The sequence below is a fragment of the Petromyzon marinus genome, chromosome 1, assembly GCF_048934315.1.
Source record: "Petromyzon marinus isolate PM22_M1 ecotype Great Lakes invasive population chromosome 1, UKy_Petmar_22M1.pri1.0, whole genome shotgun sequence".
In the NCBI taxonomy this organism is placed as follows: Eukaryota; Metazoa; Chordata; class Hyperoartia; order Petromyzontiformes; family Petromyzontidae; genus Petromyzon; species Petromyzon marinus.
The window spans coordinates 19,501,530-19,573,618 of record NC_133667.1 but is presented as its reverse complement, the minus strand read 5'-3'; the positions used below and the strand labels follow the sequence as shown (position 1 = coordinate 19,573,618).

The following is a 72,089-nucleotide window of genomic DNA, read 5'->3' as shown; positions in this document are numbered from 1 at the left end:
TCTGGGGTGTCTTGATTTTCCCTCTACATTTAGAAACATGCGTTTAGAGTATTTGGCTGCTATACATTTCTCCATGATACGCCACTTCGTTGAGCTATCATTGGTGGCTAGATCGATGATGAAAAAGTGCTATATAGCTTAGTGGGCCTTACCTGATAAAATAAAATAAAAAATATTTTCGATCTGTAACCTTTTAAATTTAATTAATATTCAATTTAACCATCTCATATGTTTTGTGTGTATATATAGCATTTATCCTGTGGTTTCAGCAGAATTTCTTCTACGGTCTCACTGTGTCCCATAAGTGCAGGACCCAGGCAAGTTATACAATGTCAAAGTTACTCAAGCTTCACTTGTTTCGTTTAAACATACAATCATGTATTTGCACTCGAAGTGTAATGATGCACTGAAGTATGATGTGTAAAGTGTTTTTTCATCTTGATATCTCTTGAATTCAATTCTATTTCTTCTCAAAATCCCACACCTCCAAACTCCAAACCATTCAGAATATCACTGCCAAACGTATAATGCTTGTGCCCAGAATCAAGACTACCGATTAGCAACCGCACCTTGGATTAGCACGGTTGGCTACGTATGGTGCAAAGGAAGTTCAACAAGTACAGACATATACTCCAACTCTCAGATCTCTCAATATTGTATCAGCTGCAGGATTTGCCCTCACTGCTTTGAAAACCTTTCAAGGATCTTTGTCATTTACACCACAGTGCAATATGTGTTTCACCATCCTTCACTGACCAAAGTGTTGAACTAAAGTCAAACAACCCCTCTGGCTGACATGACGTGGCGTGAGACCTTCATCCAGTAGTGGTTTCATAAAGCCTGTGATTGTTTTAATATATGCATGGGCTGTTGCGATGTCTCATGGTGCATGCACTGTGGAGGCGATGTTTGGTGGATCGCAAAATTGTTGTGAAACTCCCTTCCCATGGACATCGAGTTGCCGTACCCTGGCTCACCAGGAGAACACAGTTCAGCAAAAATGTGGACCCCACCAGTTCCATTTGTATGGAATAGCGTTTCTCCCTCACACGTGTAGGATTTCTCCCACGTGTGAACACTCATCCATTGGCCGATAACACCTTAATGTATAGAGGACCACAGAGCTTGAGCAATTGTTGGCACCCGCAATCGCGTGTGCCCTCTTAGTCGTTCTCTATTCTCCGAGAGTGAGTGAATCCTGTACGTTTGTTGAATTTCTTTCGCGCCGTACTTAGCCAACCGTGATAATAGGAGGTGCGTTATGAGTTGACAAAGCATAAATGTTAACATTTCATGCTTTTTCAAAGAAATGTAATTTCTGAGAAGAGTGTGGTGTGGTCGGCGGTTGGACGCAGCACCTGCGTGACTTTGCGTGGCTGGCAGTGCGGAGTGATGCAGAGGAGATTTTGCGGAGAATTTGGGTATTGTTTTGGCAGTGCGGGGTGATGCAGAGGAGATTTTGCGGAGAATTTGGGTATTGTTTTGGCAGTGCGGAGTGATGCAGAGGAGATTTTGCGGAGAATTTGGGTATTGTTTTGGCAGTGCGGGGTGATGCAGAGGAGATTTTGCGGAGAATTTGGGTATTGTTTTGGCAGTGCGGAGTGATGCAGAGGAGATTTTGCGGAGAATTTGGGTATTGTTTTGGCAGTGCGGAGTGATGCAGAGGAGATTTTGCGGAGAATTTGGGTATTGTTTTGGCAGTGCGGAGTGATGCAGAGGAGATTTTGCAGGGAATTTGGGTATTGTTTTGGCAGTGCGGAGTGATGCAGAGGAGATTTTGCGGAGAATTTGGGTATTGTTTTGGCAGTGCGGGGTGATGCAGAGGAGATTTTGCGGAGAATTTGGGTATTGTTTTGGCAGTGCGGAGTGATGCAGAGGAGATTTTGCGGAGAATTTGGGTATTGTTTTGGCAGTGCGGAGTGATGCAGAGGAGATTTTGCGGAGAATTTGGGTATTGTTTTGGCAGTGCGGAGTGATGCAGAGGAGATTTTGCGGAGAATTTGGGTATTGTTTTGGCAGTGCGGAGTGATGCAGAGGAGATTTTGCAGGGAATTTGGGTATTGTTTTGGCAGTGCGGAGTGATGCAGAGGAGATTTTGCAGGGAATTTGGGTATTGTTTTGGCAGTGCAGAGTGATGCAGAGGAGATTTTGCGGAGAATTTGGGTATTGTTTTGGCAGTGCGGAGTGATGCAGAGGAGATTTTGCGGAGAATTTGGGTATTGTTTTGGCAGTGCGGAGTGATGCAGAGGAGATTTTGCAGGGAATTTGGGTATTGTTTTGGCAGTGCGGAGTGATGCAGAGGACATTTTGCGGAGAATTTGGGTATTGTTTTGAACATTGGAGTGATTTTTTACAACAAAATCAACAATGCAATTGTTGTTATTTATCTGCAGAAAATGGGACAATTTACATACCCCTTGGCCCTTGCAGATAACATGATTTGTTCAGAAGGACATTACAGCTAAGAAGACGTGTAATAATGTATAAAGTATTTCAGTGTTTTTGTCACCAACTTTGTTTATTGCTATCCTGAACTGTTGTTGTATAAAACTATGAATATGGTAGAGACAGCAAGGAAAACCCAACGTCGCAATTGATCATTGGCACAGGAGAGACTTGGACTATGTGGATGCTGCAGGTTTGTTCGCTAAGACTTTGGCTGAGGCATAGCAGCGTTGGCAGTTTTATTGAGGCTGGATACTCGAGTCTAAACACCATGAATCAGGCATGTGGTTTACACATTCCTAGAGGATGCTGTCATGGAGCAATGCTTAACACACTGGTCGTGCAATCTACCGGTCACCTGCTGGATCTCCTGATAAGGTAGTTGAAATAGTGGGCAAGCTTCTCTGTCCACCACGGAGAAACCCCAGTTAAACTATTTAAATTAAAACTATTTTCAGTTTTACCAGGTAAGGCCCATTGAACTATATATCGCTTTTGCAGAAGCGACCTGGCCACAAATTATAGCTCGACTAAGTGGCGTATCATATGGAAATGTATAGCAGCCAAATACTCAAAGCGCATGTTTCTAAATGTGGAGGAAAAAAACCGCGTAGCCACGGGCAAAACATATAAACTCAAAATATACAGGCGTCATGGTCAGAATCGCACCCACGACCTCCTGCATTCCAGGTGAGGGAGTTAACATCTCGCCACCCCCAACAATTAGTCGATCTGCAGGTCACATCGAGTGGGGTTAAGTTTTGGAACTCCAGCCTCTTCCTAGATGTCTGGCCAGCAGAGAAGCTGAGGCCAAATACCTTCTAGAGCTCCCTCTAGTTTCAGATATTCCACCAGCAGTGGCGTGCAGAAGCAATTGTGGGCCTGCACCTTTACCACCTATTATATACATTTCTAAATATGTTTAATTATGATGTAATAGTAAACGATGACGATACGGATGACATTGAAGATCATTCTTGACAGTAACAATTGATGACAAGGGTGATTGTTGCTGCTGGCAATGTGTTCATACTTTCCAGCCATTTATTTTCTTCTGATAATGCACATGGACACATTTTTCTGCTTCATACCAAAACTCCATTGCTGTAATTGAAATGACAGCACAGTAAAAATACCGGAGTTCGTGTGTCAAATATGAGTGGAAAATCACATTTTATCGTGTAGCTTCAAGAGCAGTGTGCTGCAAGGTAATCCAATCGCAGAGTATTGACACTGGAATACGTACGGTAATTTACGAGGAATTTAACTGTAAAATCACATTTTGCTTTAAGGCTTTCACCTTAATTCTATTTTAAATATGAACGTAGTTATTTCCACTGCCAACGTGTATAGCAAAGTGTAATATTGCATCAGGGTTATTCCCTGTTGGTTCAGGCACTTTCATGACGAGCTGTTCATACCACAGTGTTGGGATTAGTACAATATCTTATAGCTGTTCATACCAGCAATGGGCCAGTGCTCATTTCCATTGGTGATCGAGCAATTGGTGTGAATTCCATATCCCCATGGCGAGTCTCTCCATAGGTCAGTCAATGCTGATGGTGGCCCTAATAGCCAAACTCATTTGATCAACCATGGAGAGATCGGAACTCGCAGTGTTTTCCAATGTGATTTGGTGTAAAATGAATATCCGGTGTGGCAAAAACAAGGGAAAATTGCAAATCATTGTAAATTCATGGCAAATTAAGGATAAGGAATGTGGACACAAAATGACAGCCATATATTCCGTGTATTTTATTAATGGAAATATTTCCATCGAATTCAGTTACAGACCTTTGGTGCTATGTATTGTTTTATTTTTCCCAGAAGTGGTTATGCCGTCCATCAAAACACCTGGCCTGAAAAGAAAATTCATCCTAACACCTTCTTGCATTACAGCATTCCATGTACATTACTCTACAAGGTGCAAGGTTAGAATTTGATCGGGCCCGATGCCATTGGCTAAAGTCAAAGCCCAATCTAATTCCGTTAAAAAAAGTTATCTAATCCTTGTTTTTCTCACTGATCAGCTCGTGGCAGGATCCAATCCTGATTGGATGACCAGAATTAGATTGTAATTACGATACAGTACTTAATTGTGTAATTACGTGTAAAGCTACACTGTGATTTTATGTTACTTTTTAAAGCCTGTTTTTATTGTAAAAAGCATTCTTAGTTGTTTTGTAAACTTGCAGTGTGTAAAACAGCAGTTGTTTAGTGACAACTGCCAAAATGTGTGAAAATAATGTTTCAAATTCAACTTCGGAATTTTTTACTTGAACAGCCAAAAGCTATTTTACTTGGCAGTTTCATACAAGAGAAACATAGAGTTAACTCATACGAACAAAAATATTTCTGGGGGTGTTAAAAAATAACTGTATTACATAGCCAGGATTCAAACCTTAGAACACAGTTTAATGTCAAGTGACTGCCCAGCCTCAAACATTAATTCCCAGTGGTTCCAGATCATTGCCCTTTACTTGATCCACCTGAACACCTTTAGCTTTTGCGATCACGAATAATTTTAGGACACTCTCACTGCCACAACCCCCCGACTAGTGTGCCATCAACCACCACTATAACTTATTAAACTGTCCCTGCATGTGGTAAAACATTATTTTTACCTGCTGTTGTTTGAATGTGAAAACTCAACTATTTTTTATTATTTTACTAGGTAAGGCCCACTGAGCTTTATAGGTCTTTTGCAGAAGCGACCTGGCCACAGATGATAGCTCAACGAAGTAGCTTATCATGTGGAAATTTATAGCAGCCAAATACTATACACACGTTTTTAAATATGGAGGGGAAAACCGAAGGACCCGGCGAAAAATCCACACGACCACGGGGAGAACATCCAAACTCAAAATATATAGACATCTGGGTTGGGATCGAACACCATGACCTCCTGTATACCAGGCGAAGTATTTAATAGCTCGCCGCCACGCCACCCATATTTTTACGACACTGTCATTTCCACAGCCCCCGACTGATGTGCCTTTAACCACCGCTATAACTTATTAGAATCCCCCTGCATGTGGTGCATGTGGCAAAAAAAACAAATTTTGACCTGCTGCTGTTTGAGGGTACAGCTGTCCACCACATGCATTCACTTGCTCATCAACGTGGCAAGTCTGATTCACTCATGGTACCTGTACGTGTCCACTTCATACACTGTAGTACTTGAACCTTCGTCCAGCAGTAGATTGACCAAGGCTGAAGATGAGTGCCTGAATATTGTAGTGCTGTCCAGGGCTTGCCTCCACAAAGAGGCCATGCATGGTCCCCATATTTGCTACGTAAATGAGGCGCCACGTGACCTGTTGTCGTCATGCGCCCCTCTTACTGTCTGTGCTCTTATGTTCCTGCTATTGCACGGTGACCAATTCGCATCTTTGCTAGAGCGGGAGGAGAAATGATGGTATATTAGGATGTTAAATTAAGTTTCTTTTAGGGGGGGGGGGGGAAACATTACGTAAGCATTTCTTAAGGTACCTGCGATGTTTCACAATTTTGTTTGAAAAATAAAATGGCCTCGTGATTGAGCGAGGTGTCGCAATGTCACGCCATGTGCATCTCACCAGATTCTAAGGTCATGGCCAGGGTAATAAGCGGCTAGAACTCTATTACAAAGGTGCTCTGGGAACATGGATCTGGCTCTCTTGCATTGGCACAACCCTTCTTTTAAAATCATGACACACCATAATGAAAAATGATCTGAGAACAACCAGGATCTTGTCATGGATTGGCATGATGTGGAGTTTAGACATGAGCAGTTCACCACTTTGGGTTTATTGTTAACCCCTGAGGGTTGTCGAACCAGGATGCGGCATTCATCAGTGTAGGGCTTGTTGTTTGAACTCGAGGCTCAGTGCCTGACTAAAAGCGCTCTCACGAATTATAGAGTTTACAAATCCAATTGCCTAAATTCACAAACATGTCCACTTCTGTTCACTTTCTACAGAGTTTGATTGCACGTGATGTCAACATTCTTAGTCGTGGTTTTCGTGTAATTCGGGGAGGTGCTGTCGTGTAATCGTGCACTGGACTTGCAGTCCCAAGGCCACCAGTTCGGTGGCGAGATGTTAACTACCTCACCTGGTATACAGGAGGTCGTCGATTCGATCGCAACCCTGACGCCGATATACTTGGAGTTTGCATGTTCTCCCCGTGGTCGCGTGGATTTTTCTCTGGGTCCTCCGGCGTATCCCTCCACATTTAAAAAAAATGCGTTAAGAGTATTTTGTCTGTTATAAATGGCCACGTGATGAGCCACTTTGTTAAGCGATCATTTGTTGCCAGGTCACGTCTGAAAAAGAACTATATAGCTCTGTGAGCCTTACCTGGCAAAGTAAAATAAAATATAGTTTAGTATAGTTTAGTTAGATTCGACCTCCTGGCGTGGAAATGTGAAACAATGGACATGTGTCTTAAATCCACCCACTCTGTCAATCCAACAGTATAAGTAATATAGAAAAAAACTTTTTAAAAAAACACGCTTTAATGAAATGTACCGTACTAGTAATGGAAGAACGCCACGACTCCAGGAAGTGGCCCCGAAGCTTGCCACAACGTAAGGGGACCGTGGCCAATTACAGCCAACGTCAGATGAGCGTGGACAATTAGAGCCAAGCCGAAACATAACATATAGAAAATCATGTTTTAATATATATGTTTTTGATGATAGAATATAGTATTGTCATCAGTATGACATAAGTATACCAAGTTTGCAGTTGATACCACATTGGGAAGTGGGTTAAAATTGAGTTACAAAATTTGAGGATACAACAACGACAACAACGACAGAGTGAGTTGATCACAAGGTCACGTGTGGTAGGACCTATTCCAAGACGTCTGCCCAGCATGGAAGAGTACGGTAAGCAAAATACCCTCTCCAGATCTCTATTCAGCGAAGGCCCTTCCACCAGCAACGGCATTTCAGGGCTGCACCTTGCACTATTAGCAGAGGGCTGCACCGAGAGAGATTTGCCATAAATGCTGCACCTTTAGCAGCTGCGTCTGTCAGCACACAGCCCTGGTGCCACATGCACATCCCCAGGAATCCTGCCGCACCTTGTCGCCCTGGAAACCTCTGCATGCACTGCACTTTTGATGCCCACAGTCACTACGATAAGCGTTAAGGTGAATCTGCCTTTTGAAAGTGACACCAGCACATGACCAACATGTGACAAATACCCACGATTAAAATTGAGGCTTTTCAGTGAACATTGTGACACCTGATCTTTCATACGGCATTCATAATCCCTTTTTTATTATAGGATTTGTTTATGTTCAATGCTGAAATAATAGTGAAACATTAGTTTCTTTTCCATCACTGCCTTTCAAAAGTAAACATTTACTTTAAGTACTTGAAGTGTGGTGGCTTGCAATGTGCATTTCTGAGCATGCATATGATAAAGGTATTTGATAAACTCGTACGGTACTTGCAGATGTACACGGGGAGGATATATTTTGCAAGAGGTGTTGAGAGCAGATGTAACAGCTGACTTGGCAGGTGAAATGCATTACATTAACTTTCTGTAACTTTCTGACCCGCCCCTACTGCATATCTGTGAAAAAGAGTTTTACAGCTCAGATTCCATCAGTATGAATAAAAATTCAGATTCTGGCATTTGGAGTTCCCAGTTTTTTTTTACCGTTTCACATCCTTTGAGCCAATTTTCTGTCTTTAATAGTTTGGTGACCACGTAAGAGGCAAAGTCATATGGACGATGCAGAGAGCAGAGCGAGAAGTCTGGAGGGGAGGTTACATATACCAAGCATTGTGGGGAGTGAAGCCACTGGACACGTGGCCTCTTGACCTCTATGGAAAGCTCTCATGGCCCCTATAGTCACCACCCAGAGTTTTGAAAAATCTGTTATGGATTCAGTGATGAAGATTGGATCTTTAATGATTATCCCTATGTGACAAATGGTTTTGAATACATGTGTAGTAGCTGAACTTTACACGAACAACTTTTGTCTTTTTTCAACCACTATATTTTCATCGTTTAACACGTTCTACACACTCCACCGTATCCTGGACACCGCGGCTCGCTCGCCGTGCTTCGCCCGTCTCGCTCACCACCTTGGTTCCCAGTATCACGTCGCTTTGCTCCGCACACACGTCTTCAACTCCTCTATCCCTACGCTCTCTCCACTGCTGGCTGTCCTCCTCAGCTCCTCCGCTATACAGCGTCGTCGCACACAGCGGAACCCAATCTCACTTCTCTGTCTCCGCACACCTCGTCTCCAGCTCCTCTATTACTACGCTCTCTCCACTGCTAACTGCTCCGTCTTGTTCAGCTTCGCTATCACTATGCTCACTCCACTGCTAACTGCTTCGTCTTGCTTCAGCTTCGCTATCACTACGCTCACTCCACTGCTAACTGCTTCATCTTGCTTCGGCTTCGCTATCACTATGCTCACTCCACTGCTAACTGCTTCGTCTTGCTTCAGCTTCGCTATCACTATGCTCACTCCACTGCTAACTGCTTCGTCTTGCTTCAGCTTCGCTATCACTATGCTCACTCCACTGCTAACTGCTTCGTCTTGCTTTGGCTTCACTATCACCATGCTCCAACTCTCTTCTAAACTCTGTTTCCGAACTCCACGTCTTCACCGCACAGCTCCCAACTCCAATCTCCCCCTCTCTCTCTCTGTCTCCCCCCAATTTATCCCCATTCTCATTGTCGCTAATTAATTGGTCCGCGTGCCTCCGCACGCCTCGCGTCTTCAACCACCTGCCTTTTTCCAGACACCTCGACGCCTCCTCGGCCCCAGCAACAGCACCGACCAATCACAGCCCTTCTGGCTTAATTGGCCCGACCGTTACCTCATCACCCCAGCCTCTTCACCTGGCTGTCCTCACACGACCCCACTGTTTCCGCCGTCTCCTCAGACTGACCCCAGATAACCCCCACACTGTCCGTGTGATGAATACACTCGCGCAGTTTCCCCAGCACACCTTCCTACTCCACTACACATGCATAAAGCACTACTTACTGATGTCTAATGATTACATTTTGCTATTGAGAGTGTGTCTGACCCTCTGCTTGTGCTCTCTTCAAGACAAATGTCTTGCGATGCGAAACCGTAATCCATTTCGTCCCGTATTGATTTAATTGCTCCATTTCCACGGTGGTTTTTGTCTTGGGTATGTTCCTTCCTTTGGCTGTAATTTTATCCCCAATCTCATATATTATGCATTCTAGTGATATGTCTTAACGGGCATTATGATATCTATAATTAGCATTTGTTAATGATACATCAGTTCATCTTTCTGTCTCTTTATGTATTACCAAGCATGTATCTCTCCGTGCTTTTATACTTTTTAGCTCGTGCCCATTGTTCTGATCCATATGTCACAGCAGGAAAGAAGCACTGATTAAAAACTTTCCTCTTTAGGCAGACTGGTATGTTGATTTTTATTAGTACGTTTTAGTATTCCAGAGGAACTCCAGCCTACCTCGTCTCACCTCATTATTTTATCTTTGTGATCCCTATGGGGAAAAAAAAGATGTGCATGCCTGTGCAGTTGCGTACAAATGCATACACACCTGTGCCATGTAGAGAGTTACTCTTCACCATTAAAACCTCCTCATGAATATTATGTTATCGTGTGTATTTTAGTTTGGTGGGGTGGTGGTGCAGTGACTAACGCACTGCGGTATGAAGGCATCAAAGTGTCATTGATTCCTGATCACGCCCAACATCAGTGGCAAGGAATATCCCCTTCAGGAACCTGCAATGACCAGCGTGCCAAAGTATGATCAAACAAGTTCCATGCCCGACACAGCAAAGGGAGGCCTTCATCCAGCAGTGCATTGACAAAGGGCTGTAAATGATGTACTAGCCTTATTGATAGATTCCTGCACCTCAATAGCAGAGAAGAAGTCTGCAGGTAATTTACATACATGCTGTATCATGTCCATATCATCTACCCTAATTTATTGTTATTTATGCATTTTTTTATTTGTGGCTCACATACTGTTTTCATTCCGCACAACTCTTTGTGTTTCCACACAAATGTATACTACACATTTTGCAAAATGAATATGAATTCAGCCAAGACGCCACGACCCACATCCCCACCCACCAGAGCATTGCCTCAGTTCAAGGGCCCTCTTGTGCACCGCACCATGCACACTTTATATACGGTAGCTGGCAATACAAACAAAAACGTCCAAAAGCATTGACAACAAAATCACTCCAGAGCCTGTGTGAGTGCTTTCTGCTTTCCAGCTCGCCAAGTACTCGAGAGAAAATCCACCGATAAGTGTGGCATTGATCCAGCCAAGCATGGCTGTCAGATGGCTCATTTGCAAGACAGCACACCTAGGCAGTTTAACTGGCACAGCTATTTATTGTTTCACAAAATGATTTGCGAAAATTAAAGGAATGCAAAATTAGAAATGCAGTACTGATGGCTAGACGAAAGGTTTTCAGTGATTGGTTACCGTTGCACTGCCGTGCACTGCGGATGCCATGTGCTCAGAAGTTCGCCACGTGGGTAAACAGTTTTACTTGGGGAATTTCAATAGCCGTAAAAGCATCCAACAGACGGTTTCAACCAGACAGCACATGTGCTCACAGCCATGAGTGTTTATTTGAAACGGTAGTTTATGTGGTAAAATATACTTCGTTTTAAGAAAAAACACCTAATATTTCAATCTGATTAATGAATATATTTTAAAGTTATGTAAAGGAACGTAACGTTACAAACAGTGCAACATTAATATACGTGTTCAAAAGCGTACAGTATTCATAATTAAATGATTATACGGCGGTTTGTTTAAGCTAAACAAAGACAAAGACCCCCATTTAACTTTAACAAACTGTTTGGGAAAGTGCTGTTAGCCAGCACCTATGAAAACCGGCACGGCACACGAGGGGGTGGGTGGCCAACACCACGCCCAGCCGTCTTTGTCTCTCCAGTGGCAATGTTTACACACCACACCAGGTACTCATTTGAGGCTGAGTCGACCTAAGGGAGGCCCAGGACCGGTTCAGATGTTCGTCACCGATATTGGCCATGAGCGGGAATCGAACTCGGGTCACCGGGTTTGTAGTGCAACGTGCTAATAGCTACACTACCCGTAAAACGCCATGGACGTCCGTGGAAAAGAGCTTCATAGCTCATCGGATTCTTCTAGCCTAAATAATGATTTAGATTCTGGGTGTTGGTGCTGCCTGTTCCATCGAGACCTCCAAGTCCCAGGTGTTCACCAACATCTCGATGCCTGATCGTTTCAAATGCTTCTACGTGTTGTTAAAGATTGAACAAATCTTGACTTAAAGCATTCGTGACTACGGGAACACATTCGTTGGTTCTTTCGGTAAAGTCACGTGGATAGGTTCAAAGAAAATAGCAAAAAACTACGACGTTTCGATCACAACACAAGCGTGACATACTGCTTGTGTTGAGATCGAAACGTACTTTTTGTTATTTTGTTATTTTCTTTGAACCTATCTACGTGACTTTACCGAAAGAACCAACAAATATATATTGTACAAGTAATATATTGCCAACATTAAAATCGTGAAGTTAACCCTGCGGTATAAGTATAATTATTTCGTGATGGGCGATGGCTTTATCAGCACTGTATATTGGTTTATCAAATAAAATGTCATTTATTTAAAAATTAAAATCTCTGGATGTTGCATTGGTTAAAAATGTAACTCAGATTTGGGCAGTTCTGAATTCATATCCTGGTCAGGATTTTGCTCATTATTATCCCTCCAGAATATATCTGTCTCTCCACATAAAAAGAAAAGTATTGTAATACACAATACCATTGGCCCAACAGCCTTCTTCTGGCAGTGCATCATTTCAACAGCATTTATTCAAATACAAGCCAACTCTGGGCCAGCTTTGACATACAGTGTCTCATCAGCAGAGCCAGGCTTGCTTAAATTAGTGCTGCATAACTGCCAGTTATTCTAGGCAAGGCCTCTCTTGTGGGTCCTAGTTTATAACATCCCTCAAGGGTTGATAAAATGAGTGCCACTTTGTAGAAAGTAATAGTACTCATTTGTCCTGTGAATAGACTCACTATTGCCATAGGAATATGGAGTTTCCCCTGATAAAAGATGATCGCTTCAACATGCGCATTTGAGTAGGAAACGACTTTGGAATTTACGACATCTTACTTTAGCCACTGAAACCGCATCACAGCCATTACTATTCCTTGTATATAATGCTACTTTGTGTGTACTGTTTCCACAATACAAAGATTTCCCAGATTTCAACCTCCTGCGTAAACAATACTCCGCATTGAACCGTTTCAGACAATTACGTGGTAGATGCGTTCATCCATTATATCTATGCAATATGTGAGATGGTGCACACTGTGCCTGTGAATATCAGTTGCAAGTTGTAGACCACATCGTAAATCAGTAATGGATCAGAACATCTGCCGGCGGCATCTCAACATTACGCCAAGCCACTTCCAAAGCAATCCGCTGGCTCAATAAGCTGGACTTTAATGTTGCTAATCACGTCTTGTTACACGAAAGAAGAAGCGGCTACCATAGGGGACATGAGATATTACAGAACTACACTCAGTTGAATGCTCACCAAACAGAATTACATTGATTTCAATGTTCACAGAATTTGTTTCAAACAGTTCCCTGTGTAATGTAAAATCGTTGCTTTCATAACGTGGGCTATAGTACATTTAATAAATCGCACGATGCATGTGTAAATTAGTATATCGCCTTTAACTGTGTTGCCTCCACTGAATGTTCTGTCAACGATATCGGTAACCCAGTTCACACCACTGTTATTTATAAATCAGTCTAAAATTACAAATTTGTGTTGCTTGTGTTTGTGTAATTTAAGATATGAAGATCTAAAATGTTGAGTGGAAATTACCCGTGATGGGCAACCAAGCTTTCCCGTGTAGATATTAGGATCTCTGAGTTTGTGGACATTTTAAAACATGTTTTAAGATCCTTGATGAAAGGCAATATATACATTGAATACATCTGTCAAATAGCTACATAGGTAGAAACATAAATGTAATTAAAACAGTTCATGGTTAAATAAGTCAGCTTAAACTCAGTTTCAACGTCTTTCATAATAGTTTTTTTTGGGTTAGATTGCGTAAATGTGTCGTTAAAACCCGCCACCACCCGACACAGCCAACTAGTAAGGGTTGTCACGTAAACAGAACGTGGCCAATTCATCACGAGTACAGCCACACCGGTGTGTTGGAGAGCCAAGCCACAACATTTACAATCTGAGTACGACGTTTCGCCAGTAATTACAACTAGCTTCATCAGGCGACAGCCAGATTTGTGGAGAAGTCTAATTGTTTAACGACACATTTATATATTTACGCGATCTAACCCAAAAAAAACTCTATTATGGATGATATAGGTCACGAAAGCCTTCGTGTTAAACTTTCAAGGTATTGTTTGAATGGTGCATTATAACCAAAATTCCTATTTCAGGATGAGAAATTGTAACTTATTTTAACTGGATAAACTTGTGTTTAATGCAGTTTTTTTGCTCTAGGTTTTGCAAGATCTGTGTTATATTTGATGGAGAAATACATTTATCTCCGTTCATAGTTTTTATTCGTAGTTTTCCTGTAAACTAGCCTAAACATTTAAAATCTGTTTCATTTGCAAATGTCTTAATTATTTTATAAGTGTTCTTCAGTTTCTGCTACAGATGTTTTGTTTGTTATATAATTCAAATGGTTCAACCAGTATGAAAAATTCCCTGATCGTGTGAAATGTGGTATCAGGACATTTCCCTGCATCTTTTCCATGGAATATTGAGCTGGACACTTAAGAGCGCATGGTACCAGTGAACTATCAAGTCAAACATTTTGGAGAAGGCAAATTGTTTTCCTACCAAGAGTACTTCGTCAAAAATAGGTTTATTAATGTTACAGATTAACCGAAAAACCCTCGACTGAATGCCAACGCATTGCATTCAATATATATTTTTGTGAAATTTCAAAAAAATATGATGCCTGTCAAAAATGTCTGGAGGGTGGGGTGGACTACCATTTTGCTCCCCCCCCAAGTGCACCACATGCACTGTGATATCCCTTGCATGTGTAGTGGTCGACTTGACGCGGACAACTTTCTTGTTTTCTCCGACACCACTTTTATTACAACTCTTCACGTCACGTCTGGGACTCTTCACATCACGTCTGGGACTCTTCACGTCACGTCTGGGACTCTTCACATCACGTCTGTGACTCTTCACATCACGTCTGTGACTTCACGTCACGTCTGTGACTCTTCACGTCACGTCTGTGACTCTTCACACTACGTCTGTGACTCTTCACGTCACGTCTGTGACTCTTCACGTCACGTCTGTGACTCTTCACACTACGTCTGTGACTCTTCACGTCACGTCTGTGACTCTTCACATCACGTCTGTGACTCTTCACGTCACGTCTGTGACTCTTCACGTCACGTCTGTGACTTCGTCATTCCGCTTAGCCGCAGCTCGCTCGCCGCCCGTCTCGCTCGCTCCGCTTCCTCCCCTATCCCTCACTGTCCCTCTGCATCGTCCCTGTCTCTCTTCGTCGCTCGCTGTCTCTGTCTCCCGCTCGTCTCCCCGTCTCTCCCCGTCTCTCTCTGCTTCTCTCTGCGTGTCTCTGCTCTACTGCTAGCCTGTTCTGTCTCCTATGTCTTCGCTCCGGTTCTCTCCGACCTGCTTCGTTCCAGTCCCAGCGACAACAACTCAACTCGTTCTTCCCGTGTCTCCCGAATATGTCCCCGTTCTCATTACCAGCCAATCAATTATTAGGCCGCGTGCCACCGACGCCCACCCCCCCGCACCTGTTACTTGCCCCCCTCTATTCCCAGACATCCCGGCGCCACCTCGCCCTTGACACCAACCCCAGCCAATCACAGCCGTACATCGCGCTCCAGCTTAATTGGCCCGTCATTACCGCACAGTTTCCTGCAGCCACACGTGGCCGGCCCCACGTAACCCCCCCACTGTCTATAACTCTCGCGTCTTTACCATTCCCCCCTGTCTGCTCGTGTTAATCCACTACACATGCATACATGCTAATATTGTATTGCTGCTTCTTTCTATGCTAATCATGGTACACATATCTCAACGGTAGATGTACCTTCACTTTCATATTCTTAACACGATACTTATTTTACAAATGCTTCTGGGTAACAAGCAGACTAGAAAGACCTTAAACAGTAAGAAATGTGGAATAAAATAAACAGATAGAAGAATGTTTAATGCAGTATATATTGCATGTAATAATTTGGATAATGATGGATGATTTAAATAGAACTGTAAACAGTGATACTTTTGATTTAAAGCTTTCGTGACTGCAGGGATTCATGTTCTTGTTTCTTTCGGTGAAGTCACGTAGAAGGGAAACAATAAAATAATAAAAATATAACACAATAAAATTCTCACGACGTTTCGACTGCAACACAAGCAATCATCATCAGGTGTGAAAACCACAGCAAGAAAATTTGAAAAAAGTGGCGTTTTTTTAACGTTAGCACCACGGAGAGCGATTTGACAGTTATTCAGATGGACGAGTCCATCTATGTTCGGAAAAGAGGAGGGGGGAGACGAAAATAATGGATGCAGTCTGAAAGCCACCGTAAGCATGAACAATCAATTAAGATCCGAAATGGTTTATCAAATCCTTCTAATGATTGCTAAGCCAGAATCCACCTTCTCGGTTAAAATTGTCTCTGTGCTTGTATATGTGGATAGCCTCATGAACGAATCTCTCATGGTAGCCAGATGGATTGCAAAGAACCTCTGTCTTGGAGAAGTCAATGTCATGTGAGCCTACTGAATTATGACAGTGATCTGCCACGATGTACGCACGTGCATACTCTCAGTCATTCTACTTAAGGTGCATGGAACGCTGACACATTTTTAAAGCACCAACTTTTTTAAAAAAAAATTAAAGGTATTTTACTTTACTGGACTATACAAAAGCAAACAAACTCAGTCCCGAAAGAGTAAACCTGTGAAGATATCAAAAGAAGAAAAAGGCAAATGTTTAACAAATCACAGCCTGAAGAATAACAGTCTTCGTAAATGTTTGTGTTTGGCTTTGGGTTGCATCCTCTGCCATTCCGTGTCTATTCAACCTAAACTGGGTGCAGTCCAAATTGACAGGTGGCCAGAGTCACAGCAGCTCCCTTTCTGTTGTTTGTCATGGAGACAATCTGCGTCTCTATGCAATTAATGCTGTGGCTTTCTGCATCGTGGCTTAGGCTGCCATGTCCCCAAGAGGCTGGAGATTGGGTACAAACAGAAGCAGCCTGGTCAAAATCAAGACCAGCCTTGACAGGATTCAGGAAGTCGACAAGATCCTTGAAAATTAAACACCCCTTTGAAAGAAATAGTTCGGACTAATGATTTGTTAGGAATGCTGTAGATATTTAGTGTTTACATGTTTTCTCAAAGTAGCCCTGCTTAACGTCAGAGCTAGCTGCAGACTGCGAATGGAAGCCACAAAGGAGTCTGCCATTGTGGCTTTCACAGTGATTCGTGTAGATTGGTATCCTCCCATTATAAATTAATGTAATTACATCTGCTGAATCTATCAGCAGCGAGCGATGGTCAAGTGTGATAGCGTCAATGGCATTGGCTTTGATGACTTCTTGAACCTATTTAAGCCGATCAAATTTAATTAAAAGCAGCCTTTTTTTTTTACTAACACTTGGGTAACTAAAGTTTTATGAGAATAGATCTCAATTTTACCACAAATCAGTTGCGGGTAATATTTAAATATGGCATTTTAGCTAAAGCCCCAGCATATATTGCGTTCATCATCTTCACAATGTACCACGGTTCTCAATATTGATGTCAAAGTGACAAGATGCTCTGCCAATGCCGCGCACACATTGGGCGACCGTATTGAACCAATGACAGCAAAACTGACTTAGTGGTAAGTACTCTTTGGTTCTATTCGGTAAAGTCACGTAGGTAAAAAAGATAAAACAACAAAAATCACGACGTTTCGGCCACAACACAAGCGGCCTTCATCAGGTGAAGGGGCCAGACTGTCTCGAGGACAGCGCTGGAGTGAACACAGCCAAGCTCAGACCGCGACCTTTTTAGCTAATTCCTTTGTCAAGGCACCTTGATTCCTCTCACACAGCTTAAAGGTCGCGGTCTGAGCTTAGCTGTGTTCACTCCAGCGCTGTCCTCAAGACAGTCTGGCCACTTCACCTGATGAAGGCCGCTTGTGTTGTTGCCGAAACGTCGTGATTTTTGTTGTTTTATTTTTTTACCTACGTGACTTTACCGAATAGAACCAAAGAGTATGGATCCTTGCAGTCACGAAAGCTTCAAATCTAGAATTAGTGGCAAGTGCTGCTACATTGAGACTTTAAAAGAAAGTCTAAATGGTTTCCTGCTGAAAATGGAATGGTGCTCATTTCCCGTTTACAGCCTTAAGCCATTTGTAGAAATTATTCAATCCTAGGGTGGGACCAAGTCTTTCCATAGGGCAACCGCTGTTAACTTTTATACTAAGTGGTGTTCATTTTATCAACCCTTGGGAGACAATGCACTATGAGCCACCCCCAACCTGGAATTGAACTTGTGACCTGCCAATTGCAAGCCGTGCAAGTTATTGCTCCACCAACTGTTTCATTGTTATAATTTATGTTACCGTGTAGATTTTATACACATTGATATTTACAAAACTGTGCAATTCAGACCCTTTTGACGGCATTTTCTCCTTTGCTGCTAACATCTTGGATGTTGGTCAGGATATTTTAATGATAAGTAATTTATCATTGCCACACTCTCTATTTTTATTACACGCTGAGTTTGGTCAATACCGTGATCCATGTCGTGAATGGATTTTTTTTATCGTTTTGTTATTATAATACGTCTATATTTAAAAGTGTTAGTTATATAGTTTTAAAAAGTTTTCACTACCACTGATATATATTTAATACTTTTGTTGCCCATGAACAAAGCACAAGCATACAGTGCAGTGTATAGTTACCAACTATTATTTTATGTGCTTGTGAATGATGAGGCTTCCCACAGTTTTCACCCTGTCAACAGAGCTGTTTGACTGCCAGAGCATGTTGTGTCACGGGGTGGCGATAAGATGGACAATGTTTGTAGCCTTTGACCACAACATAATCTCGGGCATTGCCAGTTGTTTCAGTGCCACAATGGAGACAGATGTTGATTTGATCTCAAACACCAATGTTGATTTGATCTCAAACACCAAAGATACTGCTTGCAAATTTACTGAGCCATTTTGCAATGTGCATTGCAGAGAGGAGCCTATCCTTTGAGAGGCCTTCCTTAAAAGCACACACATCCCATACAATATAGAATATAAACACTACGTGCAGGAAAGTGCCCGGCAGACATCTTATCTCCGTAGGTCTGGAAGTCAATACATGATAATGCTATATTATATTACTGTAAATACCTCAGTTACAGCTGGGTGAAGGCCTCACCATGTCGTGTTGAGCTTTGTTTGACAAAACGTCTTCATCACACTGCTCAGTGCAGGTCCATCACACTTGACCGCTTAAGTTTTTTCAGTTTATTATTTTGGTATAGCCCTGTGAGCCATTCGGCTCTTGAATCGGGTGCAACCACAACAAACAAACAAAACAAAAACACGAACAAGAAAACATCTTAAAGTGACAATGTGACTGTGCAAACAGAAAATCCATGAAAAAAACAGCAAAATATTCCTGAAAAAAGCACCGTACACCAACGCTGTGTGCAAAAAATCCCAGTGGGATGCAAGTCAAACAACAACAACTTTTGATTTAAAGCTTTCGTGACTGCAGGGATTCATATTCTTGGTTCTTTCGGTAAAGTCACGTAGAAGGGAAACAATAAAATAATAAAAATATAAAAAATAAAATTCTCACGACGTTTCGACTGCAACACAAGCAATCATCATCAGGTGTGAAAACCACAACAAGAAAATTTGAAAAAAGTGGAAGAGGTACGTGGATGACACTTTTGTCATCTGGCCACATGGCCGGCCTGCTCTAGATCAATTCTTCGACACACAGCCATCAGATTTACTATGGAAGTCGAAAAAGATGGCAAGCTACCTTTTTTGAATGTCCTAATAAAAAAGAGACCTGATGGTTCAATGAGCCACTCTGTCTACAGGAAAGCTACCCATACGGATGCTTACCTGAAACCGGATTCCCACAACCATCCATCCCAGAAGAACTCCCTCATCAAGACTCTGCACCATCGAGCCCAATGCATATCCGACCAGGAACACGTAGCCAGTGAACTCAAGCACGTACACCAAGCTCTTAAGGCTAATGGTTACTCCGACTACACAATCCGCAAAGCTATCCCTCCAACCATGAAGAAGGACCCTCTTGAGTAGCCTTTCAAAACCATCACTTTACCCTACATTGCGGGGATCACAAAAAAGATCTCCAAAATCTTGAATAAACACAAGATCCAGGTCTGATTCAACACATTACATAAAATACGTGATCTGGTTCCATCTGTAAAAGATGTGATTCCGGGCATACAGTACCCTGGCGTCTACAAACTAAGTTGCCTCTGTGGTAGTAGTTACATTGGAGAAACCAAACGGCATGTCTCGGACCGCATTCGTAAAGACAAAGCAGACCTAAAACACGGTAGGACCAACACCTCGGCCGTGGCAGATCACTGTTATAATTCAGTAGGTTTACATGACATTGACTTCTCCAAGACAGAGGTTCTTTGTAAGCCATCTGGCTACCATGAGAGATTCGTTCATGAGGCTATCCACATATACAAACACAGAGACAATTTCAACCGAGAAGATGGATTCTGGCTTAGAAATAATTTTGAAGGATTTGATAAACCATTTCGGGTCTTAATTGATTGTTCACGCTTACGGTGGCTTTCAGACCGCATCCATTATTTTCGTCTCCCCCCTCCTCTTTTCCGAACATAGATGGACTCGTCCATCAGAACAAACTGTCAAATCGCTCTCCGTGGTGCTAATGTAAAAAAAACCCGCCAATTTTTTTCTAATTTTCTTGTTGTGGTTTTCACACCTGATGATGATTGCTTGTATTGCAGTCGAAACGTCGTGAGAATTTTACTGTTTTATTATTTTTATTATTTTATTGTTTCCCTTCTACATGGCTTTACCGAAAGAACCAAGAAAATGAAAAGCATTGTCTTTGAAACTCATTGACCTGCGCCAGAAAGAGCCTCCTCTTTTCTGACCTCGTCTCACCCAGTGATGATAGGCCAATGCAACGTGCACATATTGCTACGGTGCCAGTCCTACGCCTATCGTGCTGTGAAATCCGCGCTTCCTGTGTGCGCTACGAAATCCAACACAGCCGTGCGTATTCAATGCGGATAGCGGGGGGAGGGACGCTGGCTCGGCTTCTCCTATGTGCATTACGAAATATACACCGGCCTGCTGATGGATATGCTAGTGTAGATAAGCACCGCTGACTCGGCATCTTATGCACACTACGAAATCCGCACATTGCCGCGCCATTCAATATGCTAATTTTTGCCGATGGGCGGGGGACGCTGGCTCGCCTTCTCCTATGTGAGCTATGAAATCGACACTCTCCGGATATTGAATATGATAGTGCGCATGGGGGATGCGGTGGGGTCGCCGTGGTGACCCGGTTGTGCATGGTACGTCACGGCGACGTTGGGGCCCAGGTACAGTGAGCGGCGCCCCCCCCTCCCTCCGCTGCAGACAGCCGCCGCCGCCGCAATTAGCGACAATTAAAGGCGCCGAGACGCGCGTGAGAGGCACCCACGGCGCTGAGTGAAGAGACGCAACTCCACGGTGCGAGGCCGGGGGACCAAGAGGAAGAGAGAGCGGCGCGCGCGCTACGAGGAAGAGCTGGTGTCGGCAACTTGTGCACTGTGCGTGGCTGTGTGCAATGTCGTCTGTGTGTGTGTGTGCACTCTCAGCCTCAGATGAGTACCTGGTGCGGTGTGTAGTAAACATCGCCACTGGGGAGACAAAGGCGGCCGGGCGTGGTGCCGGCCACCCCCACCCGCCTCGTGTGTGCCGTTTCCGGCCTTCATAGGTGCTCGCTAACTTGCGCCAGCACTTCGTTAACGGTTATACGGGGGATCTCTGTCTTGGCACCGCCATGTGTGTGCACACACACCTACACGTGCACACTGCGCACTCTCCTAGTGTGTCTACGTGTGTGTGCAGCGCTGTGCATGTGTGTGTGTGTGCATGTGTGTGCATGTGTGTGTGCAGCGATGTGTGTGTGTGTGCATGTGTGTGCACACACATGCACGTGCACACTGCGCACTCTCCTAGCTGTGTGTACGTGTGTGTGCAGCGCTGTGCATGTGTGTGTGTGTGCAACGCTGTGTATGTGTGTGTGCATGTGTGTGTGCGTGCGTATGTGTGCGTGCATGTGTGTGTGCAGCGCTGTGTACGTGTGCATGCGTGTGTGCACACTCGTACATGTGTACGAGTGTGTGCATCGTGACGTGTGCAATCTGTGTGCACTCTCCTGCATGTGTACACGTACGTGCATCATCCTCTGCACGCGTGTGCGCGTGTGCACTCGTACTGTGTACATACCCACGTGTGTACTCGCATGTGTACACACACACCTCAGTATTTCGTGCTCCTACATGTGTACACACGTGCGTTCACTGCAACCTCTTACATTTGTGCATGCGTGTGCACTGTTCTCCGTATGTGCGTGTGTCCGTGCGTGTGCTGTCCTACAAACACGTATCACCACTGCATACACACGAATACACCATGGATACAATCAGGGCTGTGTTAATGCATGTGATCACCTTGTACACACGTGTCCACTGCTATTGTCCACAGAGCCACTGTGCATGCGTCCATTGTGTGCATGAATCGTTTGCACGTGTGCACGGGTAATATGTGTACAATATTCACTAAAGTGTACATGTAGTGCATGTGTCCAGTGTACTAACGACGTAAGCACGCACGTGTGCCACGTATCTTGACGTGGCAACATCTCGCCATCGTTTCTCATTCTCAAAGCATTTCTCTCCACCGTAGTAGTAGTCATTCTAACCCACATCATTAGCCTCACCTTTTGTAAAGTCATTGTACGCACATTCTCGAGTGTGTGGCACTCCCCATGAGCAAGCGTCACACACATTTGGCCCCCAGGGTCGTAGCGTGGACAGCTCTGCTGTAATCGTGCAGTACGTGTAATGCTTATTCTCCATAATACGGGGTTTTTTTGGGGGGGGGGGGTTAGATCGCGTAAATATATAAAAGTGTCGTTAAACCCACCACCACCCGACACAGCCGGTTAGTAAGGTTTGTCACGTAAACAGGACATGACAATTCCGTTAGTAACCAATTGGCTTTCGTTTTTTTTGTTCGTGCCCATTATCAGCAACGAATTGGCATTCGTTAGTAACGAATTGTCATGTTCTGTTTACGTGACGCACCTTACTAATTGGCTGTGTCGGGTGGTGGCGGGATTTACGACACATTTACGCAATCTAACCCAAACAACCTGTATCATGGATGATATTGGTTGCGAAAGTCTACGTGTTAAAATGCTCATTCTATTAATCCCCGAAAATATTTGCGTGTTTCTCTACGGTGGAACAGGGCTTTGCGCACTACGCCATCTTTTGACTTGAAACTTTCGTGACTGCAGGAATACATATCCTTCACTACGCTATCGCCAGACACCTGAGTTCAATGCCTGGCCACAACTAACGTTACTGGTTAGTGGTGAAATATGGTTAAGACCACACCCATAGCTGACATGGCATGGGGAGGTCTTCCTCCAATAGTGGATTGACAATTGGCACGACCAAAAACGCACCCATCACATGTAAATTCTTACACTTCCGTGCCATCTGATGAACTTTACCCTTATAATGGATCCAATTTTTTGTGCTGCATTTTTTTGTGCTGCATGTCTGCCGACATCCTCTTTGCAAGAGAGACATTTTTCAGTGGGTGCTATCCTAGTTGTGGTTTTTCATTCATATGCTCACTCCAGGGCATGTGGCATATCATTCTGTCTGTGTGGTCACTTGCAGAGCGAGCTGAAGGTGTCCATTCAAGTCCCAACAGCGGCAATGGGGTGGGGGCGAGCTGCGGTACTGGGGGCTGTACTGGCCACGCTGGTGGCCTATCTGCTGTCTGCTGACCTGCAGCAACTGTTGGCTCGGGGAGCATGGGGCCTGCTGCCGCTTGGTGTTGAGGACCAGCAGCCGGACGACCATCGCCTGGTGGAGCAAGTGCAGGCTGCCTGGGAGAATATCATCATCCCACCCAAGCACAGGGTGCAGCGGGTGGCTGTCGGGTGAGAGACAGCGAATTTGAAAGATGTTTACCGTCGGTCGTTGAGTTTTGTCCGTAATGTGCACCGATGTGGGTGTCTTTTGTTAAGCTGCATCTGGTGGTGGTGTTGTCATCTAAAAGACACTTGAGGAGGGTAAGGGGGAAACCACCTCAACTGTTCTTTCCCGATATAGGAATAGGTTTTACCCTTTTAACTGGCACAAAAACTGACACCTTTATTCAAGGCATCATGTTTGCAATAACCACAACACAAGCAGTCAAAATGCAAACAAAAAAGACAACTCTGATAATAATATGCACTGTCCTTGAATTTGATTGGTCCACACCCGAGACAGCTTTTCTTAGTGCCAGTTAAAAGGGTAAAACCTATTCCTATATCTTGTTTCTGGCAAAGGAGGTCTCATAATGTTCTTTCCCGAGTTGTGGCTCAAGAAATCTACGATGGAACGTGGTACTCCGAGGTGAAGAGGAGAGCGTGGGATCGCATGGGCTACAGGGCGTTGAGCCAAATAATTGTCCGAAGGCAGAGCACTTAAGAAAATGAAGGAATATATATTTATATCACTTGTATGTGTTGCTAAGTGGTTTATGGTTCGTGTACAGTGCATTCTTGGCAAACCCAGTTTTAAGTACCTGGCCATGCACAAAACCAGTGACAACTGGTGTCTGAATCTCATTTGAGCCTCCTCGCGGTCAACCCGACATAACAGGAGTCTCGGATATGGTGTGTTAATATTGTGAACAGGGTTTGGCAAGGTGTGGTTCCAACATTTACACTTTCTTACATGTCTTGCCAACCTTAAACATAGCCTAGAGACTCCATGCTTAAGTGAGTACTGGAGAAGCACTTATTTTAATTGTGGAAATTCTACATTCCTATGGTGGGGATCACTCGATAGGATGACCACTGTGGACTTTGCCAACAGTTGCATTCATTTTAGCAATTCCAGATGTATGCTGAAGGCCTGAGTTTAACCCCAACTGCATTTTCCTAATAATATTCGTCCTTTTAATTTGTAAAGGGATTTAAATTTGAATGTATATGCAGCATTATGAGTGTACTGGATGCATGTTGTGCCAATGGCTGCTAACAGCACTCAATAAGAAACACGGAATCTTTGGCCCTGCCTGGTGCCATGTTTTTATATTTATACGTACATTAGACTATACACAGTGTGGTTATGTCAATTTTTTTTATTTTGTGTTGCATGCTTACGCTGTACATATCTATTTGTATGTGGTCCTATGTTTTTGTGGATACATTTTACACGTATTTATTCACATGTATTTGTACATGTGTAGTGGCCTTATTGACGTCGGAGACTGTTCACTTGAGGCAACACGTATTTATTACAGACGCTTCAATTACAGTGTCGAATCTGATACTTGAAGAGGTAACGGCCTCTTCACCTGTACTCTATAGAGGGAACGTTCCCCGAGCTTTAGCCCACGCTAGCTCCCTGGTTCCCTCTATCCTGGTCCTCTCTCAGGAGGCTCTGTCCTGGCCCAGCTTTGGCGCAGGTCCCGATCACCAACCACACGAGTCTGGCCCTCAGAAGGACATCGGGCCTCGTGGCTCTGGTGTCGCACCCTGGCTTGCTTTGCCCGGCCCTCAAAAGGATAGCGGGTCAAAGGAGTTCCAGGGTCTGGCTAGTTGATCTTTTTTCTTCACTGGCTCTTCATCTTGCTTGAGTCGAACTGCCTCTCAGCTACCCGGGTCCCACCTTTTATACTGTCCCTCAGTGAGGGGTGGGGCTGGGAGGGATCACAGCGTCCTCCCCAGCCCCCCAGAGTGGTGGCCGTAGCGGACGTGTTTGTGGCCACCGTTATACAACCACGTGTCACCCTCCCGTAACACCTCTACACATGCAAGTATGCTTGTTGCAAGTGTATATGTATCCTGGGAGCGGCAGTGTAGCGGTAAGCGTTCTGCGCTAGGAAACCGGTAACCCGAGTTCGATTCCTGCTCGCGGTCACAACCAGTGACGATTATCTGAACCGGTCCTGGGCCTCCCCTAGGTCGACTCAGCCTGAAATGAGTACTTGGTGCGGTGTGTGAACACCGTCACTCGGGAGACAAAAGCGGCCGGGCGTGGTGCTGGCCACCCACCCCCTCACGTGCTGTGCCGGCCTTCATAGGTGCTCGCTAACAGCACTTGCCCCAAAGAGTGTTGAGGCTATATGGAGGATCTTTGTCTTTGTATCCTGGGAATCCGAGGAGTGGTAGTTATCACACTGTACTAAGGTCCTGGTGATGTCGGTTATATCCGTGGCTATGCTACACACCAGTCGGTGACAGTGACTGCAGAGCCCTTGACCAATGTTGACCCAGCTTAAGATGAGTGCCTCGTGTGGTATTTCAACATGAGCTCAAGGGGAGATCAATGAGATAGACTTTGTGCTGATGTTTTCCTTGCCACCATTAAGAGGTGATTACTAACAGCACTTTTCCCATCAGTTTCTGAGACTGTGTGTCTCTATGCTGTTTTAACAGCAACACTTTTGGAAACACATGCACATCGCCGCCTCATGTGCCATACCTGCCATAAGAGGTGATCGCTTACATCTGCCTTTTCAGTCTGCGGTTTAGTGGAGGGTCTTTGCACGTGTGGTGCAGTGGTTTGTGGACTGCTGAACTGAGAGGTTCCTGTCCTTGCACATGAGTGGCAAGTGTGGTCTGAAGGTCTCCTGGGGCTCTCCAGGTTTGCTCGGCCTTAATGAGTACCTCTTGTGGTTTATAATCATCAGCAATGGCAGTGCTGCATGGTGCTGGACATATAACCCCATGTCTCAGCTTGTAGAGGAGTAGAGGTAAAATAGTTTTTCCCTGATTTAATTAAGAATGCGACTGATATTAGTAATTATTTATCCAAGAAAACCACACTAGGTCATAGGACTTTTTTTCAGGAGGGTCCAGCATTGGATTTTATTTTAAAATATTTTCGGCCAATATTGATGTATGGTGCCTCTTGCCCACCCTCCAAAAATGTCCTTAATTGTATTAATAATATCTATATATAAATAATAAATATAGTCACAGGAACTTGACCACATCACTTCCTCCATGGGAGATCAGCATCGGCCCATCAATCTACTCAGCACAACCTTTTCATATGAGTAGTCATATTCAATGGTTATATGATAATGCTAATTTGTAACACTCAATAAATATAGTCACAGGAACTTGATCACATCACTTCCTCCATGGGAGATCAGCATCGATCCATCAATCTACTCAGCACAACCTTTTCATATGAGTAGTCATATTCAATGGTTATATGATAATGCTAATTTGTAACACTCAATAAATATAGTCACAGGAACTTGACCACATCACTTCCTCCATGGGAGATCAGCATCGGTCCATCAATCTACTCAGCACAACCTTTTCATATGAGTAGTCATATTCAATGGTTATATGATAATGCTAATTTGTAACACTCAATAAATATAGTCACAGGAAATTGACCACATCACTTCCTCCATGGGAGATCAGCATCGGTCCATCAATCTACTCAGCACAACCTTTTCATATGAGTAGTCATATTCAATGGTTATATGATAATGCTAATTTGTAACACTCAATAAATATAGTCACAGGAACTTGACCCCACATCACTTCCTCCATGGGAGATCAGCATCGGTCCATAAATCTGCTCAGCACAACCTTTTCATGAGTAGTCATATTCAATGGTTATATGATAATACTAATTTGTAACACTCAATAAATATAGTCACAGGAACTTGACCCCACATCACTTCCTCCATGGGAGATCAGCATCGGTCCATAAATCTGCTCAGCACAACCTTTTCATGAGTAGTCATATTCAATGGTTATATGATAATGCTAATTTGTAACACTCAATTTTCACTTGCCCGTAGGCAACAACCCTGAGGTGCTGAGCCCAGCTCAGAGATCAATTTAGTAAAAGTCAAATAAAAAGATGTTGTTTGAGAAGGCGCTTTAAGGTAGGTAAAGTTGTCAACTCTGCAAATGTGGAGAGGAATGGCATTCCAGGTGGAGGGGCCGACAACAGAGGAAACGACCCATGGCGATCGTGATCCTGACTCTCGGTGTCGAGAGTAACTCCTGGGCGAGCAATGGACGGCCATGGTCGGATCTTGTAGTAAACATGACTCACATCTACCACAACTTCGAGGAGAAACATTCGCCTAGATCTTGCGGTTCAGATGGTCCCCTGTTATAACTTTTTTTTATATCTCATGTATTGTGACTGTATTAGTTGGAACAACATTCACTGTATTCAATTGTGTGGGCTGTGCCTGAATGTACATATAATTTTGTTCGATAAAATATATTAACTACTTGGAAAACGTCAGTGCAACTTCTTTAAGCTTAGTTTGTACATTGGCCAGTATACTGATACGTGTATCAGATCACTCATATAATAATTCCTGTCTTTTTTATCAGTAGATATATGTAATTGATTCATGAATCAAGTAACCCTGCCCCCTAGTCAATAGAGGCAGCTCCATTCGCCATAATGTGACCCTGTATCTGGACTATTCACTGAATGCGTCGAGGCCAAATTGTTCAATAACCATTGCTTTCGCAGCAACAGACTGCAGAAACCATAATCTACTCGAGTGGTCCCTGCTGTTGTAGAGCCATCCACCCACAGCTATCCCCATGATTGAAAATCCCTGGCACACGTGAATAAATCACAAGATTTGTTGTGTTCATCACTACTGAACGAATAGCTGAGAGCAGAATGTCATGCGTTGAATGTGGCACCTTATCTCTTGTTTTTTTTTATTACAGCACATTTTCAGTGTCACCTTAACGGTGCATTAAAATAACCTTAAACATTTAGGCGACGCTTGGAAAACTGGAATTGAAATTTTCCAAGAAATCGTTGCCCCGGGATGTATTTATGGCAGGTGCAGTGAGTTATTTTCTGGTTTTTCCAATGTGTTCTGAGATATCAATCTTTTCTAGAAGGTTGATGGAGCCTGTAACATTAATTCTTTCTCATATGTCACTTTCCACATAATTTTTCAACAGCCTCTTTAGGTGCCATCCATAAACTTTTGTAATGATTTATGGTCTGAAAAACCTTATGAACACAAAGTTTCCAAATGTATTTCAACCCTGCCCTGTTCATACCATGCGTGGTTAACGTTGCTCAGGTGTTCCATTAGATTTGTGTAAGGATCATAATTCTCACATGTCTTTTTTTTTGTCTTAAAAATGCATTTATATTCAGAATTCCATTATTTTAATCCTAACTTATATCCCCAATCTTAACCCATACATTATCGCCATCCGAACCCTTTACACCTAATCCTAATTCTAGCACACACCCATATCACTTCAAAAGCTATATCATATTCTCAAATGTAACATAAACACCTACTGTTCCTGCTAAATTGTTCCTGGACCATAATCCTATACCTTTCTCTTTAATGCCGGCCTTACTTAACCCCTAATTACAACCTCTGATGAAAACTTTATCCTATATTTACAGACCAAATACCTGGTGTGTAATGATTTGCCCTGCTGGGATTCAATGCATTGTTACGATTCAGGGTCTTATTTAAATTGAAAAATCTAAGGTTTTTTTCAATCACATTTTTACTGTATGATTTGTACTGTTTGTTGTTTTTTGTCTTGATTTTAGTTTTTATCTCATTGACCTTAATTTAGAATTACTATATAATTTTCGTTCATTGTATACATCTTAATGAATTGATGCTCACTTGCTTGATTCTCAGACTGTATCGTGAAAGAGAGAATGCATTTTAGTAGATTAATCGATGCAATAAATTTTTGGATACCGAATATGCACTTGGACGTTCCCCAGATGTCTATTTCAGAAGAGTTTGCATGAGTGATTTGGGTTCATTAGGTCACTGCCTCATGCACATAGAGGTCACTGCCCTCTGGCCCTGCCTTCCACCATGGGTGGTCTTACCCCTGAGCAAAACCTCCTGCTGTCGGGGCCCATTTGCTGAGGGAGACCCCCCATCAATACTTAGCCTTGGCTAAGAGACAATGGGTGACCAAGGAACTTAAAACAATAATAAGTTTCCATCATTTCAATTCCCCCTTCATCAAATGCAACAAAACTTACCATATTGCTTACACACATCTGTTCGAAAACTGGTAAAAATGTGTATATGATTGAAATTAGACGTGAAGAAGATTTCAATGTTGATATTGAAAATTCTACTGTGAAAGTGCCTCGCGCAGCCAGACGTGTGTGGTTGAGTGTTCTTGATGCCTTTCCATGTCTTATAGATCCCACACGTAATGTCTTAAATACGACATGTCATACCCTGAAAGACAGGAAATCACCACGTATCAATGCATTTACCAAAGAGAGGTCACACAAGAGGCGTTCCACTCCACCGCACATGGGTGCGCATCACCAACAGTGGAATATCTGTTCAGATAATTTTTACATCCGGTTCCCTTGTGTAGTTTAAATGCATATGCCAATTTGGCTGACGCAGTTACTCAGGGCCTGCAGCCAACCAACTGACTAAAACATTTTTTAATGTTCAGCACTGAGCATACATCGATGGCCAGGTGTTAATGCTCCCCAACAACACAGTGTTGTTTCATTCTGACCTTAATAGATTCTCAATACCATTTTCCCCAACGTATGAAAAAAAAGATTATGTTTTATTCAAGCTTTTGACAACTGCAACATTTGTGGAGAATTTTCATTTTGGTTTATAATACACCATATCCATCTTTTGCTCCCGTCTGTATTCGAAGCGATCAGAATCGACGGTCAATGAAATCCACCGCAAACTTACCAATACCCATTTATATAGGCCATTACACCATACCCCTTGTGCCACACAGGGACGGTTGCCTCTGGAAGTCCCCTTGGCTAGATGGCAGCAGGACATTGGCATTCTTGACATAAGTTGTGATGCAAGATGCTTTAATATTATTAGCCCATTGAGTGACCTTATCCTCTTTTGTTGGTATGGTCTATATGTGTACTGCATCCATTGGCTACATTTTAGTACAGACCATATCACCTCATATCACACAGCTCCAGTTTGAAACTCCCAACTTTTCTCCAGTGTAATTTGGTTTGACTGATTTTTATACACGTGCAATCTTTAGTTGTATCTGTTATTGGTTGTGTTGCATTACAAGCCTTTTTAAAAATCTATTTTGTTTATTTTCATCTCATGAAACAAGTAACTTTCCATTTGTGACTGTAGCTAGTAGTGTGTGCACAAGCCTGTATCAGAAAATTACCCCAGAAAATTATGTTCCAGAACTATGCATTTAGAGTATTTGTCTGCAGTAAATTTCGACATCATAAGCCACTTCGTAGCACTATCATTTGTGGCCAGATCACTTCTGAAAAACATCAATATAGCTTAGTGGGCCTTGGTAAAAAAAAAATGGTGTTACTTCAATAGACCTATCCACAGTAGATGCACACAATGTCATGTCCTTAAAATGTCGTTCATCACTTGTCAATCAAATAAAATAAAACACATTGAATTTTATGGGTTTCTTGTGCAGTCATGGTGTCCAGGCTGAGACTATTTAAGAACCAAGTTTAAACACTATTGTCTGCCCAGATTTGAACCCAGGATCTCTCAGCAGTGCAAAATCAGTACTCCAACCCTCTAAGCAACGTGGCCACCTCAGGCCCGAGGGTCTTTGTTTAATCATGGTCAATCCATCAAACATTCATACGACAAATATGAGCGCGCTCAAGGCTGCAGAAATCATGAAGATTGCTCCGCTGCCATCAAGGCAAGAATGAGCAAATAGGGATCCCCAGCAATCCAACTGATAGTTATGATGATACAATTATCGGTTTGACATTTGGTGAGTTTATAGGTCAGTCGAGCTTTGCGAAGTAGCCCATAGGACATTTCATGTGTAGGAACGTGAAGCAACATGTTAAATGCTAACATCTGTAAAAATGAATGCTTTGCCATTCACTCTATCTGAAACTTTCCATGCGGTGCATTCTTTCGCAGTGATGTCGTGTGATCGCTTTTGAGTCGTGCGTTTTAACCACAAAATGGAAAGAGCTTGTAGCCGTGCAACCGAAGGAAGCTATCTGAATGAAGATATTCCATATAGTTGACAATACAATCACATCACAATTATTTTCATCTGATTTGGAAGGACTGTATGTAATGTATGCTATGTTACATAGTAAGCAGTCTACAGTACTTTGTCAATTCAATCCTGGAAGAAAGCCACCCCACTTCGTATCAGTCACGAAGTTGCCATACCATACTTCACCATGCTGATTATTGTCGGTTGGTGAAGTAGGGGAAGCCCAGATACCACTCACCACCAATGTTAACCACGGCCATGTAATTGAACTCAGTCACTGTATTCATAGCTCAGTAAACGAGCCACTGAACCACGCCTTCCCCATGAACTTTAGTCAATCTGATTTACGCACGAGTCATTTATTGTTCCACTGCCATTGGGGAATAAATACATTTGGATACCTCTTTTTTAACTTAATAATTCAAGTAAGATTTTATTACATGCCAATATCAGGTGTGGCCTATACACGATTAAGGTGATTGATTGCTGGCTAATGGGTTCGCGTTAAATGTCGTGAAAATGTCTGAAGTCTTGTGCACATTGTTGGCCTCTTCCTTCCATTTAAATTAATTCTACATTTTTTTTGCTGTTTTGCACAGTCCAAGAAGCATATTGGTTATCGCATCGTGTGCTTTCAGATACACTTCTGCTGCCGTCTGGAACACTTCCAATATTAGGAAGCCACTCATTTTCTTAGCACTGCTTTTTGTGTTTAGTTTATCCTTCCCCCGTACCTCCGATTAGCACGGTTGGCTACGTACAGTGCGAACTAAGTTTAACATACATATGTTTGCTTACCAATGTGGCTGTACAGTTTTCCACGTATGGTGGTGCACTCCTGTGATGTCGCACGCTTTGGAAGCGAGGTGTTGGTGGATCATTCAGATCTGTGAAACTTGCAAACATGCTGCGCTGTGAGGTGGCTAGGACATGGTAGTTCAACAAGTGGATTAAATCCATCTGTGTCGAGCTTTTAGTGTTAGCTCTTTGTACGCGCGGATGTTCTCCACTCATGCTGGTTTCCTTCGACGTACATAGCGCTTATTAATGGAACTGATCAAACATCCCCATGCAGGACCTTCATGCAAAACAGTTGAGGCTCTAGAAAGCTTTTTGGGATGAACAAGGGTCATTGTTGTGCCTGTAAATGTAATGATAACTCAATATATTTTTGACGTATTATCTTACTGAACTACCATCCAAGCGCATAGTGGTAATACACACTGTGTAACAAAAAAATATTTTAAAAAATGTTCCTAGGTACTAAGTGTTATTTTCCAATTGTGTATGCCTCAAAAGTACAGAACATGGCTATTATTCCCCACAAACTTTTCTTTTGTGACCAGGACACAAAAGCAAAGTTAATAATCCACTCCGTTAATAATAACACTGTGTAACAAATTTATGTTTTGTTCCTGGGGAGTAAGTGTTATTTCCTAATTGTTTATGCCTCAAGCGTACATAATATGGCTATTATTCCCCACAAACTTTGCTTTTGTGACCAGGGCAGTGCTATTTTGAAATTTACCTCTTTAAAATGAGAAAACGTGGTGTTTTTTTGTTATTGCCTTCACGTAAAGTCCTGGTCACAAAAGCAAAGTTTGTGGGGAATACTAGCCATTTTATATACTTTTGAGGCATAAGCATTTAGAAAATAACACTTACTAACCCAGGAACAAAAATCGTGTTACATAGTGAATTATACATTCTAAGTGGACAAGGAGCATTGATGAGACAAATAGAATAAATATTGTGATAATGCAGTAACATACCCATGTGGCATCAATTACATTTGCAATCTTAGGTTAGAGGGCTTTGCACTTCTGTTAGAAATTAAGCATTCATGAATTTAATTATTTGTTCATGCACTCGTGTCACTGTGGGAATTCAGCAGCTCTTGTGCTTTGGAGCGGCTTGGCTGCCATAAAAAAAAACCCTAGTATATCCACCACTCGCTGCGGGCTGCTGCAGTGAGCACAACTCTAAACAAACTTGTGCAGTGGCAGGTACGGTTGGTATGTAGAGTTAGTGGATAGTCCTGTGAGTGGGAAGTTATTGTTAGAAGGTGAGTTGAGTACTAGGTCAGTGGGGTAGTTTTGGTACGCATATTGTTTTTACAGATTCCTTGAGGTTTTGTAACAGTAATTAGTGGATTAGCGTTGAACAAAACTTGTTTGTGTCACGTTTGGCCACGTGTTCTGAAATTTGATGTGTTCCATATGCAGCTATTGAGGGTGACATAATTGCTATATACAAAAGAAGCAATAGGTATGCAATTAGTACTGTGTTGGTCAGTATTGTACAACTTTGAGAATGATCATTTGATGGTAAGACTGGCCCCCTACCATGGACTTGTGGAATTCCCATCACCAGCTCTGTGCCCCCAACGAGATATGGTAGATCTGCTTCTTGAATGCCTTCTGATTTTCATCCACACAGCAGGGAGTGCACTTTTCGGAACTGATATGCTACGGAGAAATGTTCTTCTATTGATAATAAAGCCACTATTGAAAATTCGGAGAATCTAATCAAATTAAGGAAAAACAAACACACGTAATATTGTGGGGGGATTTTGTGCAGTCATTGGTGACTGGCTGAAACCATCAACTTTCTACACTTCAAAACCTGTTTTGAGCTCTAGTTTCTTGGTCTATAGCCTTTATTTAACTAGGAGCTTAAATTCATCAATTGGGACACGTGAGGCATTGCCTCTTTTGCAATGGCGACCTGGATCCCTCATTCTCTCTCGGCATTGTCCTCATAGTGATCTGACCCTTACCTGCTCAGCTACCTCAATCGCATGGTTAACCTTGTAAATTCATTTACCTGCCACACAGCATTGCACGCTTTCAGATGCGCTTTTTGCGGCCGTCTGGAACGCTCTTTCTTCCAATATTAGGAAGCCACTGGAGCTTTGCACTTTTAAATGTAGATTGAAAACCCATTTCTTTAGAACTGCTTTTTGTGTTCAGTTTGTTGTCCTTCCCCCGTACCTTCGATTAGCACGGTTGGCTACATCCAGTGGCGAAAAAAGTACAACATACATACATATGTATTGTCACTACACCGCTTGGTAAATCATCCCCTGCACGCACCCCGTGCGCGCCCGATGTCCTCCTGTGGCGGTGTGCGTCCAGCGTGAACGTGTGCGTGGACGTGGTTCTGTCGGGCGTGGCGCTCATGGAGACGCTGGGCCTCTCTCCCGCGCGTGGACGGGACCACGATGTCCTGGCGTCGCCGTCGGACTTGCGCGACGCCTTCACGCACTTCATGGGCCGAGGAGCGGCCGCCGAGCGTTTCTTCAGCGACGGCAAGGCCTTTGAGCAGATTGCACAGGCAGCTTCGGCTTACCCGGCAGCGCAGGTCAGTGGCCCAGCTCTTCATTGACCTCTGTTGCTTGTACTAATTGTTTGTGTTCAGCCAGCTTCATGTATTTTTTTTCTTTTCAGTAATTTGGTAAGTGTCTCTCTCTTCCCCCAGTCTCTCTCGCTCTGTCGTTGTCTCCGTTTCCCTCTGTATCTCCCTACCCTCTGTGTGTGTCTGTCTGTCTACCTTTGTCTCTTTCTCTCTTACTGTTTCTCCTTTTGTCTGACTCCCTCCCTTTTATATTTTTGGTTCTTTCGGTAAAGTAACGTAGAAGGGAAACAATAAAATAATAAAAGTATAAAACAATAAAATTCTCATGACGTTTCGACTGCAACACAAGTAATCATCATCAGGTGTGAAAACCACAGCAAGAAAATTTGAAAAAAGTGGCGGTTATTTTTAACGTTAGCACCATGGAGAGCGATTTGACAGTTTGTTCAGATGGACGAGTCCATCTATGTTCGGAAAAAAGGAGGGGGGTGACGAAAATAATGGATGCGGTCTGAAAGCCACCGTAAGCGTGAACAATCAATTAAGACTCGAAATGGTTTATCAAATCCTTCCAATGATTGCTAAGCCATAATCCATCTTCTCGGTTGAAATTGTCTCTGTGTTTGTATATGTGGATAGCCTCATGAACGAATCACTCATGGTAGCCAGTTGGCTTGCAAAGAACCAATCTACATTTATTATTTTATTGTTTCCCTTCTACGTGACTTTACCGAAAGAATCAAGAATATGAATCCCTGCAGTCACGAAAGCTTTAAATAAAAAAATCCCTCCCTCTTGTCTGTTTTTACTTATCTGTGTCTATGTCTCTTTGTCTCCCTCCATCTGCTGTCCTTCCCCCGCACCTGCGATTAGCGCGGTTGGCTACGTACGGTGCGAAAGAAGTTCAACGTACATAGTCTCTTTTTGTACCTCTCTCACTGTGTCATTCCGTGCTAACTTCCCTCTTGCGGCTTTGATTACATAATCCCTTTCTTCCTGCAACTGTCAGCACCTTCCTTTGAATTGTTGGTAGGAATGCCACACATACCGGTTGACTTACTAATATCTTTGTTGTTCCGCTGGTCTTTTGATCCTCTCTAGACATGCTTTAAGTATCTCTTGCTTTGTAAATGACTTTTCACCTACTGCCTGATGGCTCTCATTGATTCTGCATGCCTTTAAGACTTCCTCCACGTAATGTCATGTGCCGCTAAATCCTTAACATGTTAGAGCTCATATTCTTGGTTCTTTCGGTAAAGTCACGTAGAAGGGAAACAATAAAATAATAAAAATTTAAAACAATAAAATTATCACGACGTTTCGACTGCAACACAAGCAGTCATCATCAGGTGTGAAAACCAACGGCAAGAACATTTGAAAGAAGTGTATATATTTTATTATTTTATTGTTTCCCTTCAACGTGACTTTACCGAAAGAACCAAGAATATGAATTACTGCAGTCACGAAAGCTTTAAATCAAAATTTAGGTTAGAGCTCATCTACACTATAAGCCTGTTAAATACAGAGAACACATTTATGATGTCTTTTAGCATCTTACATTTTCTCCATCCGCTCCTGCCCATTAGCAGTCCTGTTTTAAGCCAAGATTCTCTCTAATTTAATGACACTGATCTTATTTAGCCTGCTGCCTCTTCTTCTCTTCTCTACTAGTTATCCCAAGCATTGCTCATTTAAAGTGCATATCCAGTTTGAACACTGTTGTTCCTAGCAACTCGCATCATGATCTCAACCGCATTTGATTGTTCCTTTCCAAAGTGGTTATGGTTCTGATTGGATGTCTTCATTAATGGTTGCAAGAACTAAAAATATGTTCCCAATGTATATTTGTAACACTTCACACTTTGGCAATCTTAAACGTTGCCTTGCTTCAGTCTCACTCTTCTGCAACAACTAACTCATGATCTGAAGTAAAGTCACGTTCCATGTCTACAGATATGTATACCATTTAAATCACTATCTGTTTCGTAAAGGATCCACACATTTCAGTGTTCTGTCTTTATTCTGGCTTTCCTGTTAATCTGAGATCTTCCGTTTATATATCGTTGTCTTTTATATTTATTTTGTCTTAATTTCATCAATCATTGCCAACCAAAATTGATGCCTAAGCTAATTTCACATTTTACAGCAATCTTAATACCTGAGTGGACTGCCCAGATCTTGTTAATCCAGGCAGCCTCTGAGCTGGCAGGGAAAATGTTGATTGAGCTCAGGTCATGGAGTAGTGGCTCTTGACTGATAAGAAGTTTGAGTGCTAGCCACTCTGTACCTTTGGCTGCTGGGAACTCATGCCATTGGTAATACTATGATTACTCAGTGTCCCACTGGCCTGTTGTGGGTGCCATTCACATCGAAGAGACTCCTCTGTATATTAGTAGTTGGACCTTAGACCAGAGCCTCTGAAGTTACCACTGTTCAATGACTCTTACTCAATTACCAGAATAGGGATTCGATTTCAGGAGGTAATCATGTGTGTACACATAATATGCACAAGCATATATATATACATAGTAAACACATGCAATTATACTATGTACATGTGTAATGAAAATGTTATTCCAAAAAATAAAATTGACGTCTTCCTTCTATTAATGCTGGTGCTTTGATCCTACAAAGAAATTCCTGTACTATTTATTAAATACTTTCCTTGTTTACAACTGATTATACGATAAATCCCCACAGTGATTTGTAAATTCACTCGATTTTTTTAAAAGACCTCGGTGTCAGTGTAGAACCGTCCGGATTTTAATGCATCCAAAAGCGTGTTCCCCTCCATCTTCTGCCTATTGTGCATTAAAGGCGGTAAATACAGAACACATGTCGGCAGTAGAGCAGTCGAGAGCTGCCAAGACGGCAGGAAAGAGATCATTAACAGGCGAACCTATGCAAATCCAATCAATGAAAGTAGTGTTTTTACTCCGTTAAGAAATCTGGCCCTGTTGCCATGTGGAACCTCACAAGACACTACCGCTTGGCACAAATCACGGTTTAATTTAAAAAAAAACACTGCAATCTTAAAAAAAAACCCTTGTTTCCGGGTTGTGGAATGAAATTTTGAAATAGAAATAAAAATTTTAAATAGACCAATGACATCAAATAAAATGCGATTGGTCTGCGTCCCAATGCCTCAAGGTGTTTATGTAGCATTGCAGCTCACTAACCAAGCATAACGTTATGGATTGCATCTGTCATACAGTCATATTGGCTCCATAGAACCTGGGTAGCCAGTTGCTCGCCTTAGTCGGTAGTCAATGTTTAGCACCAACTTGGAATCAACTGAGATACACTAACCGAAGCACGTGATGTAATACACCTGTGAAGCAAAACATTGCAGGAAAGGCAATGAAAAAGTGTCGAGCAAAGCAGTGTAGTTGTTACGATTCAGGGTTGTGATTTTGTTGCAACCCTCCATACCAGTAGGTTGTTCAATGTCGCGGTAGTTGGTAAAGGTATAACCACGCATCGATTCATCGCGTAATATCGGTCCTTGAGCTCGTATATGCCACGCGGATATGTCCTATACAACCTATTGGAATTGATAAATATCAATTGTTATATTTTTTTTGGGTCTTTCTGTAAAGTCACGTAGATAGGTTCAAAGAAAATAACAAAAATGTTCTTATTTTCTTTGAATCTATCTACGTGACTTTACCAAAACACCCAAAAGATATGAATTCCTGCAGTCACGAAAACTTTAAGTCAAGAATCAATTATATTCTTAGCTCTTTCGGTAAAGTCACGTTGAAGGGAAACAATAAAATAATGAAATATATATAAAACAATAAAAATTTTCACGACGTTTCGACCATAACAGTTTTTTATGGTCGAAACGTCGTGAGAATTTTTATTGTTTTATATATATTTTATTATTTTATTGTTTCCCTTCAACGTGACTTTACCGAAAGAGCTAAGAATATGAATTACTGCAGTCACGAAAGCTTTAAATCAAAATTCAAGAATCAATTGTTACGTGATTTGATGCATTTATTGTGAGCTTATTAAGAGACATTTATTGATTCATCATTATATCACTGCAAACTTTCCGATTAGCCACTGATCCATTTTGTAAGCTCCTCTGCAACTGTTAAGAAATGCATAGGAGGCTAGTCCCTTGAGGGATCATCTCATTGTAACAGCAGTGAGCCAGCACCACTGAGACTTCAGGATTGACCGATAGATGACCAACTGAAGGTGAAATAGGATCTCATAGAAAATTTGATTGTCTCAGTATGGTTAAAAAAAAAATGCCTGTATTGATAAACATTGAATGAAATGCTCATCTATATAACTGAAGGAGAGTGATTTGTATGCAGCTACTTAATGCTGCTACCTCAGAAGTAGTTAGGTTACATTATCTGCTGAGGTCATTCTGTGACATGCACTGCTAGCTGCAAAGTTCTGAAAGGAAATTTCATCTCGTGACAAGACAATGAGAGTGCAAATAGTAAATAAATATTAAAATTCCAAATCTCCTGCTGTAGCATTAGATTTTGGAATGGAATCATTAACCAACCATGAGAAACCTTCGTTCACTCCTGAAACTCAAATTCCTTCATAGATGTGGCCACAAATAATGGGCAGAGGAGCATTAGCCCGAGTCGGTGTGTATCGTACTCAGGGTTTCCTCGTGACTGAATGTGTTTGCTTTGTTAAATTACACTCACTCCTTTCCTTTATTTTTGTTCGTAAAACAATTTAGTCACGTTCCAATACTTTCTTTTTTGTATTGCGACGTATTTAATCATGCTTGTGTAACTAACATCTGTACGATATAACATCTGTACCGTATAACATCTGTACTGTTGCAGGACACCCATGAAATGGAGCCTCACAGCTCATTAGGCCCCTCCTGCTGTAATAAATTAAATCTGAATAGATGCATACGTGAAGAAATCCCAATTCTTTATCTCCACTTGGGACGTGGCTTGGCATGGGTTGATGCTGTGCTTGTTTGTAGGGGTCCTCTAAGTGGCTACCAATTTTCCCTGTGCCTCGACACCAAAACCATTGTTGCAAAAATATATGTACTTGAAAGGAAATTCGCTGGAATGCAATAACATTGTATGTGTGTGTGTGCGCTATGATTGTAGTGCAGTGGTTAGCACGCTGTTCGACAAACCCGGCGCCCTGAGTTTGATTCCCGCTCATGGCCACCATCAGTGACGATTATTTGAACCGGTCCTGGGCCTATTCTAGGTCGACTCAACCTCAAAATTAGTACCTGGTGCGGTGTGTAAACATCGCCACTTGGGAGACAAAGGTAATCGGGCATGATGTTGGCTACCCACCCCGTCGTGTACAGTGCCGGCCTTCATAGATGCTTACTAACAGGACTTGCCCCAACAGTCTGTTAAGGCTATACGGTGGATCTTTGTTTTTGTGACTGCGCTACATAGCTGCTGACGTAGTGCGGCTGTGTTTGTGCCGTTCGCAGCATTACGTGGGAGGGAATGCGGCTCTCATCGGACAAAAGCTGGCACGCACGGATCACGTAACGGTGAGTGAGAGCTCATTTAATCAGCTGCACCGATCAATACTGCCTCACTGCAGGTGCACAGGTGCCCGAGGAAGTACAGGGGAGATAGTGGCAGTATGGGTGACGTGAGCACAAGATGGTTGCGTGAAACGGCACACCTGGGAAATGTGTTTCGCGCATCGTTAGCGAGCAGTGAAAGATGGGCAGACGTTAGATTAGCTCACTCGGAGTAAGTATCAAAAGCGTAGTTTCACTTTGTATACTTTCACCCGAATGGGTGTCATGCGAGTCAGTCAAGGTGCATCGTGGTGCGGTGTGTTTCATATGTGGTGACAGTTGATGTTTTCATCCCCTCTCGTATGGAGTGATATCATTAAGGTCACACCCAACAACATAATTCTTAAGAAATAGAGAAAAGCATCAGTGGAGGAGGTCTCGGTTCATTGACTAAAATCGATACATGCATTGAATTCTGTGTTAAATCAGTTATATACATTCCATTCAAATTGTAACATTTATTTTAATCTTCTTGTGTCCTTCCACCACAGTCGTATGTGTATCCATAAGCATACTTGGGTTGTAATTGGTGGGAAAAAGTGGTGTCTTCAATGATTTCCATCTGGAACTAGTTGCAGTTGTATTCTCATACTCAAAAAAACACAGCTTTAACACCGGAACCCACTATCGCGCATTTGGAACCTGTTTGATTGCATAGTGAGGGCAGGTTCCCATTCCTGTCATCTTTCTTTCTGGTATGATGTGACCCTTTGCCTGGAAAAGTGAGGCCTAATAATGTTTCCGGCATCAGTCCGACTAGGGCCTTATCCCTTTTCTTCTGGGTTGGTGTGTTTGGCTTTGCCTATAGAATTGAAGACTTCTCTCACTATTTGACACGTACAGATCTAAGTCTTCATTGCCCCACTTCCTCGGAAATCTGGCGTGACCCAAGGTTTGCGTTGGTGAAGGTTCTGATCGAGTGATGTTATTTAAAGACGCGTGTCCTTGTGACCTCACGTTTCACCTTTTTTAGGGTGTTATTTCATACCAAGTATCTTCACGGTCCTAGTTAACATGCTTCCATCATCTGAATATTTCGCCTCTCTCACATGGAAATAATATATTATGATTATCCAAATTCCCCTACTATGTCCACCTTATCCATGACTTTATTTTGAGAACAATTAGCATAGTAGGTGACAATACACACCCTTGCTAGGCTCGTTAGTCAAAGCATTCTGATGTTTATCCTTTTAACCACACACAAAAGCCCAAGTTAAATCATGCAAGATCTTAAGCATTGTACATTACCTGGAATTGCAATATCTAGAAGTTCTTATAACCCTGCTCTCTAAATATGATCATTCATGTGCTCACAGTTCACAAAGCAAATTTCTTCTCTGTCGCCGGACTGTAAACATGTGATAACTCTAACCTCCCCATGCCCTCAAGACTGTGCATACAATGGTTTGTTCTAGATTTGAAGCTTTCGTGACTGCAAGGATTCATACTCTTTGTTTTTTTTGGTAAAGTCACGTAGGTAAAAAAATAAAATAGAAATAAATGAAAACAACTACATTAAATCATGACGTTTCGGAGGCAACACAAGCTTCCTTCATCAGGTGTAAAAAAGGCACAGCAAAATAACTGTAGAGACGGCTATTTGTGATGATAGACTGTTATATAGGGTAAGAGGAGGAGCCAGGGAGGATGGGCGCAGCATGGGGGGGGGGGGGGGTTGGGGTGTGGGTGGAGCCAGGAAGGTAAAGCTAAAGAACATTGGAGCCACAGATGGGGGGGGGGGGACGCGGAGCGGGGGTAGAGTAGCGGTTGAGGTTTAACATGGTTAATCACATCTCTCCAATGATTGCTCAATTTGAATCCATCTTCTCGGTTGAAGTTATGTCTATGTTTGTATATCTGTATGGCTTCATGGACAAATCTTTGGTGGTATCCAGACGGCTTGCAGAGTACCTTGGTATCAGAGAAAACACTATCACTACCCACAGCGTTGTAACAGTGATCAGCTACGGCAGAAGAATTCGTTCTGCCGTGTTTCAAATCTGATTTGTGCTCGCGAATTCGGTCAGAAATATGTCGTTTCTCTTTTTTATTTCACCTCAATAAAAAACTCCCTTCTCCAATACTCTTCCCTCACCGTGCACTCACGCCCAGTTCTCGCTCCCAACGTTGATTCTCAGAGCCTCACTTCCCATTCATCTATATCGTCATGAACCATTCAACGCCCGAGTTTGGCATGATGATTGTGGTCTGTCTGGGTATGTCTCAGTCATTTGAAGGTTAATGATTCGCCATCTAGGCGCCCGTATGACTGATGTCCTCCACATTACAGTAATGTGTGAACATTTGCGTTGTGCGTGAGCGTGTTGAGTATGTGTTACATTATGCACAAAATAACATACACAAAGAAGTAATGGTAAATAATTCTCAGTCATTTCACTCACACCATAGTAGCTTGTATGTTTGTTGAATTTCTTTAGCACCATACCTTCCAACAGATGCAGCCCTCACAAGCCTATTTTAACTGCACTTTTTGCAAAAAAGTCAACTCTTGGCTTTCTTGCGAGAATCGACGCTACTCAACTTACATTTTGGGACCATGAGTAAGAGAGACGGCATGAGAGTGTTGGAGAGTTAATATGGCGACAAGATATTCATTCGCAGCATCTGCTGTACAAGCGGATGCTGCGAATGAGAATCTTAGCAGGATCAAACTGCGTATAGCCGACAGATAACCCCCGTGTTTCAGAAAACATACCTCAATAACTTTAAACCGTGTACAGTTGAAACACGCGTTCGATAAAACAGTGTTTGCCAAGGTATGACTGTATATACTTCACAGCTTGCCTTGCAAAGAGTTGTGCAACTTACCATGCAAATCAGTCAGATTATCCATTTTCAGAGTGATAAGCATCTTTTTTCCAATATATTGTCAAAGCTTGTTGTCTCAATGGGCTCTCACATGATAAAATAAAATCTCCTATATTTGTAATTGACGTGTAGATGTTTTTCATCCTGGGCAATTATTGCACATGGGTCTGTGGGTATCCTCCAAAAGGTGATGTCCATCTGCGTTCAAGGTGGACCATCTCATGTCAAAAGTCTCAGCAATGCAAATTGAAGTGTTTCGGTTGAGTCTGTGGCTCGTGAATCATAAAGCAGGAGAGGGTTGAGCTCGAAGCAAGCTTTTAAATAAATCAACCAAGCCCTGTCCCCATTTGCCAGTTTACAAGCCGGGGCAGTCTGCTGCCAATGGCAGTGAGCCCCATGGCTTGGAAAATTATCAGATTCCATTTGAAGCGTTTTGGCAAAAGCGCAGCCATGCTCTTTAAACAGTGGTCTATGCGTGTTTTGGCCAGCAAAAGTACAAAACGTGACATCAAGATGAAAAGCCCTGAGGGGTACCACCTGCGGCAAACAAAAACACGCTCTGCGGGAAGGATTGAGGAAGAATGACTAAATGAATGGCAGATAACTTCCCGCGGAGAGCTTCGGAACAGAGCAAATTATTAGGGTGAATCTGGTGTGCGTGGTGTCATTATCAACAAAGGCTGCGAAGAACTGTTGCGGCATGAATGTTGATGATAAAAACATCGGTTAACTTTACTGCACTTAAATGAGTACTTGTGTTGGTTCTTACTTTGTACTAGTTAGGTTCACTAAATGTGTTTCATAGGAGGGGTGGACTGAGTCGCACCTCTGTCGATTAGATTGTCTCAATTCAGGTTTGCCGTTCAATTCTAAAATAATGTCTTAATGTTGTGGTAAATATAGTAGCCTATAATAGCTAAAGGAGTCACATGAAGCCATTTAATACAATTAACAATTAAAATAAAATTAATTAATGCTTGCAACACAATGTTACGCATGTATTGAGAGCTTAAGAATCAATATTAATCAACAAGTCAATGTTATATCCTTAGTTCTTTCGGTAAAGTCACGTAGAAGGGAAATTAATCCCTGCAGTCACGAAAGCTTCAAATCGAAACAAGTTAATGCTTTACTTTACCCCCTTTCTGTACAGAACGCAACATTTCCATTAAAATGAGTATATAGTAAAACCATATTTTCAAAATATATTGTAAGATCAGGTAAAGTAATCATACCATAATTATATATTTTTTACCTATTTCAGCATATTTTTGTATTCCCCGGAGTATGGGTAATTCAAGGGGAGTTGTGTAATCATGGTGTTTTTTTATTATAGTCATGACACTAATTGCTTAAAACTGCCAAACGAGCAGTGAACCCTGTATTTTTCTGCATGAATTGGTTCCAAGTAAAATTTTGCTTCTCAACGGTGCGATTCAGCCAGATATTTACGCGGAACTTTAACTCTACCTCTGGAGGGATCGTCTGGCCCACTTTTGAAAGCAAAAAGACAGTGGGATGTTTTCCTCGTTTGTTCTTCAACAGGGGAATCGTCATTTTTGGAACAATACAAAATCCGCGAATGTCTGCGCAACTCAATGAGAAAGTGCAGCAGCATTTTGGGGCTTTAAATATTGCAGCAGGCTTACGGTATTTCTAGTGGGATCACAGCCAACCAGGCGCACAGACTTCCCAGGAAGTCAGAGCGGACATAGCCTCATGATGTGCCATAAGGGGCAGCTTGGAGAGAGGCATTGTTGGGAGAAGATTTTATCTACTCTCGGTTCCCTGAGAGACACACTTGGAGAGGACTCAGGGTCATAAATTTAAGCTGCCACTGGTGCTAATGAATGGATAAGTGTTTATTGTTCATTGTAAACAAAGTAAGATCAAGTTTGTTATTAAATGCAAATATTTTCTACGGTGTTGTGCGTTCAGTTTTGGTCCGCTTTGTTATCTAGCAGTGTTATTTTTTGTTAAGTAGATGTAAAAGGTCCAGTGATCTCATTCACAAGAGGGGACGCTATTGTGTGCTAGTATAGATGACCGCATGCTACCTGCATCAAATTGTTGTGACAAGTCCTTGAATTGTTAAGGTTGCCCAAATCTCTCTTGTAAAATTTAAATGAATATCAATGTCATCTCAAGGTCCTAACGATAGCTGCACATTCCATACTGATCCAAAATACAAGCCTAAAAGCACATAACATTATCTGGCGACGTGCGTATATCGTGTCTCTTGGTCCATCCAACCTGAGTTTGAAGTGTCATCGGTGCTGAGAAAAATGCGGGACTGTATTTTGCGTGGAATTCCGAGGTATGCAGGTACTGCGATCTTGAACTTGTTATGTCATTACTGGAGTGCAAGTTATATAATTAATATTGACTGGATCCTGGGATAATGAGGGATTAGCAACCAAAAGGAGGAAACACGTCTGAGAACAAACAAATACGGTGACAGACAATGGCCCAAACGTCCGGGACACATGGGCTTCTTTCATTTATTTGCACACTGGCATTAAAACGTTTTCATAATATTTTTTCGTTAAGTCCGTCATCAGGTGGGAAGGCATGGCCTGCTGCTGAGGCAGACTGTTTTAAAAAGAAACGTCGTGATTTATTGTATTTTATACCTTCGTGACTTTACTGAAAGAACCAAAGAGTATACTATTTTATCTGTTATCATTATCTATTTTCTTCCTTTTCAGATGACATTTAAAAATTGAAAGAAAATTGACTGAAGACCAACGAGTTCATTTCGTGCTTATGTATGTTAAAGAAAGTAGCTATAATCTTTTTTAAAAAGTCCTAAATTCATTCAAAAGAAAATTCGTACATTCATGTTATGGGAAGTCATTTTGTGAATTTGTTCAAATAAATAAAATAACCCTATATAATTTGTTTTAAAAAATGTAACCCTTGTTTGCCTGACTTTTGGGCCATCCTGTATAAACATAAATATTTAAGTTACAGTGAAGCAGTTAAACACAGAGACACTGTTCTAACACGAAGAGTGAAAAGTTACATCTGCAGACGGACGAAATGGGGGACAAACAGAGGGAACAGTGAAACAGTGATTTAAACACGAGTGGCCATCAGAGACAATGAATCAATAAGGCATTCAGATACATTAAAATACGGAAACTAACCAAAAAAACGCAATGGAAAATGAGAGAAAGTAAGGACTGGCATGAGGAGCAGTTGTTGTTGCTTGAGAAGCTACACTGCGGAGGGGATAGCAGCAGGGCAGGCTGCACAAGCCCGTGCTTGTGCATTGAGATTTTCCAGCTCAGAATAAGCATTTCCATGGACACAGCAGTAACACAACAAGGGCTGTCATGGTGGCACATCTTTATGTCTCTCCGTCTTTAATTATTTGGCATTAGACCAAATATGATCAATCACTGCTGGGGTAACAATTTTAGCACCACCTGAGCCTTATCGGCAAACGTTGCAATTTTGAATAAGCTAGAGCTTAAGTTGTGGGGGATAAGTGCATCTTGGCACCAAGAAAACATTCCAGTGTCCTTGCAACATTTTTTGTAGCGATCATAATAAGAGGCTTCTCATAGAACTTACAAGAAATGGTGGTACGTTATATTTATCGTTATGTTTATTGTCTTCGGTGGAAGTGTGGTTGAGTTTTTTTCTGGGTGGAGAGTGTACCTGATTTTTACGTTGGTCTCGTGCTCTCAAGGCCTTACAGGCTGACAGCCCTACCATCTGAAGGGCTCATCAGGGTCACGCTTATCCTGTGCATGCGAATGGTGTGCAGGTGTTGCTGTGTGGTCCTGTGGGTCCAAAGCTGCACGAGCTGCTCGACGAGAGGGTGCTCGTACCACCAGAGTCGCTCACAGACCAGGATCAGTACCACCTCATCCTTGAGTACAAAGCAGGTGCGTGGCCACATTAGGAGATGCTGCATTATCATACATTTAGGAAAAGTAAAGCAATGTTGTTTCTGGACACTTTATAATAATTATTTCAGGAGCCTAGCCCTGTGTTTCCAAGGCATGTTAAATTGTGCCAGACACTAGCCTAGCTAAGGTCTGGTGCTCGTGAACCATCTGGTCACATTCGTTCCTTTTCCTCTCGTCACGGCTCACTTTCCACACACCCGCCCTCCCTACTGCACCTCACCACTGTGGGATAATGTCTGACCCCGGGAGGGCACAACATTACAGATTGCTGCTGGGGGTGATAGTGAAGTAATATATATTTTTTCTAAATTATTTTCATTGATCCAACCACGGGGTGGGGGGGGGGGTGTACAACTTCCGGGACAGGCGAGTGGTGCATAGCGGGATAGGCAGCACAGACAGACAACCAACACGGACATATAGAACCGTAGCATTATGTGGTACGTGCGTCTGATCCCTTTTCTTCGGGGAAGGGGGAAAGAGGGGAGGTGGAGGAGAGTCAGTCTCATATCAAGTTCAATCAAGTAAACTCAGGGTCTCTGAAGTGGCATTTACGAGGGGGCCCCAGATCTGGGTGAACTCCCCTTCCCTATTTATCAGTTTCAGACTCAGGTGTTCTCAAGCTGCTCGGGCGAATAGGGAGTTATTCCAGAGGATGAATGAGGGTGCCTTGTGATTCTTCCAGGAGCTGAGCATGGTCTTTCTAACCGAAATGTTAAATGCTTGGAGAAGGGTGTGTTGGTGCCTGGTGATACCTTGGGGTTTACGGCCCAGGAGGGAGGATTCAATGCTAGGTAGTATCTTGGTGCCAGACATCACGTTGTACAGTTCGGTTATTTTATCATAGAATGTCTTGATGGTGGGACAGTCCCAGAAGGCGTGAATGTACATTTGGATGGCACCCAGGGGGCACCTAGGGCAGTCTGGGGGATATGGTCTGGGAGAGTTTAGCCCTCCATTGGTTAGTGAGATATACAGTGAGGGAAAAAAGTATTTGATCCCCTGCTGATTTTGTACGTTTGCCCACTGACAAAGAAATGATCAGTCTATAATTTTAATGGTAGGTTTATTTGAACAGTGAGAGACAGAATAACAACAAAATCCAGAAAAACGCATGTCAAAAATGTTATCAATTGATTGGCATTTTAATGAGGGAAATAAGTATTTGACCCCCTCTCAATCAGAAAGATTTCTGGCTCCCAGGTGTCTTTTATACAGGTAACGAGCTTAGATTAGGAGCACACTCTTAGATTAGGAGCACACTCTTAAAGGGAGTGCTCCTAATCTCAGCTTGTTACCTGTATAAAAGACACCTGTCCACAGAAGCAATCAATCAATCAGATTCCAAACTCTCCACCATGACCAAGACCAAAGAGCTCTCCAAGGATGTCAGGGACAAGATTGTAGACCTACATAAGGCTGGAATGGGCTACAAGACCATTGCCAAGCAGCTTGGTGAGAAGGTGACAACAGTTGGTGCAATTATTCGCAAATGGAAGAAACACAAAAGAACTGTCAATCTCCCTCGGCCTGGGGCTCCATGCAAGATCTCACCTCGTGGAGTTGCAATGATCATGAGAACGGTGAGGAATCAGCCCAGACCTACACGGGAGGATCTTGTCAATGATCTCAAGGCAGCTGGGACCATAGTCACCAAGAAAACAATTGGTAACACACTACGCCGTGAAGGACTGAAATCCTGCAGTGCCCGCAAGGTCCCCCTGCTCAAGAAAGCACATATACATGCCCGTCTGATGTTTACCAATGAACATCTGAATGATTCATAGGACAACTGGGTGAAAGTGTTGTGGTCAGATGAGACCAAAATGGAGCTCTTTGGCATCAACTCAACTCGCCGTGTTTGGAGGAGGAGGAATGCTGCCTATGACCCCAAGAACACCATCCCCACCGTCAAACATGGAGGTGGAAACATTATGCTTTGGGGGTGTTTTTCTGCTAAGGGGACAGGACAACTTCACCGCATCAAAGGGACGATGGACGGGGCCATGTACCGTCAAATCTTGGGTGAGAACCTCCTTCCCTCAGCCAGGGCATTGAAAATGGGTCGTGGATGCGTATTCCAGCATGACAATGACCCAAAACACACGGCCAAGGCAACAAAGGAGTGGCTCAAGAAGAAGCACATTAAGGTCCTGGAGTGGCCTAGCCAGTCTCCAGATCTTAATCCCATAGAAAATCTGTGGAGGGAGCTGAAGGTTCGAGTTGCCAAACGTCAGCCTCGAAACCTTAATGACTTGGAGAAGATCTGCAAAGAAGAGTGGGACAAAATCCCTCCTGAGATGTGTGCAAACCTGGTGGCCAACTACAAGAAACGTCTGACATCTGTGATTGCCAACAAGGGTTTTGCCACCAAGTACTAAGTCATGTTTTGCAGAGGGGTCAAATACGTATCTCCCTCATTAAAATGCAAATCAATTTATAACATTTTTGACATGCGTTTTTCTGGATTTTGTTGTTATTCTGTCTTTCACTGTTCAAATAAACCTACCATTAAAATTATTCCATGAAGAAACTTAACTTGAATCGTCCTGAGAGGGAGGAATCTTAGACCTTGCTGGGGGTTGTGCCAAATTAGTTACCAAGACTGATGGGATTGGGCAGCCCCCTCCCCTCGCACAAAGCAAACCCTGGTCTTTGGTCTCGAGAGATATTTTTAAAACATTGTTTCCCAGGAAAGTTTCATGTTAACATCGGTTAGATTACCCTAGCGTACGTGAAAATATATACCCTTTGGTTCTTTCGGTAAAGTCACGTAGGTATAAAATAAAATCAATAAAGAGTATGGATTCCTGCAGTCACGAAAGCTTCAAATCAAGATTGAAAATCTATTTTTTGTAAATTTTGACCGTTCAGCTTTGATACATGGTCTTGTGGCAGACAAAGACGCTTGATATTAAGGCACAGACGTATTGCTGCTTCGAAGATCTCGTGACGTTGACAACTGGCACTGGGATCATTCCTTTTAAAAGGGCACCAGCCACACCGTCATACCAGTGCTCACAAGAGCAAAGTTGTGCCCCCCCCTTTGATGTCACAGGCCTGCTAATATAATGATGGGGATACAGCAGCAGCACTAGAATGCCATGTTAAACAGCCGGGTCCAGTGCGTATTTTAACTCGCTGCGAAGGCACGAGTGTCAGGCCCCAGCATTGCTCATCGGGTAGGACTTGTGGTATTGTAACAAGTGGAGTGACATCGTGGATGTCACTGTGTGGTGCCGGCCCTAGAGAGGCACGGCGTGCGATGCATTGTCATCGTGAACACCCCGAAGGTGGGTGTAGCACCAGCCCTAGAGGGGGCTCGGTGAGCCCTGAGATAGCGCTCAGTGGCACCACGCGTGGCGTGCAGTGCTGACTCCTCCAGGAGGAAGTGTGAGAGTGTCAGCCATGGGATGAGGTTACCCTAGGCCAGGGGTGGGGAACCTTTTTTCTGCCAAGGGCCATTTGGATCTTTATAAAATCATTCGCGGGCCATACAAAATTAAATTTATGTTGCTATGAAAAAAGCGCCTAGATTGATTGAATTTCGAGTCGTTCGGTTGCCTTGGCAGGGCCAGACCAAATGATTTTGCGGGCCTTATACGGCCCGTGGGCCGGACGTTCCCCACCCCTGCCCTAGGCCATGACACTCTGGTTGACCCTGGAAGGCACGTGACCAGTAAGATCTACACAAGGGCCCCCGGGTGGGGGCTTGGGGGTGGTCACGTGTCAGGGTAGTTCCTACGGGAAGGGTCGAGAAACGACAAGAGGTTTCTCGAAGGTGGTCGTGGCCAAGGGCGGGGCCAGCCACGACCCAGCAGCATGTAAACCGGGGTCCGCACAGGGGACCGGGATTCAGCGTTGCTGCCGTCATCTGAAGATCTACGATCTACGTTCTACGTCCAAGAAGAAGTCACCAACACGTGTACGAGGACTCCAGCTAGGGTCCTGTCTGTTGTAGCTACTCCCAGTAACTAGCGTAGTTAGCCTGGTGTTCCACCACCATAGGTCATCTGGTAAAGGGGCAGTAACCCCTTTGTGTTATGTGTTGGTGTTAATAAATATGTGTTGCCTCCAAGAAGTACGTCTGCGACTCAGTTGAATCCAGTACACAAGTATGAAATGAGATGATCAATTCATCACTATAATGAAGGATTGACGAATTTTCCATATTCAGCAATGTTGATACATTTTCTCTACTCAAGGTCGTCACTCGCTTTAGAAATGTATTATTTCGTGACATGAACCCGTTAACTGCAATACATACAAATTTAAGAACATTTATTCTGACATATACGCAATTCAATCCATTGATTTAATTAATGCAGGATTCCATCTCTAATATACAATGTGCATTTTAACATGCTTATGTCAATGTGTTTGATTATAATAATTTTGCTGAATGGGAACTCTTAAGCCCATAATAGAGCCTTTCTTTTTTAGAATTTTATCCCTGAATTAATTTTCTTTGTCTTCACCCAAATCCCATAATAGTGCCCCAGGGTCAGAATAGTCACGTTCCCTCTCTCTGTTTTTACAGTATTGCTCCCTCATGCAATCATTTAATCTAGAGTATTGGCCACACCCATCCATGTAGTAAAAATATTGCGATGGTGGTCATGACATAGCACCTGAGACTTTAAAGTTCACATTTAATTGTTAAAAGAGGTTTACAGCGGCCAGGAGAGATAGTTTCCGTCCATTTCTTGCAGGCGAGCGTTGGGCTGACGTGGAGGCCCCCCTGGCGTCCCGGTTCATCTTCTCGCATGACCAGGCCAACGCAGGGATGCGCTTCCTGGAGACGCTCGTGGAAAACCTGGAGGAGTTCCGGCCTGACCTGGTTGTACTGTCAGGCTTTCACATGATGGAGGGCCAGGGCAAGGACTTTTGGACCCAACGTCTGGATGAGGTCTTTTGCGAGCAAAGCAGATGCTAAAGCACCCAAACACGTAAAATTGTATCAAGCTTTTTAGCATGGTAATTTAAATATAAAGTACGTCCACATTGCTTTCTTAGGGCGAGTTCTTGTTAACATTGCTCTGGTCACAACAAAGACTCACTTGTTATCCTAGCATCTTGACTAGATGGTTCGAGAAATTTATGAAATATCAGCATGCAGTAATCCTCCAGATCTCAAGGGGGGTGGAAAACGTTGCCTCAAGCAAGGGGGAGTTTTGAAAGTAATTTTATACTAATGATTTGCAGAGCTTAGGTGTCCTGCATCCATTCCCTTGGGTATCGTTCATCCCGTGGGAATCCTGTGTGCATGGCTATCCTGTGCTTGCCTGGGTTGATACATAGGTGTGTGCGTGCATGCGTGTATGCAGGTGGTCACGTCTCTAAGTGAGATACCTGCCGAGACAGCTGTGCATCTAGAGCTGGCCAGCATGGCCGACCGCGAATACATGGAGATGGTCCTAGAGATGGTGAGGCCGAGTGTGTGCTTTCGCATTATCTTCATCGGTATTACAGCGCAGAAATTCTCACTGCCTTCAGATCATGGTCGTGATAAAGCTTAGCATCACTGAACTTCTTCTCTGCAGGAAACTACAGATTGGAATCTCCTCGGTAATTCATCAATCACAAGAAGAATAGCTGACCTACAGATATGCATGGATGGGATGCAACGTTTGAGATTATTCATGTAAAATATACTTGATAAATGAAGTCGTGAGTAAATGACTCCTCGACTGAATGTCGATTCCAAGATACTCCTCGCCTTCCATTGTAGGTGCTGCCGGTGGTGACGTCGCTGGGCCTCAACGAGCAAGAGCTGCTCTTCGCCAACCAAGCCGGCAGCGGCCCGTTCCCAGACTTGGACGCGTGGAACGGCGCACCGGACGTGGGCGTCGTATGCGACATCATCGCCTGGCTGCTGACACACTACGGCGGCGCGGGCGCCGACGCCGAGTCGTCGCTGAGCCGCGTGCACTTCCACACTCTGGCCTTCCACGTGCTCGCCACGCTCGACGGCGAGTGGCTCAACGGCGAGGCCGCCGTGGCCGCCGGCGCCCGGGCCGCGGGGGCGCAGGCGTGCCGCGGCGTCGACGAGCGGCTGACGCTGCGGGCGCCGCGCAGCTTCGCGGCGTCGCGCATCGACCGGCTGGCCGGGAGGAGTGACGAGGTGACCTTTGACCCCGCGCTCCCCGTGTCGGCCTGGAAGCGGGAGGGCGTGAGCTTCTACTACAGCCCCGTGCTGGTGTGCGCCCACCCCGCGAGGACGGTCGGCCTTGGCGACGCCATCTCGGCAGAGGGGTTGCTTTACTCGGAGCACGTGCAGCAGTGACGCGGGAGGGTCGTGCCCTCAAGCCGCCGAGCACTTGGGGTGCCCGCGCGATGGCACCGGCGCGGCTGCGTGCAGCCTTTAAATGTTCCGAGGGAATGGGAGTCTGGGTATTTTTGCGCGGCTCGTTAGTACGTAAGTAAATAAAGAGCAATGTGGGAAAGGAGAGTTTAACTATTGGGTGGGTTGGCTTGTTTACTGTTACACAAGATGCTGCGCCATCCCTGCCCCCCAAGATTATTCCGTTTTTGTTGTTTTATGCTCCGTTTGTGTAAGGCGTGATAGTTTTTCCTTGAACCCTTCTCATTATAACTCCCTCGTGTATGCCTTACGCGATGCAGAGCTTAGATGCAAAGTTTCAGAGCACGTTCAACTCCAGCACTGAAATGCATTGAATGCTGCTTTAAGGGTAATTTAACGTATGTGTGCGCATGGGTCAATGTGCTGTGTTTTCCATCCCTTGTAATCATTACATAAATCCTGGGGTTGTGAAAAATTCCACCGTCATGTATTTGCAAAATAAGTTTCACATTTAACAAGTGTTGTAAATAACTAAGATGATTCTAGCAATCACTTTACTTAGTTACAAAATTACTTTACTGAATCCACCAAATTACAATTTATTTTGTAACTGTAAAACAGTTTTAGATTCAGACTCGCAAGCTGCATTACTGCAATATTTATTGTTTGATATATCCTCACAAGATTTAGGCTCAAGTTTTAAGCCTTCAACTATTATGCATTCAAGTTAATTATTAAAATGTCATTTTCAAGGTCGTGATTTTTATTAGCCCAATTCCAAAATTCCACAATTTGTGGCTACTCAATCTTTTTTTTACAACTGTCCTAGGTCTCATTTACAAATGTCAAATTAGGCCACAGGTACTCAATCATTCAATATAGGGAAATGTAATTGATTACCCTTTCCTAATCCATTTATATCACGTGAACTTGTACTTTCCTAGGTGGGGCGAGCACACCGTTGACTTGGCTTACAGGAAGACGAACCTCGCAGAGCTGTAGGATATTTTGTATGTTGGCAGCACTACCTCAGTTTTGCCCAACTACCGAGTGGCAACTTGTGCAGACGATGGTGGCACTTACATATAATTGAGGGAAGCGTAACTATTTTAAATTTAACGAATTTGTTTCCTTTCAAAACTTCCAATTTCACGTGTGACCGCTGATGAGATGAGGCTTTGAAATTGTGTGCACACAAGTTAAAATAATGTAAAGAATATATAACACCATGGCATACGTACCAGCTATCCCAAAATCATTCCACTATTCTGTTTGTATTGTGTTTGAAATGGCCAAGAGAGGTTTTTATTTGAAAATAATTATTTTTTTGGAGTGTTCCATAACTGTCACAGCACATGTTTGTATGTGGATGCTTGATTATTTCCTTGCATCTATGTATGCTCCTCTGCACTTAACTGTGCGTTGTACACAGATGTAATTACTCCACAGTGTGCATCACAGGCAATCATCTTTTTGTCCTATTTTAGCATTTTCAGTTAAATATGAATATATTAAACACTGAAAGAAATCACTGCAACGTAGATCAGCTCAGCTGTTAAAAACAAATCTGGACAAAATAGGGCCATTTCTGAAACAGGACCACAGCTGATGTTTTGTCCCGATACATGCTTCAGTGTGACCCCGGTCCCTCTGTCTCCCTTCTCTTCACTGGCAGGAAGCAATGGTAACTTTTTAAAACACGTTTTAATCCATGCTTGGGTTATGTTATGAAATCCAAGCCATAATTTGTTATTTCAGCCACGTCTCTACCACGTTCACCCCGTGACTTCACGACTGTTTCCGAGAGCGTCCGGCCGAAAGCAGGCAGCCACCTCGACAAAAAGAACTAAGCACAGCCCCCTTGTGTAATTGTGCTGCTACACGTCTTGGTTACAGCTCACTCTACCGGCTCAGGCTGATGTGGTTGTCTAGGCAGACCGTACTTGTCCGTTTCGAGAACATCGTCGGCCCGGCTTTGTTTGTGGGAACAATAACACGAGTTCTTGTTCCCGTGACTGTAACACCAGTCACGGGAACAAGTCACCAGTAGCCCTGGAAGAACGAGAACCCTCTTCACGGAGCCCTCTTCATGGAGCCCTCTTCAATACTACAGCCATAGCATTGTCCTCGCCCAGGAAACAATTGTGATGCCACTTGCTGTCCTCAAACACCATGTTTATGAACAAAGATTACACCAAACATTGCAACAAACATTTTATTTACATGCCAGGGCCTTGCTTATCACTGGATTAGCCATTGCTTTAGACGAAGTTTTTCAAACGTAGCTTCCTGATCTCCACCCTTCCGGCAACCTTGGCTAGACGCATTCCCAGGGAAGGTCAGCCCTCCTGGAATCTAATACTAGCCCAGTGGGGGCAGGGATCTGGATAAGGTGGGTGAAACGTGAGGACAAGCAGCGGAGAAACAGCTTTTCCTGTTTTAGCTTGGTTTACCACAGGGTCCAGCACACAATGTTTTAAACTATGAGACTCACAGTGGAAAATTAGCCCCTTTGTTGTGTGCTTTGTATTCAGAGCACTGATGTATTTGAGCATTGCACTCCAATTTCATTTAGGGATATTCAAATTGTGGCTATGCACAAGATCAGTGGTGAGTGGTGTATTAACACTTGTCGTGGTGTAGTGTGGTTAAAATTGGAAATAATACCCAGCACCTTATGTGCCATGCTGTCCTTGCTAACAGCCACTTTCACCCAACGTTCTTTAACTTAACAGGGAATATTTCTTTAAGGCTGTATATGGGTGTGTAGACAATTGGGGACAGCTGATGTGTTTTTCTCGGTGCACTATTAGGCGAGCAACTCCAGGTTTGATTCTTGAAACATCGGTGAAATTATATATCCGATTTATTCGGTCGTTAAATGAGTACCTTATACACTGTGTAAGCACTTGAAATGTGGACATGAAGGTGGCCGGACACAAAACTCACCCCTCAACCACTCTAACAAATGAGCTTTGAGTATCTGTTGTGCATATGTATATTTGCTGGTTTGTCTGCACATTGACCTGAGGCTTTGTTTATCACTGCAGTCCATTTGCCCTCAGATTCTCATGGTAATTTGGCTGCTTTCTAAAAGCACAACATTACCTTCATGAGTTTGGGTATAGCCTAATGAGAATTTCAGACAGCACGTTACCTTATTATGGAGCAATTTTTGAACCTATTCCAATTTTCCTTTCCATTCCTTCTTGTTATTCATCCTTTGTTTAAACAGAAGCACATTCACTTGCATTTTCAGCCATTGTTTACCAAGATTTGGGACTTTTCTTTTTTATAACTCTTGTCTTATATATGTTATTTGGTTTGCTTTGTCTCCTGTAAAGGAAAGAAAACCGGCACAACACAGGCATTCGGCGTCATCCAGCCATGTGGCCAACTCCTAGGGTTACTATTTTGGGTTTGGTAGGGCAGTTGTAAAAAAAATAGTAGGTATAATTGAGTTGGGACCAAACAAAAGCCACTTTTCTGTTGCCATTCCAATACTAAATATAACTTTGTCGCCAATTGCTCAACCAGCTGGAACTGTCTTGTCGATGGGAATATACGAATAACGTTTTGCACAAAATTATACCGAGGGGCACTCTTAATTTCCAGCGTTGAGTTTTAGGCTTGCACCACAGTCATCTTGCACTTTGTTGCTGATGTCTTTATACATATATATTTTTTGGCACATTGAGAATGCAAATTAAAAGCTCATATGTGTGGATGACATGCTGGTTATGGAAAAAGAGCCGTTTTCCAAGATCAGCCGCTTTGCGAAAACATGCAATGTCCCTTTCTGTCATATAGATTCCACCACTGACTTGAATCTATTTTACAGGTGTTGATGAATATTTTGTTTTCCCAAAACATGTTTTATGCAAGCGTATTTTTTGTTCGTCATTTCTGTATGTCGGAAGATGGACACCTTTAAATGTCAGGATACGCTCATACTCTCTTGTCACGTGGTGTGACAGTGTTGAACCGAATTATGCAGAAAGTGTATTGGGAAACGTTTGAAAGGTCATTTTTGTATCACTGTAGCTGTCAAAAAATCAGCTTGTGCTCCAACTACTCATACGGAGAAAAGTCAGTTATATTGACTGCTACGTGTTGAATATAAAGCAAGGTTTTAAATAGTGCCAAGTAAGATTGTCTCTCTGCTCAGGTGAGCAGTGAGGCAGCTCTCAACTTTACCGGTGGCCTTGAGCCAGCAGTGTAACTCCACATTTCCATGACAGGGACCAGCCTGCCTATAGTACATCCACTGTTAACCTACAAGACGGTCCCTGTTGTATTGACCTCTGAGAGATGATATATTGAATTGGACCCCAACCGGGATTTAAACTCACAGCATGATTTTAGCTCAAGCTCTCTAATCACTGCATTGTATTGAATAAAATTTTATCTTAAACCAGCTGGTGAAGAACAAAAATTGGTGGTTTCTGTCAATCACGAGAGCAAAACACTAAATAAATGCTTTAAACCAAATGTTTCTTTAATCCAGCTTTCCTTACAACACTGAAACCACTGCATGCTACCAGCAAGTCTGCAATGGCACCCATGGGTTACATATGGATCATTTTTCCATTATTCTTCACAATAATCCATCCTTTCTACCCTGAAATCAATACATATGGTACATGTGCATTCTGAATGACATAATTGTCTTCTTACAATTAAGCCCTTCCTCGGTTTGTGTTGACAAGTGGTGCACGTATTTATGTATGTTGAAGTCCTTCCCCCGCGCCTCCGATTAGCGCGGTTGGCTACGTACGTTGCAAAAGAAGTTCAACGTACATAGATAACCGTGCTAATTGGAGGGGCATGACGAAGTGGAAGTGAGCGGTCCATTTCCCTGGCAGTCGATGCAATATTTTTACTATATTCCACATGTATGTTTAACTTCCCATCATTTACAGAAAGTTAAAATTGGTTTATATTACACGTTGCACTGTATTTAAGATTAAACCTGGCTAAGCTGCCGTGCAGACCAGCTCATTTTGTGAGAATATCAGGAATATGCAATATAAAGGTGCATGTTATGTAATTTTGTATTTGATAGTTTCTCATTTTTTTACACAATTTTATTGAACTTACCGTGTTGTCTGTTTATATTCTTTGGGATATTTGACGATTAATATATGTGGATCTACGACACCTTACGAGCCGAAATTTTCAACACAGACGCCTCGCGTGACAAATCAAGATTTAATTTAACAAAAAAACGGTCCAGGTCCCACCCATGGTGGTCCTATTCGTGTTTAGCAACATTTTACTAGTTTAACACGTAGGCTTTCGCGACCAATATCATCCACACAGGTTTTTTTTGTTAGATCGTGTAAATATAGAAATGTGTCGTTAAACCAGCCACCACCTGACACAGCCAATTAGTAAGGTTTGTCACGTGAATAGAATGACAATTTGTTACTAGTACAGGGCACTGGTATGTTGGAGAGCAAAGTAATTACAATTAGCTTCATCAGTCGACTGCCTGATGAAGCAAGTTAACAATCGGTACATTCCACCCCACTCCCCTTTTTGATGTCACGAAGGGTCTCGCCTACCTACAACGGCAAACGTCTGGTCCAATGACAGCCGCCGTTGCTGGCCAGCCTATGACCAATGAGAGGAGCGCTCTTATGGCCGCGCGTCATGGCGCCAGAGCGGCCACTGTGGCTACCCCTCTTTTTTTTAGCGCCAGAGCAAACAACAAGGTACACAAAACAATTGGGAAATGGAAAAAAAACCAACAAGATTTTTCAATGCTTCAACCCGTACTGACGATCGTAGCGAAGTATGGTCAAACAACCCCCATGACCAACGGCATGGTGAGGCCTTCATCCAGCGGTGGATTTACAAATGAGTTATAACTTTATTTGAAGCTTTCGTGACTGCAGGAATCTATACTCTTTGGTTCTATCGGTAAAGTCACGTAGGTAGAAAAAAATAAAACAAAAAATATTTTCACGACGTTTCGATCCCAGCACAAGCGGTCGTCCTCAGGCGTGACTTTACCGAAAGAACCAAAGAGTATAGAGTTATAACTTATTTTAATGCTCATAGCCAAGTCATTGTGACATCCAATTCAAATGAGTCGTGGTAGCGATCATCTTTGGAGGTGGCCCCGATCCAGAAATGTAAAAGCCATTTTCTTATCTTTGGTTTGAGCATTGGCCTTTCCATGAGACAACCGCTGTAGGAACTCCCATAAAATGGCATGCATTTTTTTTGGTTCAATGATAGAAGCTCATGTACAGGTGGTAAGTGAATTGTTGCCGCATAGAATTGTTAGAAAGTGACAGGTTGGAGAAGCCTTCAACCGGTAGGGTACGATCATGGCTGGTGATATCCCTGGCAGAACACTAGACTGAGCTGACCCCGAATTGGCACTTGAACTCTCAGTCATCCGATGATGGTAGCTTGTATTTCTTTTATTACTGGTAGCGAGCTTTGCTCCCTTTCGATTTTGTCTCACGCTGTTAATGCAAATACAGCCCTAGGTGCCCAAATTAAATGTATTTTTTTTAATATAGGTGCAGAAACGTAACTATACTTATACATGAGTCAGGCCTTACGTCTGCTTCCATATTAAAATAGATACACTTCATGTAAATTTCCATTGTGATTACAGTATATGCAATTGTTAAATTGAAAACTAAACAATTTTTATGTCAATTTTATTCCAATTGTGATATTGGCAACATGTCATAAGATAAATATATTTCCATTTAGAAGTCGAGCTAGCAGAACTTCACCCTGTTCCAGAGAACAGCCCTAACAAGTTATATCGCAGACCTACTTCGGAGGTCACTTCAGCAGGACAATCCACACTTAGGGCACATTTTTTTCGTCAAATGCTTCTGTCCTCAGCAGGAGCCTTAATCAACTCCATTAGCAAATCCCACAAAAGTCACAAACATGTGCATACGAACCCTCATTGTAATGCCCTGCAAAGATAGTTGAATATCACTCTAATTTTTGTTTTACTCAGAGCTGACACTTTGCCAAATGAAGTGAAAAAGTGAAAAAAACTCATTCATGTTAATAGGGATTTTAAAAAAAATATTATTATTGTGTGCACTAATGACCAGGCTGAGACTATCCATTCACTACATGTGATAACCCAGTTATTTACAGGTGCTTATCCGGATTCCAACCCTGGATTATCGGCAATGCTGAATCGGTGCCTTAAAAATCGTGGAATGCCGCCATGGTTTTACGACTGCTGCTGCTTTTTTGCTTTTTGTTTTTCGACAACAGTCCGATACAGAGCACGGGCAGTTTACAAGGGAAGGGGCACAGAAATTCCACGGGCAGAAACCCGAACGCACAGCTCATGGTTTGAGGGAAGGGGGAAAAAGTGGGCTCACTGCCACAATCGCGTACGGACTGCGAACGGGTACAAAGATTATTTTTTATATCTATGGGGATGACATCGTTTCGTTAAAACGTTACTATTCAGTGTTCCAAAATACTAATTACCAACAATCAGGCCAATTAAAAAATTGAAAATTTGTTTGTCAGAACGTGTGAATTTGGTCTATAGTCTAAATTGTATTACACTAATAACTCAAAGTGCGGGGGGGGGTGTGGAGACATAAAAGGTATGCAGTGAAAATCATTTTAATAGCCATTTTGTGTATATTGTATGAGCACAGCCATGAAGACACGCATCAGTTGGATAGAAACCAGGCATTCTGTGCCAAACAACTTTGGCTTAAAGCTGCTTGTTTGGCATTGCTTGTGGAATAAAGTTTGACATTTAAAACACGCGGTGCATTAGCGGGCTACTTGTGTATTGAGTGATGCACTCTCAGATACCAGCGCCTCGTGGCGCACGAAGTGGTACGTGGATGACTCTCGTAGTTTAACGAAGACGTTACGATGCAGGCATGACCACGTCTGGCATAAGTTTAGAATTTGTGCAGAGCTCTCATGACTTTGAGAGCTCTGATTTGCACGGTTGGCTACGTACGGTGTGACATAAGTTCTACATACATACTCATAGCTCACGCCCTGCTCAAATCTGCCCTCGTACAATTTCACAGTAAACCACAGAGACTGAATTGCACTCAGAACCCAGAAGACAATTAAAACCAGTCACGAGCCTTTGGACTTTTAGCAAGTGCCTCTGCATGTGGCCCCCATACATCTCGCTCTCTTGCTGGCAGTGCACTCACACGCTGACTGGACCCATTGACTTGGGGTTAAGGGTCCATGTGAGTGTTGTAGAGATGCCCTGAATGTCACCCGCTGACTGGTCATGGGCTGGAGCAATGTTCGACGTGGTTGATACACCCCATCCCTACCACTGCTGGCCAAGCTTCTCCCAATCGTACGCTTTCCTCACTAGCCCCTGCTTAATAGAGCTCTGTGAATCGTATGCAGCTTAACTGAGCTACACAATATAAATGCGCAAAAGTGGCTTTGTCCAGAGATCCATGCGGATCCAGATGAATTATTGCTAATTTACATGCTCAAGTGTAAAAGTTACCATTCATGAAAATACATACACCAATATGTCTTTAACAGAACATAAAACAATCCCAGAAAGCTTTGCATGTCCAGATGACATTTTAATTGCACGTGTTCTGTACACAGCTTTGCCATAATCACCAGCTCAAAGGAGCTGGGGCTGGTACGCTAGGATTTTTACTATGTTTTGCTGTCAAAGACACCTAATTGCCTATATATTATGGTTCTTTGGCCGTCGAATAACTCTTAAGTACTTTAATGTGATTATAACGTAGACATTTGCTTTGTTACTTGAAAATGTGCAAAAGTATTACTGTTGTGGAATTACTCAGATGTGCAAATGCACCGCCTGGTAACCTTTTACAGGTGTAGTGACATAGAATGGGTCACTACGGCACGTAGCACGGTTGCTGGCAGAAAGGGGCATATGAGAACGTAGCAGCCCGGCCGGCTAACAGGGCACGTGATAGGCCGGGGTAAGGGATGTGGGCCAAAGGTGACCGAGGGGACACTGGGGTATCGCCCAGAACCTTCTGGTAGGTTCCAGAAGGGGGCGTTGCCAAGGGCAGATCTAGGCCACGCCCGGGGGGGGGGGGGGGGGGGCATAAAAAGGAAGTCCTGAGACTGGATCAGGGCTGTCTGTCGTTGGAATGGAACCCGTCGTGCTGCGTCTTCGTCAGCTGCGTCTTCGTCAGCGGCGTCGTGGGTCAGGCAGCGTGCCGGCTGCCCTGACCCGGTTGTAGTTATCCCGTGTGTGAACAAGTGTCTAAAGTGTAGAATAAACGTGTGTTGCCTCCTACGACTAGTGTGTCTCTGAGTAACCCACCACTCAGGAAAACAAAATACCGTACCATGCTCTCAAGACGGGCTGCCAGCGTGTTGAGGGAGCTATCTGCAGCTGTGCTGGGGGGGGGGGGGGGGGTGAGCAGCGTTGCGGTTTCCATTCACGTGCTCCACAGGTCTGGCGAAGAGCTGTGGATGTTGAAGAGGTTTCTCGTGGGTTTTTCCTCCCCGCCAGAGCTTTCCCGTTCCGCCAGGCCTGTTCTCAAATGACTTGTGGCCAAACCACACCTGCCGCGACGATAACTCGGAAATACACTCATCGTAAACAGCTGCTCTTCACGTGCCAACTCTCGCTCATGCCTGTGCCTTCATGGTTTAAGCAGCAGCTTGGATGAACGATTCCACTGGACGATAATGTCCCGCGGTCATATTTCCGCTATGTTATAATTCACGACGCTTTCTAAAGTGAAAATGGATTTGGTTACCAAAAAATTTAAATCGTGTCATAATTTTTGTTTTAAAGATCTAATATACTGTAGCTCAATCTGGAAGCTGTAAATACTGCGCAATGGTAGATGTTACAATAATATGTTGTTAACCGTAATGATCAAACGTGATTTGAAGCTTTCGTGACTGCAGGAATTACTCTTTGGTTCTTTCGGTAAAGTCTCGTGTAGAAAGAAAATAAAATTAATAATAGAATACGACCGTCATCAGGTGTGAATTCATTCACACCTGATGACGGTTGCTTGTGTTGCAATCGAAACGTCGTGTGTTCTATTATTTATTTTATTTCTACGTGACTTTACCGAAAGAACCAAAGCATAAATATCAAATCAGCATGTGGCAGCCGAGGTCGGCATGCACCTACGATACCAGGTTGGTCGATCACAAGTCTCGGCAAAGCAATGACGTGAGTTAATAAGATGCCTACACGGGAAGCAGTACAGCAATTAGGTAACATCTTTGTGAAGCCATTTACAGTACCATATAATATATTTAAAAAATAACATACCTATACGGGCAGTCCTCGGCTTACAAACTAATATGTTCCTGAGAGCCATTCGTAAGTGGAACTGTTCGTAAGTCAGAACACAATGCACAGTATTTAAATGCGAGTGGGGGTTAAGTGAGTCACCACAATTACACGTGGCACGCACGCGCGCACAGACGCACCAATACCACCAGCCACCACTAAGTGACGGTGACGTCCCCACGTGCCAGTTCGGGTGAACTTTGAGGCCACGTGAAGTTGTCGAAGGCTCGCTGACAAGAGGAGGTCTCGGGACAAGACCCAGCAGGTGCCATGGGGTTGGCTGACTTGAGATGACCACCGGTAGATGCACACCAGCGCGTTTTAGTTTGCGAGCGCGAAGTTCGCGTTGTAAGTCAACATTACTTTAACATACATCATGGAAGCTGGTTCGTAAGTACGGGCGTTCGTAAGTCGATGACTGCCTTAATCTAAATAGAACGTATAAAGCGTCTAACACCAGGAAAGTGTCATGATGCTGTAGAAGGCAAAACTATTTACGAGTACACGATCAAATAAAACCTGTTATAAAAAGCCCGGCGTTCCGTTTGTTTTTCCATCAACGAAATTATAAGAACCTTTCAGAAGTCTTGAATAATGAACTCCTTTCGAAAAGTTGTGTTTTTAAAACAAAGCTTTTATTAACAACTTCGTTTAACTCACGGTCGAGGAGTCTGTCACTGGCGCCTGAGACACGCGGCGCCTGCTTTTTGTGCGAGCCGATTTCCCCAGTTTAGGGACCGCGGCGTTTTTGACCTACACAAAGTATATATAAGTAATAAGGCGTACATACAAAATGTCAATTGCTTTAAAGTAGCGAATTAATTGATGTCGATTTTGATACAGGCATGCATTGTCACCGGAGCTGTGCACGTGTGCAAAATGTGGAATTGATTGGGCAACGGGAAGTGGACGAAGTTTTGATTGCAAGATTTGACCACGACAAACATGTGAAATCAAGTTAAGTAAAACAGTTGAAAATGAACTCCTTAAAAAAAGACAACGGTTTTGTTTTAAAGTGCACTAAAAAGTCAACAACTCGATTGGACAACGGGAAGTTTACGACATCTTGATCACAAGAGACACGTGGCGCCTGAGACACGTGGCGCCTGAGACACGTGGCGCCTGAGACACGTGGCACCTGAGACACGTGGCACCTGAGACACGTGGCGCCTGCTTCTTGGGCAAGGCGATTCTGGAGTTTAGGGACCGCGGCGTTTTTGAGCTACCCAAAAAAATATTTAATTAATCAGCCGTCCAAACAAATTGTTAATTGCTTTAAAAGAGACAATTAATTTATTAATTGATGCCGATTTTTTTAATACAGACATGCATTGTCACCGGATCTGAGTACGTGTGCAAAAATTTAGAATTCATTGGACAATAGGAAGTAGACTAAATTTAGATTACAAGATTTGACCACGACAATAGGAATCAAGTTAGGTAAAACCGTTGAAAAAAGTTATAGAAAGTGCCCCCCCCCCCCCCCCCAGATGTGTGGGTAAAAAGTTGATCCAACACGTTTACAACAATTGTTGACCCCTCCCCCCAAATTTTTTTACTCACCCCCCCCCACCCCAAAAGAAAAGTATTTTGTAGACATATATGCCTACACACCCTACATACAATAGTCAGTAGTGTCTGCATCCATAGGGGGGAGGGAGAGGACATCAGTGGGGGCCAGGCGCAAGACGCCCTCTGCAGGAGCTGGAATAAGGCGGCCATAGGCTGCCGAAATTCTCGTCAAATGAAACAAATCCTTGATGTGGGCAAATCGAGCAGCAGTGTTACGCGTACACTGTGCACACGCCTTTTCGGACGCCACAACACTCGTGCAAAGAATCACTAATGTACTGCAACATCGGTAGTTTTTAGCAGCAAACGGAATGAGAGAATGGATTGTGGTTTGGATGGCCCCGGGAACGTTTTGTGTTCGGTAAACATAGGTGGCAGTGGCCCATGGCCGTAGCGCAGAAAACGCAAAATTGTGGCTCACCTATCGATCATACTTTTGCCTTGAAAACACTTAGAACATTTACATGAACAGTTTCCAATTTACGTGCGAACAATTACCTATTAGCAGATACTGAGAAGAAAAAGGGGGTTAATTTGCAGTGCAGTTACTAGTGCTTTTATTACACTTGTTTATCCAGGAATAATACAACCAAAAGTCCATATGTGAAAGCTCTTTCATGTTTTCTGGATTGCTTTTCGCTGGCCTCCTGAAATAATTACCAGTGGCAAACCTCCCCGTTTCAACTGCGCCTTTGTACTGTGTCGTGTGTTTTCAGTAAAATATTAATTATGCTACCCCCATGGTTTACAATTATGAATAAGAACACGCACCAAGGTAAACCCCCAGGTGGCAAATGAATGGCATTCATGCATGCTTCTACCTAAAGGTATTTTAAAATAATTGCTTTTTTTGTGGACAAAGTAGTACATTCACGTGCCTTGTAAACAGTGTGGCAAAGTATGTGTGTGCCACGGTGGTGAGATGTTAACTTTCTTGCCCGATATACAGGAGGTCGTGGGTGCAATCCTGACTGACGCCTGTATATTTGGAGTTTGCTTGTTTTTCACATAGAGGCGTGGATTTTTCTCTGGGTCCTCCGGTTTTCCCCTCCACATTTAGAAACATGCGCTTAAAGACTATTTGGTTACTATAAATGTCCACTTCGTTGAGCTATCATTTGTGGCCAGGTCGCTTCTGAAAAAGAGCTATATAGTTCAGTGGGCCTTATCTCGTAAAAAAAAGTTTATTATTTAGTTTTTTTTTAAAACATATCTTAAAGAGAAATGTCCCCATCGGGAATAAAAATCATATGCACCTGATGAACATGTAAGAAGGTATCACATAATTACTCCTGAAATACCACCAATTGATCTCTCTTTTCGCACACGGGGGGGGGGGGGTCACACTTTCCCACGTGGCCCTGCTACAGAGAAATATTTGTCACGTGGCCATCAAACGGGCGGTAGTGGCTATGCACGTGGCCTGTAAATCAGCAATGTGGGGGCGTCGAGGTCACCATACCCTGGCTCGCCAGGAGAGAGATAGCAGTACAGCAAATTGATTAATCTCCATCTGTGTCCACCTGTATGGGGACAGAATGTAGCCCCCCCCCCCCCCCCCCGCCGCCCCTCGCCTGCTTGGGTTTTATCCGGGTACTCCGGATTCCTCCCACGAGTATGATCAAGCATTAATGGAGCTGGCCAAACATCGAAACTTATCGGCACAGAGCTTGGGAAATTGTTGTTCTGGTTGCCTCTCTGCTCGTCTGTGGTTTCTAGAGCCTCTGAATATACGGAAAACTGTGTGCTTTACACATTCTAACTTACATTACATACCTAGATTTGTTTTTATTATCAGTGCTGAAAGTTATGAAAAGAAAATTAAAACGTCATTAAAAGTGTGCATCTCTTTGTGCAGTAATTAGTGACCAGGCTGGGACCATACATTCCCTGCACGAAATAGCTTTATTTCGTCATGCCCACGATTAGAACCCAGATTCTCAGTGGCGCTGAGTAGGTGTCGTGAAAAATACGTGAGTGCTGTGGTGAATACGAATTCAAACTCTCTCGATGATACAAGAATTTGATAATAAAAATGTGCATGGCTTGCCTTAACTAGATTCACCACGTGTGCGTGTAAATGATGATAGAAATCGTGGATGCTTTTGTTATGCCTGCCAAAAGACAGGCAAAGCACTGAGTGTAACTTGGACTGTGTGTCGGTTTTATTAACTACAGGCTTTACAGGAAATCCTTGCAAGACAGACTCAGTGATCTCATGTTGGGTTCCCGACATTATTACTTTCGAAGCTCGTGCAGTTATTGTTTCTTGACCTTTCAAAAACATTACAGCATATGCTTTATTTAAACGATTAATTAAATCGTGGTGGATGTGTAAGCGCACGGTGCTACAATCCAAGCTGTTGAATTCTGCCTATAAACACAGTAACAGTCACAAACAATATCTGAACCTGGTGTGGGATTTCCCTAGGTTGACTCAGTTTAAGATGGGTTCCCAGCAAAGTGTAATGACAGCACTCGGTAAATACATCTGGTTGGGCTTCCTTGCATGCCCCCACTGTGTATCTGTGTGCAGCGTCAACCTTAATAGGAGCTCACCAAGTGCTACGTTTAGTCCGAATTTTTACTTCTGATATTGATATTGTATGTGCATTCAGAGGGTCTCAGCTCTTGACGAAGTACAAATAAGCCTGTGTTTGGCACCTGTCCGAAACGTGTAGCGCATTTTTACGATATTTTCTCACCTCCGACTGGCATTTCCCACTGCAGAAGCATCTTGCAGTGCTACTTTCATCATGTTTTCTCTGCCTGCCGTGTCTTGAAGTATTTTCTCAATCGTAAAGTGTTTGAGATGCCAATTAAGCACTAAATATATGTAAACCATTTTCCTTAGCCTCATTAAAGCATTTTTCCAATAGTCTAAAGATTCTAAGGTACTTTTAATTTATGGTAATATCTTAAGTGGCCTTTAAACATATATGTATACACAATATAATCGATGGAATAATATAACTGCGTCCCTAACATGTGCTAATGGCTCATTTATAAACACATTGACCAGAAGACATTCACAGGTCGAATTTATCCTCATACAGATTTCCTGTAAGTGCCCTGGTCATTGCATAAGTTGTGAGTCAAAGAGAACACACGCTGGAAGTCAACATGTTTTGCATTAGTCATTGCCATCACCACTTGGCTTCAACATCTCTTAGCAAAATATAGGAAATAAATACTAAAAGTAATGGCAGTGCCTTTAACTGTTTGATCACACGTTCAGATTCGGGGTTTCCTTTTAGTTATGCTTTCTTGTATCGAGTAACTAAATTTGGGCTATGACACCAGCATACAGTACATTGTTGAACGTCCGTTTGAATGTCTACTACAAAGCAGACAGAATGACTTTGTAATTAACTACAGATGCTGCTGCCCTAGACTGAGTTGGGATGCTCTCTCAATTTTCATTCTTCATCCATAAACAGTGGGAGTTCAGCAATGGCCTCTCTTCTTGGGTGTGCTATTGAGAAGGGTCATTGCCAACAATGTCGCCTATAATATATTTTTACTTTCAAAGCAGTGTTGTTTACGAACGTGTCAAGACATAAAACAAGTTTATTAATTTCGAGAAATGAAATTGGTAAATGTTTATAAATTGACGTGAATGATTTGATTGAAATGCTGCACTGAAAAGGTTATTTTTTAATAAAAATGTACAGAGGCATAGAGCAGTGATGAATGATTCTTCATACAGATGGATGCATCTGAAAATAACAGGATGTAAGGAGTGAAGTTTATGAATTTGCATCAATGAATTGTTCTTTGTTTCACCAGATAACAACTCTCCGTGATTGTGTAGTATTGTTGCTCTTACAAGAAATTCAAAGCTAACCAAGTTAGATGCACAGATGTTCCATAGTGGATAATAAACGTAATTTCTTTCACTTAATCAAGTTGAAACATAATAATGACAATGTTTTTTTTTAATATAGAACTGTGCATGTAAACTTCATCTCAGAATTGCCGAGGAACCATAGAAAAGCTGGAAAGCAGCTAGGCAGTGAGTCGGTGCCAATAATTGCCCAAGCTCTACAGTCCTCCACATTCAGATGTTTTCAGCCAATCAATGAGAGTGAATAACACGTGGGAGGAAACCGGAGCAGCTGGGGAAAATCCACATGTTTGTGTGGGGGCAACACTGTATCCCATAGAAAAGGAAGGGATGGAGATTAGTTCACACTTTGTACCACATTCGCCTGGGGCAAGCCGGGGTATGGCACATCAATGCCCACAGGAAGGGAGTTTCACAACATGTGTGCGATCCACCAACCCTAACCTCCACAGGTGTGCTCCACCACTGCCCGGCCAAATTATGGCAAAAAAGTAGCTGTTAGATTGAGTAGAAATTAACTTCACGCTATATATTGAGTCACATTATTCACACAATTATCCTGAAGCATGCTTCACAAGAACAGGGCTGCCGAGAGAGGGGGGTGGGGAGAGGTGCAAAAGGGGAAATTTTCCCCAAGCCGCACACTCACAAAAAAGCCCCCATGTCGGGACTATTTTTTTGCATATGAATAAGGGGGCTCTACGTGACGTTCTGGGCCTCGAGAAATAGAAATATGTCAAATCCTTATTTCACACCGGGGAATCTCAGGTCTTTCATTTAGCGAGGTCATACATTTTCTGGCAACGAGCACCACCTTAGCAGCCCTTCCAAATGTTTGAACTCCTGTGCATACTGTGTGATGGATGCTCCTGTTTCCAGACCCGACCACGAATGCAAAATTTCACCAACCTCAGCGAGAATTTCAAATCTCACGCATTGCACGGGCATGAAGGTAGTTGATTTCCACCTCCCGCGGGCGTACAGCACCTTACGCTACAGCCAGAAAAAATGCCACAATAGCCAAAAGCAGCCCAAGTTCCCACCAGAGACCAATCAAACATATTTCCCAACTTGACAGCTCCGCAATGCACAAGGGGTACAATACTGATGTTGCACCATACGGGGGCTCTCCAGCAAATATAAACCATGCGCTGGAGTTCTGTGTTTACCACCGTCACCATGGGGTGTTTCATGAAAGTGCAGGAGATGGAGCAAAGTCAGAGTAGGACGGTGGCTTGTCAGGGTTACAGAGCAGGGTTCATAGCTGCAGAGGCCAGCATGTGGCACCGTGGGGTTGGATGTACTTGGGTTCTTTATAGTTGTGTCTCCCGGCAGCTGTTGGCCAACAATTATTTCTGCTCTTTCTCCCAAACTAATTTTACAGTGATTCATGATTTCCTCTACAATACGCACACTGTAAACATAAATTATTGTGTTCATATGTTGCTGTTCTGAAGGTCATGAACCATGCCAGTGTTCAATAGAGACAGGTCAATTATTTTTATTCTCAGCGACATCATTTTTTTAAATTACATTTGACTTTGAGGTCCATGATATGTTTAGCTTGTTTGGCAATGGTGTCCAATCTTTCGACCCACATGCTGGGAGCTTTTTTAGGAAGCGAATTATTTATGTTATTGTTTCCCTTATACGTGACTTTACCGAAAGAACCAAGCATAGGAGCTACAGTACGTCAGGAACTGAATTCGTAAATTCAGTTCCAAAAGAAGCACCTAGCGTGTGGATGGAAACGTCGGACATCATGCCAAACAACACGCGGTACAACCCAAAAGACACAGACGGCACAGCCGTGAAAACCTACACAGTACTATTAGTATAGACACTGGTGGTTGTAGGCCTCCCCATGGCCATGTTGGTCATGGGGGTGTGACCACACTTCACCATGTTCGATAGTGAAGGTTGGTATGGGGCAGGGCTCGGCAACTAAAATAACAAGACTAGCCATTGTTTTAGAAGTCGGTAAAAGAAAACGCAATACTTAAAGAGCCGCAATGCGTGTGAATAACGTTACAAAGCAGCCCTTAAAGAGCCGCAGATTGCCGACCCCTGGTATAGGGGTTATACCAATCACTAATGGGGTTAAATTACAAATGAGTATCACTTTTGCTTTGCAGTGTACCATTGTCACCAATTATACAGTAAATAAATTGTGACAATGACTTGAACAGAATGTATTTATTCAAACGCAATGAACAAGTTCACTTCCATAACGCCTCGAGTCTATATGAAGCCACATCATTCGATCCAAGAGTCTTCGTACTGGTGCCTGCACACGGTTCTGACACAGGAATGAATCACATCATGACACCCAACCATCTCCACTTCTTTCATGGCATATCAGCACTTACGCTCATCCCAATTAGTTTTGAGTCTACCATTTTACCAGCATATGCACACGGTAAAAAAATAATCCAAAAATTACTATCAGCAAAATCAACATTGAAGACTACTATGTACTGTATGTTGAACTTCTTTCGCACCGTACATAGCCAACCGTACTAAAAGTAATTGTAGCAGCAGCACAAAGTTATAAGTACAATATAAAAGGATGACTATACAAAGGTATTTTCGAGCCGAGTTTATAATAAAGCTACTGTAAGTAA

The 72,089-nt window shown here is 43.0% G+C and overlaps 1 protein-coding gene across 1 annotated transcript; it reads left to right on the top strand.

Annotated features, from left to right (window-relative positions):
• Positions 1–21,011: 21,011 nt before the first annotated feature.
• ADPGK (ADP dependent glucokinase) lies at positions 21,012–63,026 on the top strand. Its single transcript, XM_032968191.2, has 8 exons — positions 21,012–21,304; positions 23,453–23,718; positions 34,923–35,148; positions 40,595–40,657; positions 47,301–47,421; positions 52,158–52,354; positions 52,773–52,871; positions 53,177–63,026. Exons 2-8 carry the CDS (start codon positions 23,492–23,494, stop codon positions 53,729–53,731), a joined length of 1,488 nt encoding a protein of 495 aa, XP_032824082.2. The 5' UTR covers positions 21,012–21,304; positions 23,453–23,491; the 3' UTR covers positions 53,732–63,026.
• The last annotated feature ends 9,063 nt before the right edge of the window (positions 63,027–72,089 follow it).

Coding starts and splice junctions, on each gene's coding strand:
- ADPGK (XM_032968191.2), top strand. CDS start 23,492: ATGGGGTGGGGGCGAGCTGCGGTACTGGGGGCTGTACTGGCCACGCTG. Junction 23,719..34,922: donor GTGCAGCGGGTGGCTGTCGG/GTGAGAGACAGC, acceptor GTGTGCGTCCAG/CGTGAACGTGTGCGTGGACG. Junction 35,149..40,594: donor CGGCTTACCCGGCAGCGCAG/GTCAGTGGCCCA, acceptor TGCCGTTCGCAG/CATTACGTGGGAGGGAATGC.